Below are 72,089 nucleotides of genomic sequence, written 5' to 3' on the forward strand. Positions count from 1 at the left end.
TTTGGCCATGACATTGGTAGTGGCACTACATTTCTCAATCTTCAATTTTTCCTTTCATATATATTGAATTCTTAATCAATTTATATTTGTATTATTAAACATTAGTATTTTAAATTTGTATCTATATTGTCGGTTGTAACTTGTAAGCTTATAATATTTAGTTAATTGCCTATATTTAATACAACAGCAAATGTAAAAACAATACAAAAATGCGATTTTTTTTATTTATTTAAGAACTATAATTTGGTTATTAGGTCCAAAAATGTTCCAACACTCTAAATGTGCCCATTAGAAAAAAGAAAAAAAAAAAAAAAAACTGCCCATTTGATATCTAAAAATTGACCGCTTCATACCTAAAACGTTGGATGAGATACGTATAGGTATGATAGGTATGATAATTGGTCCAAAATTGTAGACCCAAAAATAGGCCCAGCCCAACTAGTCCAAAAATAACTTCAAAATTATAGGCCCAAAGAAAAGCTAAGGGCCACTAAATCGAAAACAAGCCCAAATTTAAAAACCCAATTATAAGCCCAAATTAAAAAGTCCGAACCCAAACCACGCTGATCCGTTTTACTCGGTTAAATATCGGATTCCACACTTACATCGGGTCGGTTCGGATTCAATTTTAAAGCTAACCGAATGATCGGTTTGGTTGGATATTTCGGATGGAACCGATCCAACCGAACTGTGCCTAAGCCTACTTCCTCTTAACCAAACCAAAGAAACACAACACAGCCAAAAAAAAAAAAAAAAAAAAACAGCATCTCTTTTATAGCAGTAAAAAAATATAATTCCACTATCACATAAAATCTAAAAACAAAATTTGCACTGTACCATCGCGGCATGAATACAATAATCTCTCTCTGAGAAAATGTCAATGTCTTCTCTGCTTTGCTCGCTTTTGTGAATGCTTGCCTTTTATCTTCCATTTTTCATTTCCACCTGGTCTCTGACCTTGCGCTTCCTAGAGAGGTGAACATATGCAGAGAAGAAGAATGAGGGGCATTATAAACAAAACATAGACGCTAAAAAAGTTTAAATAACAAAACCAGCAACATTCTCTAAATTCATGGATACAAGCTGACAAATAAATTGAGTTTTATGTTTAAGAATTAAGATAAGTATCTAAATAGTTTCTGCCAAATCTTAATTCACCAAATAGAAAAAACCTCAAGCTTCCAAGGCATCTCATTCTCATTTAAAACAAAAAGAAAACTATGCGTCACACTACCCATTTTCTTCAAAATTTTATTTACTCTGAAAAACAAAACAAATAAAAACAGCATTTTGACCTTTGGATGAGTCATGACAATGAGTTACAACCAAACATTTTTCCTCCATAAATAGACATGTTATGCATAACAGGAACCAACGGGCAGAACATAGACTATCTCACCTGTACTCCCCAAGAGTACGATCAGAAAGAAGCTCATCTGCAAGTGTAGCCTTCCTTTCCTTCTTTGTTAGCCTATTAGAGTAGAACTCCGATGGAGACTCTATCACTGTTCCAATCTGATTAATAATAATAGTAAAAATCAATCACCAAATGTTACAATATTTCAACAAAACAGAAATTAATAAATAACAAGAAAATTAAGTTAAAAATCATACTACTTCTAACTATACAAATATAAAAATGGATACTTGCCTGGAAATACTTTGTTGTTGACTTTGAATCACCCTTTTTGTAATGTCTTCTTGGATCCATTACGTTTCTCAACTGTAAATTTGTACAAAGGTTGAAAAAAACAATCAGTCATGACTAATATTTCCATAATAACAGAATACTGATTGTCACAATAAATTTAATTTAAGTTACCGAATTCAAATGCCTCTAGAACTAACCTTAAGCAATTGGAGATCTTTCTGCAACTCAGGAGTTATGGTAGGTGCTGGCATGTCAAACCTAGTCGCAATATTTTCGTTTTAACATCATTAGCTGAATTCCAACCAATGAGATACAAACTAAAAAGTTAAAAGAGTCTCAATCCTTGCAGATTACAAATTAAGCTTAAGACAAAATGACCCGGTTGGAGCAAACTTATCATTGCTGTAAAAAAACTTACTTTCTCGGAAACCAATTAGAAAAATAAGAAGATTAAACGATGGAAAGTGGCCAGAAGCAATTACCAACTATTCCCAGCAGTGTCTTTGAGCTGCTTTCTACGCAGTTTGTTTAACTTTCTTGGGTTATTTGGTGGAACGAAAAGCCCATCAATAAGCTCCGAATTAGGTTTCCAGATTCCACCACCACTACTACTTTCTGGCTGGCTTTGATGAGACCCAGTTTTGGTTGCCGAAGTAAAAGTCGGCAACTTCGGTTCCCATGACGTGCCGATTACTACCTTGCCTTCTGGCACTCTATGAAACTATAAACCAAAAATCCTAAACCCACAAAAATAATAATCAAAAACCCATCAAACCAAAGAAAGCCAAAGTAATTAAAAAAAAAAAAAAATCATGGAGAAGAAGGCAGTGATTAAAAAATAAAAAAATAAAAAAAAAGAGAAAAATAAAAACAGCAACAAAGCAAAAGCTTTTTAATCACGATTTCAGAAGAGTCACCGGAGATATCAGGATGGCGGCGACCGGAGATGCTCAGGTGGCCGGGATCTGAAGTTCGTGCTCCGCAGCTGAGGAAGCGGCGATGAGCGGCGGTTGAGGGGTCTGAAGAACGATGATCGGCTTTGCTATAAAATCTGGAAAGTTTTGTGAAATAGTACTAACTTTTGTCGACCAATCAAAATACACCACCTATTATAAAAAAATAAAAGAAAAAAGAGAAAAAAATAAATCAAGGGTTAAATCGTATTTTCGTGCTTCCTATGTTGTTAAAAAAACAAAAAAGAAGGCCCTCCAATTTTTATGTGGATATTTATTTTGGATTTTTTTTTTTGGTAATAGGATATTTATATAGATTTGATTGTAATATGAACATTTATTTATTTATTTTATTGAAACCGTAAATTTTAATTGCGATATTTTAGTTTAATTTTAATTTTGATTTGAATATTAACCAAAATATAAAAAATTTAACAAAAATAGAGAGTCATTCATAAAATTTGGAGCAATATAATGTGTCTAAAATATAAGAAAGTTCTTTAACACACACACACACACACAAACATTTATAAGCAAGTTATAAAAATATTTAAAAATTATATAAGGAAAAAATAACTCTATGTATTTATTTTCTATTCCTACCAAATTAACTTTTAAATTATTCTTTCTTCACACAAACTTTTGAGAAAAATATCAGAAGTTTTTCTGTTGTTTTGGATTAATTATTGGGTTTTGTTTTAGAAAAATAATTATTATATGTTACTATTCATCACCATTAATAATAATAATTCTTAATTAATAATATTTAATTATATTATTATTTTTATTTTAAAATTAAAAAAAATCCATTTAGACAACTATTTAAAATTTCAAAATAACATATAAATGGTACTGATGCCATCATTAATGATTAGCAATTAACATTTTTCTTAATTGTTGGCAAAATGCTTAAATTAATAGAATAATAAGTAGTTGTTAGGAAACTAATAAAATAATATGAATCAGGCAAGTTAACGTTAGGCCCCTCGTAAATATCCCAAAATCATCCAAAAGCCAAAAAAGCCAAAAACATCAAAGGAGAAAAACGAAGTCACAGCAAAATCCCAAAAACCCAGATCAAAAAACCCACAAACATAATAAGTCTCTAGAAGAAAAGAGAAAACCCCAAATTCAAGTTACAGTCTTTCAGTTCCAGCTCCTTCTTCTTTGTTCTTTTAGAGAAAAAGAAAAGTCATGGTTTGCTTCTTTGCCACAAAGATCCAACCAAAACAGGACCACCATTTCAGACCCAAATGCAGATTGTGAAAATCCCTGAAAATGTATGAGTGAATCTCTCTTTCTCCACTAGGGTTTTCTTTTTTCTCTGCCCACATGGCTTGGACACACGCCATGTCCACCATTCCTTCTTCTTGTTGCTTTTGCAGGAGTTTTGGCAAAAATGGTGGTGATAATAGTGATGTTAGTTGTCACACTCACAAGGAAAACGACAGGGTCTGGGTTTTGGGTATACCCAGGGAGAGAATTAGCTCTGGTTCCACCATTTCTAGAGCTTCGATTGGGTTGCGTTCGATGAATGCTGATTTTCTCACTGCCCGTTGGAGATTGAACGCTGTTGATACCCACATTCCTCAGGCCGCTTCCACTCGCACCAGCATTGAGATTCCCGTTACATGTTACCAGGTCACTGTCCCTGAATCTCTCTCTCTCTACCTACGTATAAATTATAAATGCGGTGAAATGTGAATTTGCTGCTTACTATTATTATTTTTTATTTTTTTAATTTAATTTAATTTAATTTAATTTTTTTTTTTTTGGGGGGGACGGGTGAGAATTTTAATTAGAAAAGGAAATTGACAATGAGTAAGTTTTTAGTACTTGGTTAATTGAATTGTTCATATATCAAGCTTAGTGGTCAATGGCTCTGTATGATGTGGTACTTGAGCAAAACAAGTAGAAGGCAAATGATATTTAGTGTGTGTATTTCACTAGTACATGAGAATATGTTTATCAATTGTGTGCTTGTGCTCAGTCATATTTTTTCTTGCATAGTTTTTTAGTTTATGTTTAGGAACTTACTGCCAAGTAAAAAAATCTTGCAGCTTATTGGTGTTACCGATCGAGCTGAGAAAGATGAGGTTGTTAAATCGGTGATGGATTTGAAGAGTGCTGAAATTGAAGATGGTTATAGCATGGAAGCTGTTGTATCTCGCCAAGTAGGGACATGGCTGTGACTGTACTTGCATATTTTTTCTGCTCTTAAAAATTTTGTGTAATTGGTGAAATAATTGTTTTCTAAGCCTTTTTATTTTTTATGGGTTGGTGTCCAGGATCTTTTAATGGATGTTAGAGATAAACTTCTTTTTGAACCTGAATATGCCGGTGATGTGAAGGCAAAGATACCACCTAAGGCTACACTTCGAATTCCTTGGGCTTGGTTGCCTGGTGCTCTTTCCCTCCTTCAAGAGGTAAGCTCAATTTTTGTAAAACCCATGTAGTGTTTGTGGGGTTATTGTTTAGTCTTCAGTATGGAGGCTTTTCTTTTTCTTTCTTTCTTTGCAATTTTGTGTACACTGGGCTATGTGAATCTTATCCTTTTTGGGAATTTACCAACTGTAGGCTGTAGCAAACCTCAATTTGTCACCCTGCTTTTGCGTGTTTATCTTCTTTTCTGATACCATTAAACTTCCTCTTTCTTGATAGCTTGAAATTTTTTCTGCTCGTAAGTAATTTTTAACTTTAAGAATCCTTAGTTCTGTTTTTGTTAGTGTTATCGTTACTGGTTCTTGGTTTTGGATTATGCATATGATGGTATTGGGATTTTTCGATCCAGGTCGGGGAAGTAAAGCTTGTTCTAGATATTGGCAGGTCAGCTCTTCAACATCCTGATGCTAAACCATATATGCATGATTTGCTTCTTTCTATGGCACTTGCTGAGGTAAGACATGGCAGAGAGGTCAGGATCTTATACCTTCTTTCTGTAGCAGCCTTGTTATGCCTCCTTTTCTTATATAGGTGCTTTCTTGAAGTGTGCGTCTGCAAAGATTGGTCTTGAGAAGAACAAGGTGTCCCACGGATTTGAAGCTCTTGCTCGTGCACAGTGTCTTCTAAGGAGTAAAAAATCTTTTGGGAAATTAACATTATTATCTCAGGTAATGCTTGTATCCTTTCTATGCTTTACCTTTCATCAAATATTATTTATTGAAGAATTTTAGGAATTTTCCAGTCTTTAGAATGGACATGTTCTTTTATGAAATTGTTGTAAGTTATATGTTGCAGCTGATTTATCTGACTCTTTTGTCCTTTGGTTGCAAAGCTGATGATAAAATGGGCAAGTGAAGGTGTTAGTAGAACAGATGTTTAAAATGTAGGATACTCTAATCTGGCTAAAACTAGTGCTAGTGAATATTTTATGGCAAATTTTTATAAGCCAGATATTATTTCCTTGGAGTATACTTGACTTTGCTGCTCTTTCAAGTATATTGTTGGGCATTGATTTTAGATAGAAGAATCTTTGGAGGAGCTAGCCCCTGCTTGCACATTGGAATTGTTAGGCATGCCTCACTTACCTGAGAATGCTGAACGGAGACGAGGAGCTATTTCTGCCTTGCGTGAATTGCTCAGACAGGGACTTGATGTAGAAGCACCACGCCAAGTTCAGGATTGGCCATCCTTCTTTAGCCAATCTCTCAATAGACTACTAGCTTCAGAGATTATTGATCTTCTTCCATGGAATGATTTAGCCATCACGCGGAAGAATAAGAAATCGCTTGAGTCACAAAATCAAAGGGTTGTAATTGATTCTAATTGTTTCTATGTAGCATTAATAGCTCATATTGCACTTGGCTTTTCAAACAAGCAAAGAGAACTGGTAATTTCTTTATCATTTAACCACCACATATTTTACTCAGATACTCCTACTCTCTTCCCTGTGGCATTAACTTATCTGTACTTTCATAAACATATGAATTCCTAATTTTGTTCTGAGAGAGAGAGAGAGATAGAGAGAGACGATAAATGTGTTTACTATAATGTCTGTTCTTGTTATTTATTTTACTTTTTCTTTTTGCAGATTGACAAAGCAAAAAACATTTGTGATTGTCTGATAGCATCGGAAGGCATCAATCTGAAATTGGAGGAAGCTTTTTGCTTGTTCCTTCTTGGTGAAGTGTGTTCCTCTTTCCCTCCTACATTTTCATATGGTGCTGCTTCATTTAAATACATTAGAAATGTCTCGGTTTTAGCAGTTAGGAACATTATTTTATCTGTCTTACCTTTTTGTACCTCAATGTAATACTTTGGTTCTATCTTGGTTTCCAGGGTAATAAGGCTGAGGTGGTTGAAAAGGTTCAGCAGCTTGAGTTAAAATCAAATCCTGCTGTGCGAAATTCAGTCCTAGGGAAGGATGTTAAAGATGCTTGTGGTGGAAATCAATTGTTGGTATGTTTGCTTTTGCGTATTGGGATTCTTATATTAGGTCATATTTTGAATGTCCATTTTGAATACACCCTACTTGCCAAATTGTATCGCTTTATTGTCCGTTTGAGTTTTTATATTCAAATTATGGTTACGGAATATATCTTGCTTTGATGGACTATCATACTTGTTTTTCCCTTATGACTAAATCTAGTGCTTATTACCATGATCCTTTGATGGACTGTTTCTACATGGTGCCACTTCAAGTTAACTTATTTCATTTCAAACTTTATGTTTGTCTTCAATTCAGTCTTTCTCATGACAGTCTGTCTACTGAAAATTACCAGGAAAAGTGGCTGAAGGATGCTGTGCTCACTGTGTTTCTAGACACACGGGATTGTCCTCCATCCTTGGTGAGATTTATATTTGATCGAATGAAAAATATAACTGCTTTTGTTTCAACCAGAATGTTATTTATAAATGTTTTTGTTTTTCAGGTAAACTTTTTTAATGGTGAAAAGAAAGTAGCTGGAAACAAAAAATTTAAAGGAGCTCCACAAACTGTGGCTACTATAAATCACAGACCATTGTCCAATACTATTGTATCAGAGCGGAGGGATTTTGAGGAATCTCTTTCCCGTATGAGCTCTTCTCTAAATCTAGGTACAGCTATTAAGCAGCTAGCTCCAATTGATTTGCAAAGTTCATTGATTGTGGACAAAAATAGCAACGGAAACAACAGTGGTGCACCATCTGTTCAATTGAAAAGAAATATTCGCATGCACCATAATAAAGTTTGGGAGAGTTGGTTATCCCCAGGTGATCTGGTCAAAAGTTTAACTTCTGTTGCAGTACTTGGATGCATTGTCTTTGCTACTGTTAAGTTAACAAGGATGAATATAAATGAGAAGAGAAGTGCGTCTTGGGTTGCTAATAAATCTGAAGCATATCCAAGTTCCCTTGCATGGACAACAGATTACACGGTGGATAACAATGTAGTTCCTGCTTACATCAATGGAAATGGAATGGGTGGCAGATTTAAGAAGCTCTTTACAATAGTAACTAAGAAGTTCAAAAACTTCTCTGATGCTGGAGATGCACAAACATACCCTGCTGCTGGTCTCTCATCTATGACGGCCATTTCCAGAAGGCTGATGCCTATGGACGAAGCTGAAGCACTCGTTAAGCAATGGCAAACAATTAAAGCTGAAGCTCTGGGTCCTAGCCATGAGGTTCATAGCCTATCTGAAATCCTTGATGAGTCAATGCTTGATCAGGTAATTTTATGGTTGTATGTATCCTATAAAATTGATCTTTGAAATTATTAATATGAATGTTAGGTAATCTGATGAATTATCTGATAACCAGTGGTACCTATCCAGTTTTAAGTTCAGTTTTCTTTCTAAAGGCTTGATTACTCAATTACTATAAAGCCAAAGTGGTCATGGAAGGGGGTTGGTAGTGGTCTGACTAAGTGTTGCATATTCCTAAGTTTGCATTCTAGTTATGATTTTGACATTGATTTAGTTGTAATGCAAAGAAAAATCAAAGTTTCAAGTTCAAATAAGATACTAACAATTATGGGAAATGGACATATGTTGAGTTCCTTGAAGTTTTAAAATGGTTCATGGAATTAACTCGATAGATGAATTTTTTCAAAAACTTGATGGGGAGGGCCGACCTAGGTTATACAGCATCTGCAGAGGTCCTTTTTTTTTTTTTTTTTTTTTTTTGTTGGTGTTGCTGAAACTGAAGAGTTCATATCTTGGCCCATAATTAAAACCTTTTCCTTATTATTTTCTTCAGGCTGGAATTTAATGGTTTTTCTTGTTTGGTTCACAGTGGTATGGTTTGGCTGATGCTGCAAAATCCAGGTCATGTTATTGGAGATTTGTCTTGCTAGAATTGTCTGTTTTGCGAGCTGAAATTTTGTCAAATGGAATTGGAGCAGAGATGGCAGAAATTGAGGCTGTTCTAGAGGAAGCAGCTGAACTTGTTAATGAATCTGAGCAAAAGAACCCAAACTATTACAGGTATGTGGAGTCATTGGATTTTTCTTACCACTTAGTTAATGAAGATAATTATAATTTGTGTTTTAGGTTTCTTTTGTCAAGTATGTCTCTGTGTTGCTAAAGTTCTTTAATGAGACTAAACATTTTCACTTTTGCTTTATTTGTCATAGAAATGGTTGCCCTTGAGATTCTAAAGTTCTAGTCTGTAAAATGTTGCTTCTATTAATTGTTTCTTTCGGTGTATCTATCTTTTTTTTTTTTTTTTTTTTTTTTTTTGGGATTAATTGCAGCACCTATAAGATTCGGTATATTCTGAAACGACAAGATGATGGCTCTTGGAGGTTTTGTGAAGGTGACATTCAAACATCATCATGATGTGCAAGCCGACTTCTAGAAATCAGCCCTAATGACTAATACCTTTTTGCTAACATGGTTCTTCCCATCTAAAATTCTTTTTCCTTAGGAGACCTCCGAAAATTCAATATTGGGTCTCTGTTGAGAATAGTTTATCACAATTTAGAAATTTATTTTTTTATTTTTTCCAAAGATGAAGGGGGCTTAGTGTTAACTTTGCTTCTCTTTACTTGTATATAGTTTGGTAGGGAATTCTGTATGTTGAAAGTTGAATATCAGTTGTACTCGAGAACATGAAAGCTGTTTAGCCAAAATTGAGGAAGTAGTGTAAAAATTGTCATTGTCTTGTTGAAGATCAATTTTTAGAATGTATTGATTCAGTAGTTGAGTTCTTTTGTGCTTTCACGGTGAAATGAAATGCGTTTGATGAAGAGAGACATGTAATGGAGTGTAAGCTTTTGAAAGCAAACAAACACTACTTGAACACAATTTGTAGTTTAAGCTAGCTGCCTTCGGTTGGATGTGGCAAACTGTTTTATTTCTAGGCTTTTATTTTTCAGTTTTCTTGAAACGCAAAGTCAAGCTTTTTACCACTAGGTACTAAATCTTCTTCATCAAATTTTGTTTAGCGAATGATGTAGTAGGATATTAGTGGTTAATAAAAATCTAAAATATAGATAAGTAAATCTAATAGTATTCTGCCACATCATTCGGTGGCTTAGCAATTTTGTTTTGTTTTGTTTTTTTTTTTTTTTTTTTTTAAAGAATTAAAAAATGGATAAAAAGAAATGAAATTATTAATTTTGTTAAGAAATATTGGCGTATGTTTAATACAAAAATTTAATTGATTCCAATCACAAGGATTACAATACACTCGTTCATTATATTATTATTATTATTATTATTATTGTTATTATGGTTTTGGAGGTGGCAGTGGAAGTTCTACCATTTAATATTTAAAAGAAGGAAAACCCTGAATAGAAAATTGGCCACGAACCCCATAAAACTAAGGAAAATAATATTTTAATTTGTCAAAGCCGTAAAAATAATTGGCTAGGAAGCAGAGTCCTTTTCTCAATCTCAATCTCAATCTCAAGAAAATCTTTCTCTTTCTAAGCTTTGAACAATTTCAGGTTTCCATCTACCGGTCAAACAAGCCAATGGCAGAATCAATTCTCTTTGGGGTTGCTGAGAGGATTATTGGGACGTTAGCTACTTCAGCTGTGCAAGAAACTGGATTGCTTTGGGGTGTAAACGAGGAACTCTCAGGACTTGAAGACACCATTTCATTGATCAAAGCTGTACTTGTTGATGCTGAGGAGAAGAAGGCCCATAACCATCATGTCAAAGCTTGGCTTACGAGGCTTGAAGATGTAGTTTATGAAGCTGATGACTTACTTGATGAATTCTCAGCTGAAGATTTGAGACAGCAAATTCTTGGTAGCACTGGAAGTGAAATGACCAAGATGACCTTGCTGCAGGTATGCAATTTCTTCTTCTCAACACCAAATCAATTTGCCTTTAAGCACAAGATGGGTCAAAAAATAAAAGCTGTTAAGGAGAAACTAGATGCTATTAGAGTTGATAGATGTTTCTATTTGGAGGTTAGAAACGAAGAAGCAAAAGTTGTGTATAGATCAAGGGAGCATACTCACTCATTTGTATCTCAAGAAGAAGTTGTTATTGGGAGGGATGGTGATAGATTGAGAATCCTAGAATGTTTGTTGGACAATGAAACTGATGAGAATGATTTGGTTATTCCCATTGTGGGTAGTGGAGGATTAGGAAAAACAACACTTGCTCGGCTCGTGTTTAATGATGATGAGGTACAAAAACATTTTGATCTGAAAATGTGGGTTTGTGTCTCTAGTACTAATTTTGATGTTCGATTACTTGTTGAGAAGATTCTTAGATCTGGTTCTGACAGTGAGAGGTTTGAGAATTCTGAGATGGAGTCATTGCAAAAGGAGCTTCGACAAAAAATAGGTGGAAAGCGGTATCTACTTGTACTTGATGATGTGTGGAATGAGAACCGTGAACTGTGGTTAAGCTTGAGAACTTTATTGTTAAATGGTGCAAAGGGGAGTAGAATAATTGTAACTACTCGTAGTAAAGTGGTCGCAAAGATTATGAGCAAAAGGAAACCATATCTTTTAGGTCGTTTGGATGAAACTCAGTCTTGGTCTTTATTTAGAAAAATGGCTTTTGCTGAAGAACAAGATGCAACCAATTCCAATATTGTGGAAGTTGGAAAAAAGATTGTGAAAAAGTGTGGAGGAATTCCTCTTGCTATAAGGACGATAGGAAGGATGTTATACTTCAAAAGTCCAGAAACAGAATGGTCATCTTTCCATGATGTTGAGTTTTTAAACATATCTCAAGATGAAAATGATATTTTGCCAACACTCGAGCTTAGTTATAATCATCTTCCATCACATTTGAAACATTGTTTTGCTTATTGTAGCTTATTCCCTAAAGACCATGAAATTAATGTAAAAGACCTAATAAATCTTTGGATGGCTCAAGGGTTTTTAAAGTCAACAAATACAGCTCAGTCCCTAGAGGATGTTGGTCATGAGTATTTCATGGAATTATATTGGAAATTATTCTTTCAAGAGGTGGAAGAAGATGCTTTCGGCGATATAAAAAAATGCAAAATGCATGATCTCATTCATGATCTTGCAATACAAGTCGCAGGATTGGAGTGTGTTATGTTACCTTCGGATCGGAAAAATGTTAAACGTAATACCCATCATGTTTCTTTCAATTTTTGCTTGAAGTCATCACGGCAAATTCCAACTTCATTGTCTCAAACATCAAACAGGATTAGAACAATTCTTTTGCCTAGTCAACCATGGTGGGGTATTGAAGAAACAGCAGGTGCACCAATATGTGATGTGATTATTTCAAATTTTAAGTTCTTACGTATGTTGGATCTGCATAATTCAGGGATCAAGATTGTGCCAGAGTCCATTGGTAAATTGAAGCATCTAAGATATCTTGATCTTTCTAAACAAAAATCAAGATGTTGCCTAATTCCATTACCAAGTTACATAATTTGCAAACACTGAAGCTGTCAGACTTGGTTGGATTCAAGGAACTGCCAAGAGATATGAAGAACTTAGTAAACCTCAGGCATCTTGAGCTTAAAGGGTTAAGTAAGTTGACCCATATGCCAAGCGGACTGGGACAATTGACTAATCTTCAGACATTGTCACAATTTGTATTGACTGCAGGGACCAAGTTTAGGCATAATATTGAGGTAGGTGAGCTAAAGGAACTAATGCTGCTAAACAACTTGAGAGGAGACCTCTGGATTAAAAATTTGCATCATGGAAAAGATGTTATTGATGCAAATTTGAAGGAAAAACAACAACTTCGGTCCTTAAGATTGGGTTGGTATTCTCCAAATTATGAAGTTGAAGTGATGGAGATTGTTGATCATGAAATGACATTGGAAGGACTCCAACCACATCCAAATCTTAAAGATTTGCGTTTGTATGGTTATAGAGGCGTCAATCTCTCAAGTTGGCTTCCCACACTTAAACAGCTCGTGAGCTTTACATTAAAAGGATGTTTGAAATGCCAAAATCTACCTCCTTTAGATCAATTCCCTTCTCTTAAGTCATTGACATTACATGATGTGCCTGCTCTGGAGTATATTTCAAAAGACTTTGTTTCGTCATCAATAAATGTGCCTTTACCATCCTTGGTACATCTCAGTCTTAAAAAATTGCCTAGTCTTAAAGGGTGGTGGAAGGACATAAGAAATGGTGAAAGTAATAATTGTTCGGGCACAAACACAATGCCATTGATGGTAGTAGCAAATTACTCATTTCTGTCATTTCCCTGTATTTCTTCTTTACATATTGAGGATTGCCCAAAGCTAAAGTTCATACCATTTTCCCCATTCATCAAAAGCCTTACATTGGAAAATTCTATTTGGAAGCCATTCAATCAGACCATGATGAGCATTACAATACCACAAACTCAGACAACAACAGACGAAACACCATCATCATCATCATCATCATCATCATCTTCTTCCGCTTTTATCACTTCTTCTTTCTCTTGTTTAATCTCCAATTTGGAACATTTGTGTCTAAGTAATATTGAAGATCTACAATCACTACCAAGTTGGCTAAAATATCTTGGTTCCCTCAAGAGTCTAAGGATTAAGAAGTGCCCAAAATTAAAGTATTTGTCCCCTGGTACTCAACATCTTGTCTCACTTGAGTATTTGTATATTGAAGACTGCAATGAGCTTGACATGTGCAGTGCTGATGTTGTTATGTGGAAAGAACTTAAGAGCCTTCATTCTCTCCAAATGTATGGTCTTCCACAATTAAAAACTCTCCCGGAGGGGCTTCAACATGTTAACACTCTACAGTTACTCTTTGTTGGAGGATGTAATAGCTTGATGGCTATCCCTGAGTCAATTAGAAATCTTACCTCTCTTTCAAAACTCATAATTTGTGAATGCCCCAATTTAGGATCACTTCCTGAAGGATTGCAGAGTATCAGCTCTTTACAAGTACTAAATATTTGGAACTGTCCCATTTTATCACAGAGATGTCAAAAGGATAAGGGTGAGGATTGGCCTAAAATTGCTCACATACCCAATTTGCAGTTCGAGTTTGTAGATGATTCACAATCCTCTGCTGCTTCAGGTACATTACTTAAGTATGAAGCATGGATCACTACTTTTCATTTGTATTATCATGTTTTCTGTTTTTTTTTTTTTTTTTTTTTTAGTCTGTACAGAGAATTTCACAGTTTTTTAATTATGTAAGCAGGACATAAATGGAAAATCTTTAAGAATTTTCGAGTACCCCACCTGTGCAAGAAATGAATTCCATAAAGGTAATTATTATTGTTCATATATGTTTCTTCATAATCATAGTTCCCGAAAGGTTAAGTTGTTAGGAAGTGGGCAAAACTATGTTTTGAGTGCCCCAACTGTGTTGTCATTCTGAGTTTCTAATAATTAATGATTTTGATCTTTATACCAGCTTGATGAGGTTGTCCATTTGTTCTAAGAATGGTAATTGCATAAACGGAGTGCTGGAAGTGGACACTTTACCCAGCAGAGCATAATTAGATTACAGTGGATGCTGGTAATTAGCTTCATTTGATACAAGTATTTGCTCATTCAAAATGTTTCTTATACTATGGCTTCTTTTCTTGCTTCGCAGAGACAAAAATGGCAAAAGGAAAATTAGTAATCATGAAGATTAAGAGCTGAACTTGGGACTCTACCTCTTCATATTCATAAAAGCCAGTTACCAATTTTTGCTTCAGTGATAAACTATGGCATATGAAATGTGGCAGTTGTTTCAGTTATACCACCTCAGCAAGTATTGAAAATCAAAATTTTCTGCTTGAGAGTTTTCTTGTAATTTGTTAGTTAAATTAATTACTTCTTCATGTCAAGGCTTTAGCATGTGCAGCCTAAAGTTGGATTAGACAAAATAACACTCTTTCTTTTTGTGTTTGATAGTGTGAGAGAAACTTTGTTGATAGATCGTTGTATTTTCACATTCTTGATGCTGGATTCTACTTCAAGTCATTCCTCTGGATGCATACTCAGTTTTAAGTTGAATTACATAGTACTGATTTCCAATCAGTTTTGGTACTCTTTAGTCAGAAACCTATACATTAATAATTTCTTATTTTCATTATTACTATATTTTTACTGCAAATTTGTAAATCACAAAAGCTTAAGAATTGGATCATGCCCAGAAAACGTTACGGTACCGAAATTGTTTAACAATCAGATATCATACTGGAAAAGTAGTAATTATCCACTTTCAAGTAAGAAAGTCTCTTAAAATCCTGTATTAACGTGCTGCGGTACTAGCCTCACCTATAGAAATTAAATTTTATAGTTTGTTTAGAATAGTGAATATCCTCAGAAGGGACAAATAGTTTGTTTAGAATAGTGAATATCCTCAGAAGGGACAAACTGATCAAATATACAAGGACACACTCTGTTTTGGATTTGTGACACTGTTACAGGCTTTTAAGGTTGGACTATCAAATTCTCATTATCCTAAAAGAAACCAATGGCTGATAATCTGAGTTTGCACATTGTTCATATTCTCATATAAAATGAAGTTCCCATCTATTTGTTGCTTCGGACTAGATGGCTTGGAAGAGAACTACCATTCAACTGTCATCATTGGAAGAAGGATAATGGGCTAAATGGAGTGCATTAGAGAAAAATTTGAGTCTGCCAAGTGTTCGGTTTTGAGTCTTAAAGCAAAAAACGATGAAAATCGCGGACTTGTCAATCAGTCTTTTTTTAAGCCCAAAAGCCGAGAGGTCTCAATCCACAGCAAGTAAGAAATACAGACAAATAAAAAATTATACATTATAAATCATGTCTTTAGTTTGGTCTCCACTCATTAGGGGCATCAAGAAGTAGAGAAAATAAAACCCTTCGAAGCTGAAGAGGGGTGCTGATTGCTTTCTGTTTGGAACAACATGCCAATTAATTACAGGTTATAATGAAGAATTAATCAAACAGTGGAAAGAGAAGGTAAAAGAGTTGAAGTTGGTGGTAAATTATGATCATGTTGACAATTGAAGGAAATGGGTATTGTCAGAATCCATATAAAGTGTATTTATTGTAGTTGAATCAAAGGTAAAGATTAATATACCCACTTTAATTCCATATACCCTGCCTTATCCCTTTTTTTTTTTTTAATTAATTTAATTTGTTTACTGTTATTTTTATGTATTTTTTTTATTTTTTTATCATTTGCTGATATTATGGTCTTTCACAATGCTTTGAAAGCTGGAAACTTAAACGTCAAAATAAATCTTAAGTCTTTGTACTCATTACTAGTCCTTAAGTTTCCTGGTACTGGTAGCAACAAGGAGGAGGCTCCAAATGCAAACTTTAATTTGTGTTTTAGCTGCAGGAGCTGTGGCCAAATTTATAGAGAAACAAAGCCACAACTTCTTTCAAAAACTCACTCAAGTACATACATTATTTTTTAGTCGGACAGTCTAATAGCAAAGTTCACTTTTGTATTATATAAAAAAAAAAGACACATAGAGTAAACAACTCATTAACTTAATATATTGAAAAGAAAAAAAAAAATCATGACTGTTATTTTTGGATTTCTAAAGATCATGATGTTAAACTAAACAACATCAGAATGAATGGATATGAGGTTAAACAATTGTGGTCATAGGTACTGAAATGGGTTAGAATTGAAAGTTGATTTTAGGAAGATAGTGTAAACTACCCTATGTTGTTGAATAAATTATATTTTTACCAATAAATTCACATTATTTTATTGGCGGAACATGACACAAAAATAGGTCTGCCACATCATCACAATAATAACAAAAGTGGGTAAAAAAGTGAAGCACTGTAAAAATTGTTGGCACGTGCTTGAGAAAAACAGGGGAAATACTCCCAATGTGGACCATATAATAATATTTTTTTGGGCAATAATGGACCTTATAATAAAATTATAATCTAATGGGAATGTTGATCTCTCTATTGAAGATCTAATATACAACATATGTAGCTGAAAATTAAAAAAAAAGGCTGTTTCTGTAGTGGTAGAAAACCAAGTTTAAAATCAAAAGTGGGGATGAAACTAATGATCATACTGCCAGAGGGAAAGAAAAGAAGTAAATAACGGGCTAATGGATGGTTATATTCTCTAATGACAACAATGATGATAATATTAAACATTCGATGTGAAAATTTTATAGGAGAAATTGGCAGAGGAGCACTATGTACGTATGATTTACTTTCGTTTGTGGAGTCAAACATTGACCACCACAACTAAGAAAGATTAGTTGAAGTTAAAAGGATATTAGGTTAGGATGGATTCCACTGGTTATTAATGCACTGCACGCGGCTGTTGAAACCCATTTTTGTATCTCAAGCTGTAATTTTTCACCTTTATTTCAATTATAGTACATATAAAATTTTTGTTAGGTCTCCAGTATTAGTATAAAGTCAGCTTCCTCGTCAATGATTTTGAATTGGAATTCTATTCTATTAATGTTCTCTCACATATGAATTGAGAGAGGATCAAAGGTTTCACATCTTTCATGTAGTATATAGTTTGACGTGACTTGAGCAATGTTTTTAATACAACTTCATATATAATGGAATTTTCCATCCATATTAAGAGATTTGAAAATTAGACCTGCCGCCTACTGGAAGTGGCATATCAACCACCACGCTCTCCCTATGTCAAAGTCACTTGAATAGTCCTTTTTTCTTTTTCTTTTTTTTTTTCCTTGAAACTTGTAGAAATTGATTTTTTTTTTCTTTTTTGGTCTGAAATATAAATTGATTAATATATTATTTTACAAATATATTTTATAAGATGAGACCAAAAGAACATATGAATTGTACAAATGATGATTAAATAGTTTGAAACTTATATGTACATATATATAGTTTCAAATATCAAATTACCATCATCTCAGTCTCAGCAAAAAAAATAAAAAAAAAATAAAAATTCCAATCTCAGATTAACTCAGCTGTCAAGAACTTTCTTGGGTAATTGCAATAATGTAATTTACCCATAATATTTTTGGCCTTGTCAACTCTAACCCTTCATTAACAAATGAATTAAAAGCAATTAAGCATTATACAATACAATTACCATATATATATATATATATAGCAAGTCTTTTATTACGGAATAACAAAAGTAGTTAAAACATGGATGTTTGTTTATATGATTAAAGTTTAACTATTTAATAATGTAATAATTAATATTTGAATTTAAATCTAAAATCTTGAATGAGATACAAAAACCTTTAGCATTTATCTCATAATCATATTTTATTTTAAATTTAGGAGAATTCTTCTAATGTACACTAGACATGGTATTAACCATGTTTAAGATAAATTTACTTACTCATAATGACATACTTATTTATTCTAAATGGATATAACAATTAAAATTACAATATAAATTACCATATTAACCATTAACATTCATTTTTCACCTTAATTTTACTATTATGTATTTTTATACTCGCATTCATAAAATTTTTATTTTAAACAAAGCTATAATTAAAGAGATTAGTAAGATCAATCAATAACTTCTTTTATTTTTCCCTAGGAAAGATGTAATTAATAATCACATATGTTAAATATTTTTTTTCTAAAGAAAATAAAATAACTAATTTTGTCAAATATCAAAATGTTGAAACATTCTCCACAAAAAACTAATAGTTATAAATACCAAACAATCTTTCTAGCAATTTTAATCTTTAAAGATAAAGACCACAAAGAAACAACGAAAAAACTTTGGAATGAATTGAAACAAAAATAATGAAGCCAAAGTAGTTTGCTTTAAGCAATATGATTCCTATATAGTATTCCCCCTATAATCATGCAGACGTTGTATATATTTTTCATTTTCGATTATAAAGTTTAGACGTTTATACTTGCTCATGAAATATATTTAAATCATCCATTTATGGAGTTCTAATTTATTAAAATATATAATTTACAGTCCACATATACAAAAAAGGAAAACAAATATGATTTGTTGTAGGTGTCCAAATATATTAGAAACTGGATTATTTTATATTGGGTGTTCCTTTATATACACAAAATATCTCTTTTATTACAATTTAAAACAACGAACACTAGTAAAGCACACTATAACACGCACATGTATAGTGTATTATGTATGAGTTATAAAATTTATTTCATTTTTCAAGTATAGAAACAAATTCTTTATTTTTTAGCAACTATCAAAATCCCATAAATTGTGTTTAGAGTTTGAAAAAGAAAAAGAAAAATATGCATATACATGATTTAATTTTTATAATTTGGTTAAATAGTATAGACAAAAAAAAAATAATATAACATAAAAATAACAATAAAATAAAATATAATAAAATTTCCTCTTTTGTTTTTTGTTTTTTATTTTTTTATTTTTTTTATTTTTTTTAATTTTGGTTTTGTGTTCTGTTTTTTCTTTCTTGAATGTATTTCAAACTCCAAAATTTTAGAATGACTATAATCAACAATCATGCATTATAACAATTGTAATTTTGCTTTTATGTAAATAAGAATAATAAATAAATATAAATGTATAGAATGATAGTCAGAATATCTGATCAATTAAGATACTAATTTAACATATATTATATTGCCAAAAAAAGAACTAATATCTAAGATAGCATAAGTAAATTTTCACATTTATTTATCACATAATAATATTAAAAAAAAAAAAAAACTTGGAGGGGAAGAAGTGGGACCACACAAGTAGAAAAGCAATAAATATAAACCTTAAAACGTACATATACAAAATTACTAAAAGTTTGTATCGCCAAGACAAAAATATCCAAAATAAAGCATTTATAAGAATATTCTACAAATATATGTTTATGAATAAAATTATAATTATGAGAAAAAATTGAAAAGTCTAAAATAGCCCTAAAAATTGTCCCTGAAATCCTCTCTTTTAATAGAGACCAAATCTATATCTCTCTCTCTCTCTATATATATATAAATTAGATCTACCTATAATTGTTATAAATGATTATTTAGATAATTTAGATATTTTCAGATTTGATTAATAATTTACTTGTTCTACATGGCAATAAACGTTGATAACGTGGCTTACTACATATAGTAAGCTCTAATGTATTTATTATATCGAAATCTTTTATATAGAGTTACATCATATCGCGTAGAGATGTTTTTAGCTATCTTCATTTTATAAGCCCTTGGATTGTTTTCAAAAAATCAATAAATAATTTAATATAAATTTAATGATATATTAAAATTTTAAGTTTTAAATTTTTAAAATGAATTTTTAAATTTTAACCACTAATGTTATTTAATCATCAATAAAGGAAATTTTAATAGTAGAACAACTACGTCAGCATGGTAAAAGCTTGATTAAACATATATATAAATATATATAAGAATTCTTTCATGAGAACCATCTTGATGGAAGATTGTTAGGACATTTCTTATCAATTTTTGAATTCTAATAAGAGCTAAGGTTTAAATGAGTTGATATATTGTTCACTTTGCCATTTTAGAATTTTAATATAATGCTAAATTTATGAGATTTAAATGAGTCCATCATTACGATATTTTAGTATATCAATAAACTCATATAGTCCAAGATTGCATGTTTAAATCTTAGTAATTGAATTAATCCACAAGATTTAGATTAGTCCATACATGGTTTACTTTGCGCTTCTACAATTTTAATGTATCATTAAGCTTATAAAATCCAAAGTTATATTTTTAAATTTTAACTTTTGAATTAATTCAAAAATTAATATTCTAATAAAAAAAAAGATAATATTTAGTTATTCTCTTATAACAATGCTTTGATAGTTTTCTCATCAATACATTTACCATTAGTTATTAGATTTTTAAAAATTTTGAGATTAAAAGATGTTTTGTGGATTATAGAAATACTAAAATACTTGGAGGGCACAATGAATCATGTAAGAACTCACTTAAACTTCAAACATGTTATATCTCTTTGAAACATCCATCTTATACTATAAACAATTAAAAGCTTGCAACTGAAACTACTTTTTTTTTAGAGATTATAAACATGTAGCCGAATATAGATTTTTTTGGTTAATAGGGTTTAGAATTTAGAGGGTTTCTTTCTTTCAACACAATCGACAATAAAATATATCAACCATGATAAGTTACTGTGCGGAGACTGTTGAACAGTAAAATGGCTCTTTTTTAATAATTATTTTTATTTTTATTTTTTTTAACGTTTGACCAACTTATATATAGCAAGTAGACCATATAACAAAGTACCACTTTGACTAATATATTATTACTGTGAACTTTTTTTTTTTTTTTTTTTTTTCGTTGAGACATTTTTTCTATGTACCTCCACAAAGATAAACTCTTCCGCGTTTTCTGAAACTGCACTGTACTGTTTTTCCATCTATATAAAGCACTTTAACCCTAAACACAACCTACGTACTAATTAGTTACGATATATTGAGATCCATAGTGCGCAAATACATATATTAATTTCCTCTTTTGGTAGCTGTGATCATATTATGCTAAATATGAAGAGGAATATCAATCAATTCCTCTTATTTTATTTGGCCATGATAATCCCATGTTGTTTCTCTATTTCATCAAATTCTCTCAACAATATTTCCTCTACTAGCATCACCATTACTACTTTCTCTTGCCTCCCACACCAAAGTTCCATTTTACTGCAACTAAAAACCGAGTTTAAATTCAAGAGGTATGAACATTCTTCCTCTGGTTATCCAAAGATGAAATTTTGGAATTCTGCTGCTGATTGCTGTTCTTGGGATGGTGTCTTATGCAACAAGGAAACTGGTCATGTATTAAGCCTAGACCTCAGCAACAGTTGGATTTATGGTCCACTGCTTTCTAACAGCAGCCTTTTCAACTTGCAAAGTCTTCGAAAGCTCAACCTTGCCTTCAACAACTTCAGTCCATCTCCGATTCCATCTGAGTTTCACCAGCTTTCAAGGTTAACTCATCTCAATCTCTCCTTTTCTATGTTTTCTGGTTTCATTCCATCTCAAATTTCAAGGCTGACACGTTTGGTTTCCCTTGATCTTTCTTTCAATATTAACCATGATGGAAGTCTTTTGAAACTAAGAGAAGGAGAACTTGGAAAGCTCACGAAAAGCATGACAAATTTAAGACAGCTTCATCTTAATTTGGTCAATCTTTCTTCCTCTGTTCCTGAACACATAGGGAATTTGTCTTCCTTAACACATCTCTCTTTTGAGAGATGCCTTTTGCATGGTCAATTCCCAAAGAGTATCTTCCAGTTGCCTAAGATAATGTCGATTCGTATGTCCGGAAACAGTGATCTTACCGGTTCTCTTCCAGAATTCCACTCTGGTAGTATGCTGAAGTTATTGGATCTTTCCAAAACCAGTTTCTCAGGAAAACTGCCAGTTTCAATTGGCAAGCTAAGATTCTTGAATTTCATGGATCTTAAAAAGTGCAGCTTTTTGGGGGTTGTTCCATCTTCTCTTTGGAACCTTTCTGAACTCTCATATCTTCGCCTCTCATCAAATCATTTCAATGGCCAACTTCCGTATAGGGTAGGGAACCTTGCAAAGCTCACTACAATTGATCTTTCTGGTAATCAATTTAGTGGTGAATTGCCTTCTTCACTTGGAAACCTCACACAGTTGACATATTTGTTTCTTGATGACAATAATTTCAGTGGCCAAATTCCGTCTTCACTTGGAAATCTCTCACAGTTAGAAATGTTGAAACTTTCAACAAATCTTTTTGATGGAAAATTCCCAAGCTTACCCCCACATCAGATCAAATCTATCCATCTTCAGAACAATAATTTGACAGGTTCAATTCCATCCACTATTCAAAATCTCACATTTCTTGAATGTCTTGATCTGTCATATAATTCTTTCACTGGTGTCATTCCTTGGTCTTTGTTTAAATTGCCTTCTCTTGCATACTTATCTTTGAAAAACAATCAGCTTTCTGGATCTCTTAATATCCAAAACATTTCTGATCATTCATCCAAGTTGGAAAACCTGTTTTTAAGTAAAAACAATTTAACTGGACACATTCCAAGTTCCATATCCAAACTCAAAATGCTCAAAGAATTGTGCCTTGATTCAAATGATTTAAGTGGCAGTCTTGATTTTGACACAATCTTTTTGGGGTTGAGTTCGCTTCATGATCTTTTGCTTTCGAATAATAGAGGCCTATCTGTCACAAATAATGTAAGTAGGAGTTCTTCTTCTTGTTCATCTTCTTGTTCTTCTCATCATCTCCCCAAGTTGCATATCTTATCATTTTCCTCATGTAACATTAGTGAATTTCCAATGTTCCTGAAAACACAAGATGAATTGGAATCCTTAAACTTTTCCCACAATAGGATTTCTGGCCCAATTCCCAAATGGTTCTTGAACATAGGGACAGAGACCTTGAAGATTCTGGATCTTTCTTATAACAACTTTAGTGGTTGGGAAGAACCCCCCTTAGTTCTTCCATGGAAGAAACTGTATTTACTAGACCTGCATTCCAACATGTTGCGAGGACCAGTTGCTGTTCCACCAATGTCCACCAGGTACTTTTCTTTATCAGGAAATAGCTTGGTTGGAAGAATTGATCCATTGTTCTGTAAACTGGGGGATCTTCAATATCTTGATTTGTCAAGTAACAATTTGAGTGGTACTATTCCTCAATGTTTGGGTAACTTCAATAGCTCGCTGTTGGTTGTAAATCTAAGAATAAACCACTTTCATGGTAAAATGCCTCAGACTTGTGGAGATAGAAGCAAATTGAAGACATTGGACTTGAGCTGCAACCAACTATATGGGAAGATGCCAAGCTCACTCATTAAATGTGAAGAGCTACAAATTTTAAATCTTAGCCACAATCAGCTGAATGACACATTTCCTTTTTGGCTACAGAGTTTATTAAATCTTCAGGTTCTTATCTTAGCTCATAACAAATTTCACGGTCCAATATGTTGTCCACATAACTTTTCTGGCTTTCTGAACTTAAGTATCATTGACTTGTCTTTCAATGATTTTAGTGGAAGTTTATCATCTGAATATTTCACAAATTGGACTTCAATGAGCAAAATCTCTCACAGAAATTCATCAGGAGTGAAGTACATTGGTGATGATGAGTCTTACCAGTACTCAGTGACTGTGGTAAATAAGGGCCTAGAAATGCTTTTTGTCAAAATTTTCACCATGTTTGTGTGCATTGATTTCTCGAACAACATATTTCATGGAGAAATCCCAGAGACAATAGGGGATCTTCAATATCTAATCGTGCTCAATTTGTCAAGTAATAACTTTTCAGGACATATTCCTTCATCTCTACGGAATCTGGTTGAGCTTGAATCGTTAGATCTCTCTAACAATAAGCTTTCTGGTAAAATCCCTCCACAGTTAACTAGTCTCACATTTCTTGAATACTTGAACGTCTCCAAAAATCAACTTACAGGTCCAATACCACAGGCTGGACAGATTGGGATATTTCCAAATTCTTCTTTCGAGGGAAATGCGGGATTATGTGGTCTTCCATTGTCAAAAAAGTGTGGGACTCTGCTACCACCTTCTCAAGATGATGAGGAATTAGATTCAGTATCATTTTCCTTGAGTTGGAAAGCTGTTGTAATAGGCTATGGAGGTGGACTGATAATTGGACTGATAGCTGGACATATCATCACCTCAAGGAGACCAAGTTTGATGTTCAAGATTTTTGGTGTGATCCCACAAAGGAGACGACGATGAGCAAAAATATTTCATTACACTTGGAAGTAAATGTTGAAGAACTTGGATTGATGTTTCTAGAGTTTATATTATATATAATTACGTTCATATACGTAAATTTGGATAGTCTTATGTTTTAATCATTATTATTTGGTTGTACACCTTCTACTGCTTGAATAAACAACAAAATAACCTCTCTGTTGTGTATGCTTGCCACTTACTTACCTTATTATTTATTATGTTGTACATGGTGTACATATGGAATCTTGAAAATTGGAGTTGTAACTTCCAAACTTGAGCTGAAGCAGTGACATACTTAGAAGATGAATCACGTATTTCACCAGTCATATTACAGGTAATGGATCTCTTCCCCTGATCTGTTGTTGAGAATTTGGCCAATCAGTGAAATGAAATGGCTTTAATTATGGTTTTGAGATTACCAAATTTTGGAGGATAAAATAGAGCTCATGCTCGTTGGACAGCCTTTTTAGGTCTGTGTTATTAATACACCTTTTTTTATAAGCTATTTGTCAATGCAATAAACTTTACTATCTCATTGAGTAGAAGACTGTCAGAAATTTTATTTTACCTATAGCTTAGTTATTGGCAGATATTCAATCCTTGCATACTTACAAAACACAATTAATTCCTAGGAATTACAATGTGCATAATTTCAGGGCATGGATTCTGGATGTAGCCACAAACATACTTTACAAATCACAAAGAAAAAATGCCACTACATACTCAAGAACAAGTATTTCTTAACCTCAAGACTTCATGATACCGTTAATAATAAAGTTTCTTCTCTTTTCATAAGGTATAAGAGGTGGTGCATTTGCGGTTAGAGTGGTAATTACTAGCAAGGTGTATATTTGAATTACTGCGACGATGTTGCCAAAGGCGAATTAATAATCTGTCAAGATTGGCTTGATACCAATCTCTGCTTGTTTAGGTACATAAATATCAGTTACCAATCTATTCTTTGCTTCTTCATATGAAACTGCCAATTTTATTCACCATTACCATCTGGGTCTTCTTTTCCCCAGCAAGTTTGTAAAACACCTGGATTTAAGAGTTAGATCAATCTTGCAAAATATTTACCTACTGCAAATGTTTTAAAAGTCAGACCTCATCATGGTCAAGGGAAAATTTTCCATTTTCCTTTAATTTTGTTCATGTGAAAAAAGTCTTTCAAAACTCTTGAGTTAATGCACTCCAATACTAATTTAACTTCACCAATAAATTTACTGCAGTACCAATTTCACATTCTACCCTTTTTTTATTTTACTTTCTTTTTATTTTTTTTTATTTATTTATTTTTTGCCTCAAAGTTTTGCAGGTTTTGGATAAAGGAGACAGGTTGTTTGACACCATCCAGTTTGCACGCAATAAACTGCCAGTTAGCACTTAGGAGTACGAACTGTGGCCACAGTTGTTGAGAAACAAAAGCATAGTTTCTTTCATTGACTATCACTTTCTCTATGCTAGCTTTACTGATTTTGAAGTAACCAAGATGATACAAGACCTACGAGAGGGAATTCTATCTTCCTTGGTGGCAGCACCATGTCATAGCGCATTCCAGGCGTAAGCAGCGTATAGAGCTTTTGGCACATGCAACTACTGAATTGTATTTGGTCAGAAAAATTTGACTCAAGAGCCGCAACTTTCTTCTTCGGAATCCTGTCGTTTAGGGTGATAATATAAGAGTCTGCATATATTGACTGCAATTTGACTTTCATTTTGTAAGAGACAAGGCTCTTCAAAAATTAAGAACTTGAATTCAGATATGTGCCTTCTAAAGAGCAGATTGCAGAGGAGGCTGTTCCAGACAATAGAAAAGTGGAGACTTCCAGTCAGCTTCCAGATCAGCATTCAATTCGGTTATTAGTTGAAACCAATGACTTTAATATAATTTTAATGTCAGTCTGTTAAGTTTGTTGATCAGTGATAACTCTTGCAATTCTGGAAAACATCACCAAAGCATTCTAATTCTGTTTCTTGTTTCTTGCCATCTTGTACAAATCAAGCAGTTTTTGATTCACTAACAAAAGAGAGTGATCTATTCTGATTTATGACACTGAGCTAGAAACAGAACTTGAGCTAGTTAGTTGCACTGTCAGAATTTGACAAAACATTGTGTTAATTTTATCGCTCAAACAAATATATAAATGTATGTATATATAATATGAAAAGTCTAATGGTAAAATTTATATTCAGACCAAAATAGGTCTGTCAAGTTACTTGTTAATTTAATATGGAAAAATAAATGTAGCGCACATCATGGTTGAGAAAGACATGTGAACCAGTTCAATTTTCACTCACCAATATCTGAATTATATATAGTAATACACATTATAATTCTATTTTCAAAAACCAAGAGAAATGAAATAAAATAAAATAACACGTTATAATGCTCAGGCCGGTCCCTAGTGTTCAACTAACACCTGAACCCAGATATTGCACAAATAATTTTGACGTATCATCCTGACCTTTGAATGGATCGCATTAATAAACATTGAGAAAGTTGTGAGTGGTTATGGATATAATATTTACACACACACACACACACACACACACACACACACACTGTTGGATCTATTTATTGAATGACCAAAATGATATTTGTCAAATACTTTGGTACATAAAATAAGCCCCTAATCTCATCATAAGATTCTCTAATAGGAGATCTTAAAAATTTGATGCTGAAAAGGATTTTTCCTAGTGCTAAATAAATCAAGTTATAATCAAAAGTGGGCTATTTTTCTTTAGTGCTAAAGAAACCAAGTTAATTAAAATCAAAGTAGGATATGAGAGGGATTAAAAAAAAAAAAAAAAAAAACAGAGTAAACAATGACTTACGGAAAAAATAGTAATTGGATAGCTATGCTTTAATAATAATGATGATGATTTTTAAATAATGTTAGTGTGAATATTTGGTGGAAAGTTGGCAGAGGAACACTATGATCCTCTATGATATGCAATTTCCTTTCTTAATTTATTAGTATTTCTCTTTACTCTGGAGATTCCATTGTTCCCAACAACCAATCCCATTCAAAATTTAATATCCTAGATTTTCAAGTCTAGGATAATAAGGCTTCAAGTCTCCGTTTACCTAGATTTTCAAAATATATATTAACTATTTTTAGTGGCTAGCTTCGCAGAATTCGTGAATTTCCTCTTATTATTGCAGAAACTAAGGGGTATTCTTTATCTAAATTTATTTTTATTGTTATTATTGTTTTTTTTTAAGTGGCTAGCTACTTTTTCAGACTTCGTGAATCACAAAATTATAAAATATTTTTATAATTTCAATACTCTTCATCATTTCGTTTTATTTAAATAGTATGTGTGAAAATTTAATGAAAAATTGGCAGAGAAGTGCTATGATATTCAATTTCCTTTCTTTATTTGTATTTCTCTTTACTGATATCCTTTTGCAGTGACCCGGTGGTAAGGCTTTATAAGTATTCTTAGACCATACTTATCACAAAGATTGGGTATTATTTAATCTAGACTTTCACATATTTTACTGATTTTTTTGACAAAATTTTATAGAATTATAATTCTGAACTTGTATATTAACTTTTATAAAGTTATATAATGAGTCTTTCTCATATTAGAAATCCCTAATTTAATTAAATTCAATAAGTTTATGTGGCTAATATTTATTTGTTGGTTGCATTATTAGTTATTATTTGAATTTAAATTAATAACCTATAACTGTTAGGTATTCCAAAATTTTTTACTACAGAATTATAGAAAAATTCTCATTTTAAATGATTTCTATGGGCATTGATAGATTTCCACTGACACTGATAAAGTTTTATTGACTTATAAATATAATATACACTTTATATTAACAAAATTATATATATTCCTTTGTGTCAATGACAATATTTTATTTAGTTTAATTATTTTTTCAATACTTAAAAATAAGGGAGGCATTTTACCACCGATGATTAATTGCTTGACGAGACAATTTACTTAAAAATTGAAGCACATCAATTAATTGTACGTGTATGTCCAGTGTAAATCAATTAATTGCACGTGTATGTCCAGTGTTTTTTTTCTTTTTCTTTTTTTTTTTTTTTTTTTTTTTTTTTTTTTTTTTTTTTTTCCGAAGGGCTAAAGAGTATAAATGAGACTTGGTTACTCCCACAGGATGGTTAGCATTTTAGCCACCTCCTTGGGCAGAGGGAATTGCAATAAAACAAATATGGAACTATTGTGGATAGTTGTCTCAAAGTTTTATGTAAATTATTCTTGACCAGTTTATTACTTAATATGGCAAATAATTTGAAGTTTTAGTTGTCAATAATTGAAAGTTCATATCCTCATGTACATATTATTCTGATTTACAGTTGTGATTAATGCGTCTTTGCAATTGTGATTAATGCATCTCTGCCATCCCACCACTGATCTCTTCATATTTTTGTATGCATATTTGTGTTTTTTTATCTGCATATATGCTGCCAAATGGTAAGCGTATATTTTCTAGGAGGGTTAATTAGATTAAGGATATGCACAAACACACTAATCAGCATCCGATTCAGTTATTAGTTGAATAGCTGACCAAGGACTTTAATATTAATTATGTCAGTCTGTTAAGTTTATTAAGCGTGTTAATCAACTAAAGCATTCTAATTCAGTTTTTGTTTTCTTGTCATCTTGACACAAGCTAAGCAATATTTGTTTCATTAAAAATAGAGGGAGCGATCTGTTCTTATTGATGACCTAATTGAGCTTGAAACAGAACTTGAACTAGATATACTGCTAGAATGAACAAAACATTTTGTTAATTTTATCACTCAAATAAATATATAAATATTTGTATATATATATAGGAAAGTTTTATGGTAAAATCTATATTTAGAACAAAATAAGTATGTCAAGTTACTTGTTAATTTAGTATAAAAAAAAAAAGAAAAAAAAAGAAAGAAAGAAAAAGGTGTAGCGTACATCATGCTTGAGAAAGACTAAGGAACCACTTAAATTTTCACCCGCCAACATGTGAATTATATATAATAATACATTATAGTTCTATTCCCCCCCCCCCCCCCCAAAAAAAAAAAAAAGAAGAAAATAATAAAATTATAATGCTTAGACCAATCCGGTAGTGTTCAACTAATAGCTGAACCCAACTATTGGACAAATAACTTTTGACAAATCATCTTGGCCTTTGAACGTGTAGCATCCAAGGGTGAATAAACATGAAGAAGGTATGGATAGTTATGATCATAATTTATACACCGGTAATAAGGCTTTAAAGTCTTCGTTTGCCATCCTTATTCCAAAAACCATAAGGGTTAATCTTTCTTAAGTGGCTGCTTTTGCGAAATTCGTGAATTTCCTGTGAAGTTCTATAGAGTTACAGAATTATAAAATATTTGTATACTTTTATAGACGTTCATTTGAAAGACTTCTATAGATATTGATAGATGTTCTTAACACTGGTAAACTTTTATTGACATCTAAAAATAAAATACACTTTATAAAATTAAAAATTTTATATTCCTCAAATTAATAAATATATTTTATCCATATTGTTTTAAAAATTTTAAATATTCTAAAAGAGCCTAAATCATACATAAGTCATTGTTATTTAAATATTAAAAAAGAGCTTAAATAGCTGACCAATGACTTCAATAAAGTTATGTGAATCTGTTAAGTTTTTTAAGTGTGTTAATCAATGATAACTCTTACAATTCTGAAGAACATCACTAAACAATCTAATTCAGTTTTCTGTTTTTTTGGCAATCTTGACACAAAGCAATATTTGATTCGCTAACAATAGAGAGAATGGTGATATGTTTTTGTTTATGACCTTGAGCTAGAAACAGAACTTGAACTAAATACACTGTCAGAATGAACAAAGCATTTTTGTTATTTATCACGCCTAAAACGAATATATAGATATATGTATACACAATGGAAAGTCTGATGGTAAAATCTATATTCAGATCAAAATGGACGTGTAAAGTTAATTGCTAATTTGATATTGAAAAATAAGTGTAGCACACATCATGCCTGAGAAGGACCTAGGAGCCAATTCAATTTTAATTCAACAACATGTGAATTATATATATATGTATAATGATAATAATAATAATAATACATTTTAATTCCTTTTTCAAAGAACAAGGGGCAAGATCCAAAAAGGATCCAAATGTGTGCGTATATCTATGTACATATCTTACATCATACATATATCATTGTTAATTACCTATAGCAGTTTTTAATTAGCTTAATTAGCCATATTTGTTTTCACCATTCTCAACACGTAGTCCCCATCAAATTCGACAACCTCATTAAAGTGTAGAGATAAGTCTTTAGAAGTCTAATTTGTGTGTGACCCAGAGATAAGTCTTTACAAGTCTTCATAGACCATCCCTACCGCATACACTAAGAAGTAAACAAATCAGCCGACAACAATCTAATAACCCAAAGGCCTAATAATATCAACTAATATATAAAAAAAGAAAAAGAAAAAGCAGAACCAAAAAAAAAAAAAAAAAAAATCAAAGCAAAGAAAAACAAAACAAAACATGAAAAAAAAAAAAAAGAAAAACCAGCGATTTTAAATAATCAAGTAGTACTAAAAAACAACAAAATATCTTTACTCGCAAAAAAATATTTAACTACAAAAAAAAATTGAAATAATCTAGTAGTACTAAAAAAATATTTAAAACAAAGCAAAACAAGGATTAATTAAAAAAAAAAAAAAAGAAACAGCGATTTGAAATAATCTAGTAGTACTAAAAAATAAAAAAAATTATCTTTATGTACATCAAAAAATATTTAAGTACAAAAAAAGGGGCAAGCATGCTTTTCTTATATGCATTGTAGGAATGTTCCAAATTTGGGCCAAAGGTAATATAATTTGTTCATTCAATATTTCTTAACTCTAAAACAATGGAATCCTAATTTGCTTGTAATCCACGGACACTAGAGATCAAGAGGATTGTAATCGAATCAAAATACTCTGCCTTACAGTGCATAGCAAAGCATTATATTTCCTTTGCATTAAGCTTCAATTTCTCTGTTTTTATACCAATGTTTCTTCAATTTCATTATGTACGATTGTCTCAAAATATACTTGCTAATCCTTGTCTATAATATTCAGTTAAGAATATGCAATCCACCAAAACATAATTCAGTATCCCATCAAAGGGGCCAAAAAACTATATTGTAGGGACCGGAAGATATGCTTTATATGTCTTCGGAGACCATCCCTACATTGCAAAGAGCCTGAGACTAGACCAAACATAATCAAAAAACAGAAAGACTTTACATGGTTGACCAACAATACGGGGAAAAGATAAAAAGAAATAAAATATGGTGGTGGACCACAAAAAGACCTTTCAACAATATCACCCAAAAAAAAAAAAAAAAAAACTTTCCCAATTATAAATAGTACTGAAACATCAAGCAAAAATACTTACCAAGAACCAACTGGAATGCTTACTCACTTTGCTTTTATACTTGTAATCTCTGCTAAAAATGAAGAGGGATATGTTCAATCAGTTCCTCTTTTTTTTTCCTGGTGATCCTTTTATATCCATGTCTGTTCGATTCACATTCTTTGCACCTGAATTCCACAACCATTGCTTTCTCTAGTTGTCTCTCTCACCAAAGCTCTATTTTACTCCAACTTAAAACTGAATCTACATTTCTGTCAGGACCCGTCCAAAATTCCTTACCGGAACTCTAGACAAGCCCTGATCCCAGGGAAACCCTATTGAACGTTCCAATGGAAAATCCGGCAAAACCTCCCCTAAGGGGTTGGACTTACCAAAATTTTCCTACACTGAAAACATACTTCTAGAAACATCCCCTTATTCCTCCCACATTACTACAAATTAATCCACAACTTTCAGCACTCCGATAAAATAAACAAGAAATTCATGTAGTATTGATACAATAGGTCCAGTAATTATATAGAGCATCATAAGTTACAGATGAGTGTGAAAGTTATACAACATAAAATAGGAAACAATAATACAACAGAATACAAGGAAGCATAACTCTTTGAAACTCAACGGCAACAAACGTCGAGCTTGATTCTGATGTCGTCTACTAGCCCGAACCTAAGGGAACGGAATTTTAAAAACCTGAGATGCTAATCATCTCAGTGAGTGACTCTATCTACTGTACAATTATAATAGTATTGAAAATTATAGTACATTTGAATAATTAACGATAAATGAGTAAATAAATAATAATTAATTGAAAATAATATTTTTCTCAAAACCCTCACAGTTCACTCGGTTGGAAAAGTTTCCCTTTTAAAACATTTCACAAAACCCACAATTATATTTCCCCAAAATCAAGGTAGCCAATAAATAATTAATTAAATAATAACTAAATGGAATATCAACATTTAAAATACAAAATCATGCAAATAATAATATAGAGCACCACAATTTATATGAAAATGTTTAATCAATAATTACCAATAAAATGCAACAATTTTTGGAATCCAATGCACTCAGAAAAATAATCCGGAATAAAGTAAATTTTTAATAACAAATAATAAATCATAAAAAAAATGCCATAAAAATTATTTGTTTGAAATAAACAGCAAAATTTAAATAAATTAACCATTTTAATTGAATAGTGTTTCCAAATAATAGGCTTAAAAATTTAAATCGAAAATAGTCTGACGCACCACACCATATACCAGTGAAGCCTTACGGTACTTAACGTCCCGAGCACTCTCAGGTGGGGGTTAAAGAGAGAACCGGCATACGGTCGCTTCAGCGTCCCGACAGCGCTGCTGCTAAAACCTATCATCCCGGCCTAGGAGGAGGGCGGTTATGTGCACTATACTAAACCTGCCTGCCCTCAGGTCCATAGGTAACTCACGGGAAACTGTCATCCCGGTCTAGGAGGAGGACGGTTATGTGCACTATACCAAACCGGCCTACCCTCAGGTCCATAGGTAACTCACGGGAGACTAAAACCTGCGCGCTAATCACAATCTCATGTACGGTACAGAACACCAGTACTGCATAAGTGCGTCTAAAATAATTAAAATAAAATAAATACCAATAGCCCATTTTTATTATTACCCAAAATTTCTGAAATTTATCGTGGGAGTTATAAAAATCTCCAATCCCACATTCCTTGCATTTCTCACCATAAATCATCAATATAGAAAAGAAATATGGTTTACTCAAAACCATAAAATCAACCACCTCGCATTATAAATGCATAATTACCTTTTTAAAACATACAGTACCATCATACCAATATTTTTCTTCAAATCCTTTAAATCAATTTTTTCCTCCAAAATAATATATAAGGCTCACAAAAATATTCAAATATATTTTCTCTTCATAAGCCCTTGATTGTACATGAAAATTCTTGGTAAAAATAATAATAATAATAATCCAGAATTTAAATCATAAATTCTTTGAATTTCTCCAATATTCAATCATGGCATCAAAATATATATATGTATGCATATAACCAAACATCTGAAATTTGACATTACAAAATAAATACCCAATTTTATAAAATTCCAACCACATACATATATTTTCCAAATATTCAAATATCACCAAATAAATATAAATTATCATCCAAAAATAGTTTTTAAGGTGGGTCACTCACCTGGAGTACGCAATTAATCTAAGATCCTCCATGGAATCAATTCCATGACGCACAGGTGCTCCTAGAACAACAATTCACACACAGTTAAATAAAATAATATTTTATTTAGGTAAGTAATACCCGGTACCCGGGGGGTTAAACACAAACGTTAACCAAAATTGACGAGTAATATACCGAAATGAAGCTTATGGAATGAGGATCGTATTACTGGTCTCCATTGACCCTAATGGCGCCGGTGGTGGCCGAAATTTGCCAAGGAAGTACCGACCGAATTTCATCTCCTGATAACTCTCGAATCACTTCGAATTTAAACAATTGAAGGCCATATTTGAACTCAGAGGACCCAAAATAGGGGAAAAGGGGTGGAAGACCGGACTGGGTTGGCCAGAAACGGTGAGAATCGCCTGAAAAACTTAACCTGCCGCCGCCGACTTCACCGGCCCGATCTAGGCGCGTCCGGAGGCTTCTGGCCGGGAAATTTGGAGGTCAGCATCACCGGTGAATGGGCTTCTTCCCTGGCCGGCGCGTGTGACCGTCCCGTGGTCGGAATTAAAAAAAAAAAGGCAAGAACCCGAGAGGGAGAAAAGAAGGGAAAGGAAGAAGAAGGACGAAGAAGAAGAAGAAAGAAGAAAGGGCCTGTGGCCCTTTTTTCCCACGTGGGAGAAAGGAGAAAAAAAAGAAAAAAAGAAAAGAAAAAGAAAGAAAAAGAAAATAAAAAGAAAAGAAAAGAAAAGAAAATAATTAAATAATATTAAAAATAATATTATTATATAAAATAACAAGAATAAAATAATATGGTATTAAGCATGGTTGACATGTGGCATCTCACCATGGTGACACATGGTCACATTTATTAAGTCACACGTGGCACATTGTTACACGTTTAAAAATAATATTAAAATAATACAGTATTTGAAAAATTCTACAGGTCCATAACTTTCAAACCACATGTCCAAATCGGACGTGCCGCTAGTCTATGGACTTGTATCGATGAGTACTTCACAACCATGCATGAGTCAAAGCTCAACTTTGCATGAATAAAAAGTCAACTCCGGCATCCCTTGGACAGTTTGGATCTCAACTTGTTTTGCTCATATCTTTCAAACCGTAACTCCGTTTTCAATATGCTACTAGTCTATAAACTCGTGCCAACGTGTACTTCATAACGGTGCCTCAGTAAACTTTTGATCCATTCGGTCAACGATCAAAGTCAATGATCAATGGTCAACCTCGGTGAAAGTTGGAAAATTTCCGTTGTACTTTGAGACGGGGTGTTACAATCTTCCCCCTTTACAAAAATTTCGTCCTCGAAATTGTATATGAGCTTCCACGTCGCTTCCTCTACTAGATTAATTCTCCATGAGATTTTTGACTTGAGAAATAAATCTTATTGATCCATATGCATTCTTCATGACTTAAAATCTGTACTGGTCGCTCCTTACATGATAGCTCTTCGATGTCCTTTCGTAGCAACCATGCGTGAATTACGCTGCATGCCCATGTCTGCTTTCCTGAAAATACTAACTTGCATACCACAAAACCAATTCTTCCAATAACCCCGTAGAAACTAAGACAACAAGAACTTAGCTCTCTCTGTCAACCAAAGCGTACGACTCTCTCCTACGGAGATAATTTCAAAAACTTCAATCTCGGACTTCAAGTTCAAGATCTTTTCCATGCACGTTGGCTTAACTCATTTGTCGATCTTGAGCGGCTTTCAAACTCTCTCCGATCACTTTCACCTTATTTATAGTCATTCATAGGTGTTCACATCCAATTCACGTTAGTCGTCATGTGGTATTTCTCCTCACCTACTTCACTCCAATATAGTGGGGTTCGGCATTGTCTCTTATATAGAACTTCGTACGAAGACATTTCAATACTTGCTTTGTACCTAATGTTACAACGGACCTTATCAACGACAATTGCTTATTCCCACTTCATTCGACATTACATAATGCATGTTCTCAGCATAACTTTTGAAGTATAAATTCTGCACTTCGCTTGTCCAATGACCTGTGGTGGAAGGCAATGCAGTCGTTAAGTCTCACTCCAAGTGTATCTGTTAACCCTCATCATAGTCTTGAAGTAAAGCTCGAATCTCAAATAGTCGTGATGGTGATTGATACTCTGTGTAGTCTCATGGTACACTTTACGAATAGCTTGGCCGACTTGTCTTAGAGAGAACTACTCTCGTACCAGTAAAAAGTGTGCTAACATTTCTACTTCCCGCTTCCACTTGTCGGCAGCTTACGTGCCTTGATTCTAATTCGGCAACTTCCTTTATCGTGCCGATTCACCAATAATACTTAGTGAGCATTCGTTATATCTTTACACCTTTAAGGTGTATCACATACATCGAATCACGTGCTTCCTTTAGGATCTCCTTTTTTGAACTCAACGATGTCCTACTCTTGAACTCTCAATTGACGATACTTAAACCTTAAGTCGCTTTTGGAAAAACCATAACATAAAACAAATAATAAATATATTTTTCAAAAATACTATCAACATAAAATATACACAATTTATCAACCCAACTTAAATTTCCAAATTTCCTCAAAAATCAAAATATAATTTATGAAATTTACTAATTAAATCAATGAAATAATAAATAATAAGAAAATTATTTTAATTAGTTTAAAATACCTTAACTTGCATAGGCAATTGTTAAAACTCCACATTGGAACAATAATAAAAACATGAATAAATGCATAAAACCATATCTTAAAATCCATAGCAAATATGCACGCTCGTAATGGAGGTACGTACGATACCTTCTAACATGCTATGTGATCCATGATTCCAGCTGTCGCCGGCACTTTGCTACCAATACAGACCAGCGTGGTTGCCTATATTGGCCGTCCGATCCCCTGGACTCGTAGGCAGCATGATCATGGGGCTAGCTCTACATGGACTATATTGGTTCGCCGCCTCCGTATGGTGCGATATATGCAGTATAATATCAAACAATATAACATACAAATACATGTACGAACATAAACAAAAAAAATACTTGAATAAAATACCTTTAATTTCAAATATCACTTTGAAAAGTATTTAATTTTTGATAATCGATCGGAAAAAAATATCTTGACACCTTGAGGTTGATCGACACACATCCATACTTGACAGCAAGTATCGATTATGGGTGGTGACCTTGCTAAATCGTTGGTAGCCGATACACACCCTTAGGCAATCATCCTTCTTCTCCATGAATGAAACAGATGCCATTCACGATGATAAACTTGATCTAGTGAAACCTTTATTCACCAAATCTTGTAGCTAAGCCTTTAAGTCCTTTAACTTTTATGGAGTCGCATGGTATGACGGTACTGAAATAGATCGATATCCAATGCCAATTCAATGGTGATTGATATCCTTTCTACGGTTGTAATCCAGGAAACGTGTTAGGAAAACGCTTTCGAATCGCTTCCCACTATTAGCAGTTCCAACGCTCACCATCTACTCAAGCATCAACCACATGAGTCAAATACCTTTGACAACCATTCTCCGATAGCTCATTGGAGACGAGGATAGAAGTTAACCACGGTAAAGGCCTCCTAACTCATCCACGAAGCACCACTTCAGGTAAGCTGAATCACTTTAACTTTACTCCTTTATGCTAGCGGTCCATAAACATAAGAACTACTCAATCCATATCGAGGACCACTACGAATCTTAAAAAGATTCACAGAATTGGATCTGCCCCCATTACTTGAGCTTCGATAGAGAAAAGACAATCTTCGAACATTAACTAGGCCATGAGAATTCCCCATTAGAATAGGTGATTCTAATTGATACCCACGAAGATTAGAGTTATTTAAACTCGGGCAACGAATTTACTTCGAGATACAGGGAAAGAACGCTTTAAGACGGTAAAACGAGAGACTAGAAGCGGATGGGATGCACAACAATGCATAGTCCCTTAGGAATGCTAGAACCTAGAGCTCTGATACCAACTGTCAGGACCCGTCCAAAATTCCTTACCGGAACCCTAGACAAGCCCTGATCCTAGGGGAACCCTACCCAACCTTCCAATGGAAAATCCGGCAGAACCTCTTCTAAAGGGTTGGACTTATCAAAATTTTCCTGCACTGAAAACACACTTCTAGAAACATCCCCTTATTCCTCCCACATTACTATAAATTAATCCACAACTTTCAGCACTCCGATAAAATAAACAGGAAATTCATGCAGTATTGATACAATAGGTCCAGTAATTATACAGAGCATCATAACTTACAGATGAGTGTGAAAGTTATGCAACATAAAATAGGAAACAATAATACAACAGAATACAAGGAAGCATAACACTTTGAAACTCAACGGCAACAAACGTTGAGCTTGATTCTGATGTCGTCTACCAGCCCGAACCTAAGAGAACGGAATTTAAAAACCTGAGATGCTAATCATGTCAGTGAGTGACCTATCTACTGTACAATTATAATAGTAACGAAAATTATAGTACATTTGAATAACTAATAATAAATGAGTAAATAAATAATAATTAATTGAAAATAATATTTATCTCAAAACCCTCACGGTTCACTCGGTTGGAAAAGTTTCCCTTTTAAAAGATATCACAAAACCCAGCAATTATATTTCCCCAAAATCAAGGTAGCCAATAAATAATTAATTAAATAATAACTAAATGGAATATCCACATTTAAAATACAAAATCATGCAAATAATAATATAAAGCACCACAATTTATATGAAAATGTTTAATCAATAATTACCAATAAAATGCAACAATTTTTGGAATCCAATGCACTCAGAAAAATAATCCGGAATAAAGTAAATTTTTAATAACAAATAATAAATCATAAAAAAAAAATTCCATAAAAATTATTTGTTTGAAATTAACGGCAAAATTTAAATAAATTAACCATTTTAATTGAATAGTGTTTCCAAATAATAGGCTTAAAAATTTAAATCGAAAATAGCTTGACGCACCACACAATATACCAGTGATGCCTTACGGTACTCAGCGTCCAGAGCACCCTCAGGCGGGGGTTAAAGAGAGAACTAGCATACGGTCGCTTCAGCGTCCCGACAGCACCGCTGCTGAAACCTGTCATCCCGGCCTAGGAGGAGGGCGGTTATGTGCACTATACTAAACCGGCCTGCTCTCAGGTTCATAGGTAATTCATGGGAGACTAAAACTTGTGCGCTAATCACAATCTCATGTACGGTACAGAACACCAGTACTGCATAAGTGCGTCTAAAATAATTAAAATAAAATAAATACCAATAGCCCATTTTTATTATTACCCAAAATTTCCGAAATTTACCGTGGGAGTTATAAAAATCTCCAATCCCACATTCCTTGCATTTCTCACCATAAATCATCAATATAGAAAAGAAATATGGTTTACTCAAAACCATGAAATCAACCACCTCGCATTATAAATGCATAATTACCTTTTTAAAACATACAGTACCATCATACCAATATTTTTCTTCAAATCCTTTAAATCAATTTTTTCCTCCAAAATAATATATAAGGCTCACAAAAATATTTAAATATATTTTCTCTTCATAAGCCCTTGATTGTGCATGAAAATTCTCGGTAAAAATAATAATAATAACAATCCAGAATTTAAATCATAAATTCTTTGAATTTCTCCCATATTCAATCATGGCATCAAAATATATATATGTATGCATATAACCAAACATCTGAAATTTGACATTAAAAAATAAATACCCAATTTTATAAAATTCCAACCACATACATATATTTTCCAAATATTCAAATATCACCAAATAAATATAAATTATCACCCAAAAATAGTTTTTAAGGTGGGTCACTCATCTGGAGTACGCAATTAACCTAAGATCCTCCATGGGATCAATTCCACGACGCACATGTGCTCCTAGAACAACAATTCACACACAGTCAAATAAAATAATATTTTATTTGGGTAAATAATACCCGGTACCCGGGGGGTTAAACACAAACGTTAACCAAAATTGACGAGTAATATACCGAAGCGAAGCTTATGGAATGAGGATCGCATTACCGGTCTCCATTGACCCCAATTCCGCCGGTGGTGGCCAGAATTTACCCGGGAAGTACCAGTCGAATTTAATCTCCTCATAACTCTCGAACCACTTCGAATTTAAACAATTGGAGGCCATATTTGAACTCAAAGGACCCAAAATAGGGGGAAAGGGGTAGAAGACCGGACTAGATTGGCCGGAAACGGCGAGAATAGCCGGAAAAACTTAACCTGCCGCCGCCGACTTCACCGGCCCGATCTGGGCGCGTCCCGCGGCGTCTGGCAGGGAAATTTGGAGGTCAGCATCGCCGGCGAACGGGCTTCTTCCCTGGATGGAGTGTGTGACCATTCGGTGGCCGAAATTAAAAAAAAAAAAAAGGGCAAGAACCCGAGAGGGAGAAAGGAAGGGAAAGGAAGAAGAAGGAGGAAGAAGAAGAAGAAAGAAGAAGGGGCCCGTGGCCCTTTTTTCCAATGGGGGGGAAAGGAGAAAAAAAAGAAAAAAAGAAAAGAAAAAGAAAATAAAAAGAAAAGAAAAGAAAATAAAATAATTAAATAATATTAAAAATAATATTATTATATAAAATAATAATAATAAAATAATATGGTATTAAGCATGGTTGACATGTGGCATCTCACCATGGTGACACATGGTCACATTTATTAAGTCACACGTAGCACATTGTTATACGTTTAAAAATAATATTAAAATAATAAAGTATTTGAAAAATTCTATAGGTCCATAACTTTCAAACCACATGTCCAAATCGGACGTGCCGCTAGTCTACGGACTCGTATCGTCGAGTACTTCACAACCATGCATGAGTCAAAGGTCAACTTTGCATGAATAAAAAGTCAATTTCGGCATCCCTTGGACAGTTTGGACCTCAATTGTTTAGCTCATATCTTTCAAACCGTAGCTCCGTTTTCAACGTGCTACTAGTCTAAAAACTCATGCCAACGAGTACTTCCTAACGGTGCCTCAGTCAACCTAGAATTCCATCCGAGTCAAAAAGTCAACTTTTGACCCATTCGGTTAATGGTCAAAGTCAACGGTCAATGGTCAACCTCGGTGAAAGTTGGAAAATTTCCGTTGTACTTTGGGATGGGGTATTACATTTCAGAGGCGTGAATACTATGATGGTGCTGATGATATTCTGAATAACAACTGTCCAAAGATGAAATCTTGGAAGGCTGGCGGTGACTGCTGTTCTTCTTGGGATGGTGTCTCATGCGATATGGCAACTGGTTATGTAATAAGCCTTGACCTCAACGGGAGTTGGCTACAAGGGCCTCTGCATTCTAACAGCTGCCTTTTCAGATTGCTTCATCTTCGCAAGCTCAACCATTCCCTCAACAACTTCACTTTTTGCCCGATTCCTTCGAAATTTGGCCAACTTTCAAGGTTAACCCATCTCAACCTCTCCAATTCTATGTTTATGGGCATATTCCAATATCTAAAATTTCAAGGCTTACAAATTTGATTTCACTTGATTTTTCTAGCAATCATCATTATGCATTTTACACTGATTACAATCATTATGTATTGGTTGGAACTTTGTATATTAAAGGAGAGGTGGGAAGGCTTACCCAAAACATGACCAATTTAAGACAACTTTACCTTGATGTGGTGGGAATTGATTCACCTTTACCTATTCATTTTGCAAATTTATCTTCCTTGACACATCTCTCTTTTCAATGGTGCAATTTACGGTGTGAGTTTCCAAACATTATATTCCACTTGCCTAACTTACAGTTTATCCGACTGTCTAGCAATGACAATCTTTCCGGTTCCTTTCCCAAATTTCTTTCTGGCAGTATGCTCAGGTTATTGGATCTTTCTTTTACAAAATTTTCAGGGAAAGTACCAAATTCAATTGGCAACCTTAAATCCTTGAATATTTTGACTCTCAATCACTGCAGTTTTTCCGGGAGTATTCCTTCTTCGATTGGGAATCTTACTGAACTTAAATATCTTGACCTTTCAGAAAATGAATTTAGCGGTCAAATTCCATATTCACTTGCAAGCCTCACACAGTTGGAATATTTGATTCTTTCATTTAATTCTTTCAATGGCAAACTCCAATATTATCACTCCCACATTGTATCCAACATATCAATCTTATCGTCAACCATTTGACAGGTTCAATTCCTTCCGTTATTTCTAACTTGACGTTCCTTGTGGAGCTTAATCTGTCAGAAAATTCACTCACCAGAGTCATTCCTGGTTCTTTATTTAAACTGCCTTCTTTGATGTACTTATCTTTGGAAAACAATCAGTTTATAGGCTATCTCAACATCCAAAACGTCTCTAATTCATCCCTATTAGAATATCTGATATTAAATGGAAACAAATTAACTGGAGATACTCCAAATTCACAAAGCTCCGGGAATTGATCCTTCATTCAAATGACTTAAGTGGTAGGCTCAATTTTGGCATCTTCTTAGAGATGAGTTCGCTTTTTGATCTTAATCTTTCAAATAATAGAGGCTTAGTGTTAACAAATCTAAGTACGACATCCACACTCTTCAATAAATTTGTGGCTATATATTTATCCTCTTGCAACATTAGAGAGTTCCCAATGTTCCTGAAAATGCAAGATGAATTGAACCAATTAGATCTTTCCAACAGTAATATCAGCGGTCCAATTCCTAAATGGTTATTGAGCGTTGGGACAAAGACCTTGAATTGGTTGAATATTTCTCACAACTTCATTAGCGGTTGGGAAAAAGCTCCGTTAATTCTTCCGTGGAAGGCAATGGATGCACTTAACCTACATTCCAACAAGTTGCATGGATCACTTGTTGTTCAACCAATGTCCACAACATACTTTTCCATCTCAAAAAATAATTTGGTTGGAAGAATTGATCCACTATTAGGTAAATTGGGGAATCTTCAATATCTTGATTTTCAAGTAACAAGTTGAGCAGTTCTATCCCTCAATGTTTGGGTAACTTCATTAGCTCTCTCTCGGTTCTAAATCTAAGAAGAAACAACTTTAATGGCAGTATGCCTAGGATATTTGGGGATAGAAACCAACTAGAAACATTGGACTTGAACTACAACAATTTAAATGGAAAGATTCCAAAGTCCCTAACTAATTGCAAAGAGCTGCAAATTCTAAATCTCGGCCACAATCAGATGACTGACACATTTCCAATTATGCTACAGAGTTTGCCAAAGCTTCGAATTCTTATTTTATCTTCCAATAAATTTTATGGTCCAATATGGCATCCACATAGCTTTTTCGGCTTTGCGAACTTACATATCATTGATCTGTCTTTCAATGATTTTACTGGAAGTTTGCCTTCAGATTATTTTCAAAATTGGACTTCAATGAAAGCTTCATACAATAAGGGGCAAGAAATCTTCTATGTTAGAATTTTAATTTTCTTCATCAGCATTGATTTCTCCAACAACAAATTTTATGGAGAAATACCAAGCTTAATGGGGGATTCTCGAGATTTGATTGTGCTAAACTTGTCAAGTAATAATTTTGCAGGACGTATCCCTTCTTCTTTAGGGAACCTGATTGAACTTGAATCGTTAGATCTCTCATACAATGAACTTTCAGGTGGAATCCCTCAGCAGCTTACTGGTCTCACGTTTCTTGGATATTTGAACTTGTCAAACAATCAACTTACAGCTCTAATACCACAAGCCAAACAAATTGGGACGTTTTCAAAATCTTCTTTTGACGGAAATTGGGGATTATGTGGTCCTCCATTGTCAAAAAATTGTGAAAGGTCTCCTTTGCCACCTTCTCATTACAGTGAGGAATCAGGTGATTCTGGATTATCTGGTTTTTGTTGGAAAGCTGTTGCAATAGGATATGGATGTGGATTCGTTATTGGATTGATGCTTGGACATATCATCACCTCAAGGAGCCCATACTTGGTGTTAAGATTTTTCGTGTAATCCCACCAAGGAGACTAAGAGGAGCAAACAGTTGAAAGCACTTCAAGAAGAACTTGGATTCCTATGGCTAAAGTAAGTGATAAAAATTCTGAATATGAATATATTTATTATTATTTGAAGAAAACTTGACAAGTATACCTTTTTTAGTGGTTTGCATTATGGATGCACTGAAGAAACAAGGAAGCCTAGAGCTTGAACACGATGCAAGCTGTTGCAAGTTACCATTACTCAGTAATTTGTGTTCTAATGATGATGTCCCATTTAAACTATGCTTTTTCTGGTTTATTAAGTAATAGTTTTATTTTTGTACAAAAACAGTTGTTCAAAATGATGCATTTTATTTTCTCTAAGATTCCCATAATAAAAATCTTCTTCTCAAAGAAGTTTATTTTTCTTGCTGCAGTTTCTGGTTTTCTGGAAGCTTATATGCTTGGTTGTATGAATAAAATTCAGTCTTAGAAGTTTCAGAGGTCTTCCTTTGCTCTTCTATTGAGTTTGATGTTTATCCGTATAGGCTTCCTAATCAATTATGATTTTGCAGAGTCTAAACTGTCACCTTAGCAAGCAATCCTATTAGCAATACTTCAATCTTTTAATATATTATAATTTGAATTTCTTTTTCTATGCTTGTTAAACTGTTTCAATATTGGCAAGCATGCTTCTTATATGCCTTATTAAGGACATCTATATGATCTTCAAAAGTTCGAGTTTTGAATATGAGCTGAGAGTAACATTGACTTCGAAGATGAATCAGGTACATAGTTCATCAGTCATACTACTGAAATGCATGGAAAGATGAATCAGGTACATAGTTCATCAGTCATACTACTGAAATGCATGGATTTCTTGCCCCTGATGCATCTGATGAAATTTGCATCTTTTGCTTCCCTTTTTGTTAAGAATTTGGAAAATCAGTATGGATTGAAATGGAGAAGCTCGTTATGACCTTCAACTTAACAAATTTGAAGAAAATAGAGCTTCATGCTGGTTGGACATCTTTGAAGGTCATACCATTAGGACTCTCAAGGTATATTAGTATTCATAGAGCTTTCATTCTGTTTCTGTTTGGAAATTAATACAGCATATATGCACTTTGATATACCAATAACAGAGCATGTGATAAACCTCATTTTGTTTGCTCATGGAGTATAGGCTGGTCAAGCGTTTGATTTTAGTTTGGTTGAGTTTTGGGAGGTGCAAAAGAACATTCAGTCCTTGCATATTTATAGAACATAATTACCATAATGAATTCCTAGGATTTACAAATTCTAGATATACCCGCATAAATACTTTCTTTAACTCTGAAAAAAAGTGTACTATCTAATACAAATATCCTTTTCATTCAATATCTCTTTACACTAATACAATTGAATATTAATTTTTTCGCTTGACAGACACTAGAAGAGGAAACTGTTTTGAAAACAAGCAGCCAAACAGGCCTTGAGATCAAGAGGACTGTATGTTGAATAATTGCAAAGATGCCAAAGGAAAATTAACCATTCATGAAGGTTGGCTTGCTAAAATGTTGCACTGGGAGCTCTACTTGTACAGTACCTGTGCATAAAGGTCAATAATCAATCTTTTCCTGCTTCTTAAAACAGAGACACTCTGTTTTAGTTTTGTGACTATATATAGGTATGTCAAGCTTAGATTGCAATATTGTCACGTCCTAAAGAAGCTAATGAGTGATAAATCTCACTTTGAACATTGTTCTTCCTTTCGATATGTATCAAATGACGTTTGCCATATATTTATTGTTGCAGAGTATCAGCTGCGTGATTGGAAGAAAGACAAGGGCATAAAGGCAATGCAAAAATGAAAAATTTTGGCCTACCAAATATTAAACTAGTTATGTGTTAAGGAAAATAATAATTAGAAATGCATCTGGGGAAACTAATCTTTTAGCCCAGAAGCAAAGAGGCCTTAATCCGCACCAAGCATTACAGATACAAGGCATTACTATATTTTATGCTGACAATTGAAGAATTAGGGTACCATTTTCAGAATACATAGTAGTATTTTGTATTTTTATTGCTGAGCCAAACTCATGTACAAATAATAGTATACATTGTTCCACATAGCCTACAATGATAATTCTTTATTAATATGGTGGAAGCTACTGGTAAATTGCTACTTTTGGGTTCTTCTACATGTGAAATATCTCTGAAACATAGTGACTTCAAAAATTATTCTAGAGCCAATTTCGTAGTCATCTCGATGCATGGCTTTTGAAGTATAAGAAATGTAGAAGCTAATGTGTTTGGATTTCTAAGATATAGAATAATGTTATAAATTTGTTTTACAAACTATTTGGTGTCAAAAAAACAAAAAAAGAAAAAAAAGACTATTCGGTATCACCAAAATTGGTGACGATACGAGCGAGCATTTGAAAGCTATGTAACTGTCCTCCTCATAGCTCCCTATAAACAAGACCAACAAAAAGAAAAGAAAAAATGAATTACTAAACAAACACAAAGACTACACAAATTAAGACCCGACTGAAATATTAAATTGACTATGAAATTGCCTTGATGGTTTGTTGGCCCTATAATGTCCCTTTGTCTATACATAGAGTTTTAGTTTCTTTTTGGCAAGATATATAGAATTTTAGTTAGTAATTCCTTACACCCATATAACTTATCAAGAACATCTCCTAGAGTACTTTTTATTTTAAAGAGTTTAATTTTAGATATATAGTTATAATTATAAAGTCAATAAAAGTCAATGATTTTTTAAATGCCCCGGTTTCATGAACTTTGACTTTTATAGGGTTGTTCTTAAAAGCATGTATAAAATAAGTAAAATCTTTTTTTATGGATTTTATGGACTGATGCTAGGATATATCATCATCTCAAGGAGCCCCATAGTTGATGTTTAACATTTTTCTTCTTCGGTCATATAGGCCCTGGATAAATTGACTGTAAATCCACTACAACATGCTAGGACTGACTTTTATTTTGCAAGAGACAAGACTCTTCCAAAATTGAGAACTTGACTTCAGATATGTGCCTTCAGAAAAGCAGATTGTAGAGGAGGCTGTTCTAGACAATACAAAAAGTGGAGACTTCCAATCAGCTTCCAGATCAGCATTCAATTCAGTTATTAGTTGAATAGCTGACCAATGACTTTAATATAGTTTGTAATGTCAGTCTGTTAAGTTTGTTACTCAGTGATAACTCTTACAAGGAAAACATCACTAGACTTATTTAGTTTCTTGTTTTCTTGCCATCTTGATACAAATTAAGCAATATTTGATTCACTAACAGTACAGAGAGTGATCTGTTCTAATTTATGACCCTGAGCTAGAAAACTAGATAGTTACTCTGTCGGAATTGAACAAAATATTTTGTAATTTTATCACTCAAACAAATATATAAATGTATGTATACATAATATGAAAAGTCTAATGGTAAAATCTATATTTAAACCAAAATAGGTGTGTCAAGTTACTTGTTAATTTAATATAGAAAAATAAGTGTAGCGCATATCATGGTTAAAAAAGACATGGGAACCACTTCAATTTTCAGTCACCAATATATGAACAATATAATTCTATTTTCAGAAAACCAAAAAAAAAAAAAAAAAAAAACATTATAATGCTCAGACCGGTAGTGTCCAACTAACAACTGAACCCAGATATTGGACAAATAAATTTGACATATCATCTTGACCTTTAGGTAGCATTAATGAACATTGAGAAATTTGTGAGTAGTTATGAATATATATATATATATATATATTTATATATATAGACCCACTGTTGCATTATTTATTCAATGACCAAAATGGTATTTGTCAAATATTTTGGCACATAAAAGAAGCCCTTAATCTCATCATAAGATTCTCCATAACGAGATCTTAACAAGTTGTTGTGGGAACGGATTTTTCCTTAATGCTAAATAAACCAATCTAAAATCAAATGTGGTATATTTATCTTTAGTGCTAAATAAACTTAGCTAATTAAACCCAAAAGTAGGACATGAGAGGGAAAAAAGAAAAAAAAAAAAAGGAGTAAACAATGATTAATGCAAAGACTAATTATTGGATAGCTATGCTCTAATAATAATGACAATGATTTTTATGTAATGTTAGTGTGAATATTTGGTGGAAAGTTAGCTGAGGAGCACTATGTGTAACACCCCGTCCCGAACCATGTCGAAATTTTTGCATGTCGACCGAGGTTGACCGTTGACTGTTGACTTTGACCATTGACCGTTGACTAAAGGGGTCAAAAGTTGACTTTTTGACCCGGTTGGAATTCTAGGTTGACTGAGGTACCGTTACGAAGTACACATTGGCACGAGTTCGTAAACTGGTAGCACGTTGAAAACGGAGCTACGGTTTGAAAGTTATGAGCAAAACAAGTTGAGGTCCAAACTGTCTAAGGGGTGCCGAAGTTGACTTTTTATTCATGCAAGGTTGAGCTTTGACTCATGCATGGTTATGAAGTGCTCGTCGATACGAGTCTGTAGACTAGTGGCACGTCCGATTTGGACATGTGGTTTGAAAGTTATGGACGTGTAGTTGTTTTTATGCACTGGGTTGCCGCTGTTTTCTTTTGAAGTGCTGAAATTTGTGGAATCAATCTGTAGTAACATGGGAGGAATAAGGGGATGTTTTTAGAAGTGTGTTTTCAGTGCAGGTAAATTTTTGGTTAGTCCTACCCTTAGGGGAGGTGCTGCCGGATTTTCCGTTGGAATGTTCGGTGGTATTTCCCTGGGATCAGGGCTTGTCTAAGGTTCCGGGGAGGAATTCTGGACGGGTTCTGACACTATGATCCTCTATGACATGCAATTTCCTTTCTTAATTTATTAGTATTTCTCTTTACTCTGGAGATTCCACTGTTCTCAACAACCAGTCCCATTCAAAATTCAATATCCCTTTGTGGCGACCGGGATAATAAGGCTTCAATTCCTCGTTTGCCTAGATTTTCAAATATTTTTATGAACTCTTTGACGTGGCTACCTTTGCAGAATTCACAAATTTCCTCTTATTACTGCAAAATCTGAAGGGTATATTTTATCTAGATTTATTATTATTATTATTATTTAAGTGGCTAACTACTTTTGAAGAATTCGTGAATTATAGAATTATAAAATATTTTTATAATTTCAATACTCTTCATCATTTCGTTTTATTTAAATATTAAGTTTGAAAATTTAATGAAAAATTGGTAGACGAGCACTATGTTATGTCAATTTCCTTTCTTAATTTATTTGTATTTCTCTTGGTTGATATCCTTTTGTAGCGACTCGGTGATAAGGCTTCATAGTCTTCGTTGACATAATTTTATAGAATTATAATTAATCTAGACTTATCACAAAGATTGCGTATATTTAATCTAGACTTTCAAATATTTTATGGATTTTTTTGACACAACTTTATAGAATTGTTATTCTGAACTTGTATATTAATTTTTATAGAATTATATAATTTGTCATTCTCTTATTAGGAATCTCTGAAATAATTAAAACCAATAAATTTATATGGTTAATGCTTATTGGTTGGTGGCATTATTATTATTATTTGAATTTAAATCTAATAGTCTAAAGCTCTTAGGTATTCCAAAATTTTTTATTACAGAATTATAAAAAAAAAAAAAACATTTTCATTTTAAAAGATTTCTATGGTCATTGATAGATTTCCATTGACATTGATAAAGTTTTATTGACTTATAAATAAAATATACACTTTATATTAACAAAATTATATATATTACTCACGTCATTTTTTTATTTAGTTTTATTATTTTTTCAATATTTAAAAATAAAGGAGGCATTACCACCAATGATGAAGTGCTTGAGGAGACAATTTACTTAAAAATTGAAGAACATCAATTAATAGTACGTATATGTCCAGTTTTTTATTTATTTTATTTTTTATGTTTTTTTAATCAATCACTGCATTTCAATATCTATGTATAGTTTTGATATATTATCACCGTTTATGTTTGGCATCTAATAAAGTGATAAGTGATAAGGAATATTACTTATTTAAAAATGAATAAAGATCATCATAACATCCCCTAATTTGCTAGTTTTAAAATGCTACATTTTTATTATGAAAAATATCATTATAATTCCTTCATATTAGTGTTTTAATAATATTATTTTTTAAAACTTTTATTCATAGAATTTGAATTTGACCTATTTACATTGTTTTTTTTTTTTTCAGCTCTATATTTTTTTAATTTTTTTTTTCAATTTCAAAGAATTTTGAAGAACACGCACACACGTACACACAGAGCAAAAAACAATGCAATTATGTGTAGTTTATGGTACAAAGTGCAAAAAATTTAATGAAAATTATTGAAATAAAAAATTTAATGAAAATTAATAAACCGTTTTTTAATTAAAGAGAATTATTATTCTTTTAATAAATTAGTAAAGCTTTAAAGGAATGAAATGAAATTTCTGAAAAAAAATAATAATAATATGCACATATTATAGAAATGAAAAAAAAAAAAGTAATAAAGTATATATGAAATCTAAAAGAGAACTTTGAAAGATTACTTTTTGAAAAAATTATTTTTTAATGCATATCCAAATTTTTTGTTGGTCTTTATTTTTTTTAAGTTATCTATTATATGCAAATATTTTTATTTTTATTTTAAAAAAATTGCATTTGTAATTTTTTTAGGCTTTCTTTAACTAATATATTTGAAAATAATAGCATTATTTAATATTTTTTGTATTTTAATTGATTTTTTTATTTAGATTTTTTTTTTTAACATTTTCCACATTAAATTTTACAAAATTATATTTTGCACCTCATTTTTAGTCTCATGTGTCGGTCATGTGATAACTCTGTTAAAAAATTAACTGAAAAAATAAGAAGGGTGCAAGGTGTTAAAAAAGTGAAATTTCAAGGTGCAAAATGCCAAAAAAGAAAAAGATTAAAGTACAAAATGCCAAACCATATGTATAATCGAAGGTGTATTGGTACCACTATCCTTTCTTTTTTTCCTAGAAGAAAAGAAAAAATGTTAAATACATAAAACACACACACACACACACACACAGAGCACCGGATTCTTTTTTTTTTTTTTTGGGGGGGGGGGGGGCGGGTGGTGTTGTGGAGAAGAAACTGGAAACACAGATTTTACAGCATTGACCAACATAAAAGGAAAAAAGAAAAAAGACCTTATATCATACACAAGCCTTTGTTATATTTTCAGGTTATAAATAGCACTAGACAAGCGAAGAATATAGTCAAAGACCCAACTGAAATACAGATAAGTACACCTTCAAAAACTTCACTTCATCTTCCATTCCCACGAAATTTGGCCATCTTTGAGGTTTACACATCTCAACCTCTCTGATTCTGTGTTTTCTGGGCATATTCCAATATCTCAAATTTCAAGACTCGCAAATTTGGTTTCATCTTGATCTTCCTTTCAGTGGTGACCATGTTTGTAGCTTGTATCTAAGAAGCGGAGAGGTGGGAAGGCTTACCCAAAACATGACCTATTTAAGACAACTTCACCTTGATTTGGTGCATACTGATTCACCTGTACATATTCACGTTGCAAATTTATCTTCCTTGACACTTCTCTCTTTTCAGGGGTGCAATTTGCATGGTGAGTTTCCAAATGATATCTTCCATTTGCCTAACTACAGTTTATCCAGCTGTCTGGCAACCACAATCTTTCCGGTTCTTTTCCTGTCTTTCGTTCTGGCAGTATGCTCAAGTTATTGGATCCTTTTCTCAACAAAATTTTCAGGAAAAAGTACCAAATTCGATTGGAAACTTTAAATCCTTGAATGGTTTGATTCTCTGTTATTAGTTTTACCGGGATTATTCCCTCTTTGATTTGAAATCTTATTGAACTTAAACATGCATCTTGACCTTAGGGAAAATGGATTTAGCTGTCAAATTCCATATTCACTTGGAAATCTCACACAGTTGGAAGATTTGATTCTTTATTTAATTCTTTCAGTGGCAAACTCCCAATATTACTCCCACATTGTATCCAATATATCGATCTTGAAGACAACCTTTCTCCCAACCATTTGAATGTTTCGTTCAATTTCATCCGTTACTTCTAACTTGACGTTCCTTTCCACCCTTGCTTTGTCATATAATTCATTCAATGGAGTCAATCCTAGTTCTTTATTTAAATTGGGCGGTCTTCTATATCTTGATTTGTCAAGTAACAGGTTGATTCTTCAATGTTTGGGAAGCTTCAATAGCTCTCTCTTGGTTCTAAATCTAAGAAGAAACAACTTCAACGGCAATATGCCCAGGATATGTGGGGATACAAACCAATTGCATACATTGGACTTGAGCTACAACAATTTACATGGAAATGTTCCAGAGTCTCTAATTAAATGCAAAGAGCTGCAAATTCTAAATCTTGGCTACAATCATATTACGGACAAGTTTCCTTTTATGGTGCACAGTTTTTCGAAGCTTCAAGTTCTCATTTTATCTTTTAATAAATTATATTGCCCAATATGGTATCCATATAGCTTTCGGCCGGGCTTTGTTAAGTATCTTTGATCTATCTTTCAATGATTTTCCTGGAAGTTTGCGTTCAGATAATTTCAAAATTGGACTTCAATGAAAGAAACTTCGTACAATAAGTCACAAAGCATATACATTGGTGGTGGTGGCTGCTCGGTGACTTTGATAAATAAGGGACTAGAAATGTTTTGCATTAGAATTTTCACGTTCTTCATGTGCATTGATTTCTCAAAGAACAAATTTCATGGAGAAATTTCATCCTCCATCCTTGGGGAATCTGATTGAGCTTGAATCCTTGGATCTCTGTGAAAATAAGCTTTCCAATCAAATCCTTTAGCAGCCAACTAGTCCCACATTCCTTAAATATTTGAACCTGTCTCAAAATTAACTTGTGGGTCCAATACCTCAGGCCGGACAAATTGGTATATTTTCAAATTCTTCTTTTGAGGGAAATTGGGGAATATGTGGTCCTCCATTGTCAAAAACGTGTGGAACCTCTCCTTTACCACCTTCTCATGACAATATATACGAAATCAGGTGATTCAATATTATTTGGTTTTGGTTGGAAAGCTGTTGTGATAGGATAGGATGCGGACTCATAACTGGATTGATGCGCCGATATATCATCAAGTCAAGGAGCCCATACTTGGTGCTCGACATCTTTCATGTGATCATAACAAGGAGACTATGAGGAGAAAACAGTTGAGATCACTTCAACTTAAAGCAGAAGAACTTGGATTCCTGTGGCTAAAGTAAGTTATAAAAGTTACAAATATAAATAAATTTATTCTCATTTGAAGAAAATTTGACAAGTTGACCTTTTTTTGGGTTTATATTATTGATACAGCGAAGAAACAAAGAAGCCTGCAACTTGAAGAGGATGCCATTGACAAGTTACCATTACTCAGTGATTTTGTGTTTTAATGATGGCATCCCATTTAAATGCTGTTTGTCTGGTTTATTTAATAATTGTTAGTTTTATTTTCGTTAGAAACATTTTTTCCGACTATACCTTTTATTTTCTCTAAGCTTCCTATAAGTAGACCTGGCAATTTGGATCATGACACGGTGACACGACTCGAAAACGACACGAAATAAATGGGTTTGGATTTATTATAAATGGGTTCGGGTCATAATCGGGTCAACCCGTTTAACACGATTATTAATCGTGTCATTTTCGGGTTGACCTGTTTAACTCGAAATTGACCCGTTACGACCCATTTATTAAACGTGTCAGTTTCAACCTGACACGATTATATACCTATTACAACCCATTTAAATTTAATTTTAAATTAATATTTTATCACTAATATAATATTTAATAACTAAAAAATATTATAAATTAAAAATTTTATAAAAATAATTTTCTATTACTAATTTTTTAAAAACAAAAAATACATCTTTAATAAAACAAAAACATAAAAATAAAAATAAAATAAAAAAATTTTTGGGTTAATAGATTAATTTTCGGGTTAACGGGTTAATAGGTTAGTTTTCGGGTTAATAGGTCAATTTCAGGTTAACGGGTTAATAGGTCAACACGACCCGTTAAAATAATCGTGTTAAACGGGTCGTGTCGGGTTGACCTGTTTATAAACAGGTCGGGTTAGTGTTTTAGGTACCTGACACGATTAATAAATGGGTCGTGTTCGGGTTAGGCATTTTTGACACGATTATTAAACGGATTGACACGAACACGACCCACCAACCCGAATTGCCAGGTATACCTATAAGTAACATATTTTTCCCAAAGAAACTGACTTTTCATGCGGCCATTTCTGGCTTTTTGAAAGCTTATATGCCTTGTTAGGTTAATGAAATTTAGTCTTTGAAGTTTCAGAGATATTCCTCTCTTCTTTTTTTGAGTTTGACGTTTACATATAGGCGTCTTTGTCAATTATGATTGTAAAGAGCCTAAATTGTCATCTTCGTAAGCAATCTTATAAGCGGTACCTAATCTTTAAAGAATACTTGGGATTTACAAATTCTAGACGTACATACGTAAATACTTTCCTTAAATAATTTTTTTTTTAAAAAGCACTATTTGATACAAGTATTCTACTCATTGAATATCTGTTTACAAAAATACAATCGAATAGTAATTTTTTTTTTTTAAAAAAAAAAAAAAATCCACAGACACTAGAATAGGAACCTGTTTTGCAAACAAGTGCCCGGTTGGCCTTACAGATGAAGACGACTGCATATTGAGTCATTGCAAAGATGCCAAACGCAAATTAACCAACCATGAAGATCGGCTTGATTAGATAGAGTTGCATTTGAAACTCTACATGTACGGGTACAAAGAAGTCAATTGTCAATCCTTTTTGTTGCTCCTTAAAACAGAGCCACTCTGTTTTGGTTTTGTGATTATATACACATTTTCAAGCTTAGACTGCAATATTGTCATATCAAAAAGAAGGTAACTATTGACTGATCATAAATCTGAGTTTAAACTTTGTAAAGCTTTCCATATATTTATTGCTGCAGAGTGTCAGCTATCATGATTGGAGTTGAAGGAAATAAAATGGGCTAAATGCAGTGCATTATAGGGAAATTCCAGTCTACCATATCTTCAGTTTTGTTACATGCGTTACATAAAAAAAAAATTAATAATAATTTAAAGTGAAACAGGGCAATTAGTCTTTTTAATCCCAGAAGCAGAGAGGTCTCATCCAAAGCAAGCAATACAGATACAAAGAATTATTATATTTTATGCTGCCAATTTGAAGAATTGGGTGTACTTTTTTTCAGAATCCATACTAGAATTTTCAAAGTTTGTTGTTGAACCAAAATCATGTACAGATTATATACATATATATATTACATCATACATGAATCATCTTTTTTTTTTTCCCCATAAAACCATTGTGATTTAATAATTTTTATTTAATTAGTTATAGTGGTCCTTTCATTTAAAAAACAAAAAAAAATGGTTATAGAGTGTGGTCGTGCGGGCAATACTATCAAAGAAGGGGGGAAAAAAGTATAAATAAAAAATATAAAACTATCTTTATGCTAAAAAAAAATATATATCTAAGTGTGGACAACAATTGGCTAACATGCTTTTCTTATATGCATAATAGGAACATTCCAAATTTGGGCTATGGGTAACATAATTTGTAGGTTCAATATTTCTTCACACTAAAAAATGGAATCCTATTTTGCTTGCTCCATAGACACTAGAGATCAAGAGGACAGTAATTGAATCATTATAAAGATGACAAAGGCAAATTAAACATCCATCAAGATTGGCTTGCTGAGATAATGCACTTGAAACTCAACTTTTACAGTCAAATAAAAGTCGATCATCAATCTTTTTATTGCTTATTAAAACAGAGCAACTCTGTTTTGATTTTGTGGCTATATACACATTTTCAGGCTAGAATGAAATATTCTCATTACCAAATGTTCAGTTTTCTTATGTATTCAAGAAAAAAAAATGCAAATTGATCTGAAAAGTTTTCATGTCTTTTGAATGTGGTCTTCACCAATGAACGGCATCGATGACAGTTGCAGATCATAAAACCATTTGATTCTGAAGGGGTCATTGATTCTGTTTGGCCCAAACATCGTGTGAAGTCCAGCCGCTCCACGGCACCGACAGTGTGAAGACTGCTACAGCTCACCATTGTTGACAATGATTCCTGCAACTTCCAGTGTAAATTTTGCTCAACAATTGTGGGCAATGTCAGAGGTCGGTGCTGAATGTCAGAAGAGGTTGAAAGTGGGGGACATGCACCGAATTTGTGAGCCTATAAATAGGCTCCATCCCGTTGCATTTCCAAATCAAGCCCAGCAATCTCAATTCAATCCCAAGAGAGGAGTGTTGAGATCTGTTAAGACTCCAAAGAGAGCTTGAGAGAAGAGTTGAAACTCCGGGAGAGAGTTTGATAATATATAGAGAGAGATTCCACGTGAGAATCTGAGAGAGAGTCATTTTTGTGTTTTTTGTAATCTATGTCAGAGAGTAATAGATTTATTTTATTTTTATTTTTCTTCTCATATTTCTTTTCTATAGTGGTCAGACAACACAACACATCGCAATGAATTGCAGCTTATGATAGAGAATTCAACAAAAAATGAAAAGTGTGAGGAAAAAAAAAAACAGAGAAAGAAATCCATAGAAGTATTTTTATTTCGAGCCGATCTGATGTGCAAATCATGCAGTGTTCCCAGTCCATTTGATGGAAGCGAGAGGAAGCAAATTGCTTGTACCGGGTTTTTCAAAATGCTCTGAAAGCTAGGAATCCGAAGCCTTTTTGGATAATCATAATTTATAATATATATACATATATTTTTTAAATTTAAAAGGAAATTAATACAATTTAATTCAAATAAAATAAATTTCAATTTAATAATATGGCTTATTTAATCTATACATGTCTCAGAGGCTAATGGAAGATACAAATCACTAGATAAACATAACAAATCATTACCAGACAAACATTAATCTATAAAGTTCCGTGTAGTGGCGCTGGATCAACCCTATATATGCTTTTATCTTTCATTAGCTTTTGAGAAATTATGTCGTTTCGGTATATCATTATCTTATTGTACGTTTTTGCTAAATGACCATATTTAAAACGAGCAATTTATAGTAAATAAGGGCTGGACTCTCAGTAGCTTTTTCTGGTGAATGACTCTCGATAGCATCCTAGGAGAGGAAGGTAACAGAGTCAAAGCTTTTGGAATTATAATCTTTGCTAAGAATTTTGAGTGGGAACTATTTAGGAGAATGGGATAACATTGACCATAAAAATATACTGCCAGTTTGATATATTCACACTGGTATATCGAATTACATTTTATGATAACACCAGTCGGCTTTAAGTTTGGTCCAGTTTAATATGAAGAGCAAGTTCAGATTTTTTTTTATTTTTAGGCAATAAAGTTGGCAACTTTAGTGTAAAGTATCAAAGGCATTAATTAATATAGTCTACAACTTTTTGACATAGACTATAAAATTTAGTTAATAAGTTAAAGCAGTGGACCATTCTCTTGGAGAACATTAACTTGGACTACACTAAGATCAACCGTGTTTAATGTAATGTATCGAAGGGACTAATTTAAGATTAATTGAGTCTAGTATAACTATCAAATGGACTAATTAGTATAGTCCATAACTTTTTGACACTGACTATAAAATTTATTGCAAACATCGAAAATCATATTTTCTATCAATTAAAAATAATGTATCAAATGGGTTAATAAATATAGTCTATAACTTTTTGACATCGACTATCAAATTGATCACAAAAATCAAACAGCATATTTTCCATTAATTAAGGATAACATATCAAAAAGACTAATTGATATAATCTATAACTTTTTGACATCGACAATAAAATTGATTACAAATATCAAAATTCATATTTTCCATCAATTAAGAGTAACATATCAAATGGACTAATCAATATAGTCTATAACTTTTTGAGATTGGCTATCAAATTAATCACAAACATCAAACAATATATTTTCCATCAATTAAAAATATCGTATCAAATGAATAATTAATATACTATATAATTTTTTGACATTGACTATAAAATTGATTATAAACATCAAAAATCATATTTTTCATTAGTTAAAAATAACATATCAAATGGACTAATTAATATAGTCTGTAACTTTTGACGTTGACTATCAAAGTGATCACAAAAGTCCAATAGCATATTTCCCATCATTTACAAATAACGTATCAAGGGGACTAATTAATATAATCTATAATTTTTTGACATTGACTATAAAATTGATTACAAACATCATAAATCATATTTTCGCTCAATTAAAAAAAAAAAATCATATCTTGGACTAATTCATATAGTCTATAATTTAATCATATCTAGGTCCTACACCTTACACTGTTATCCAAAAAATGAAGTAACGCAAACCTTTTATATATCTTTTAAGATTTCCATGTTTAGCTCATATAGTACCGTGATCACACCTCTAACATATATATATATATATATATATATACATATATAGCATTAGACAGACAAACATAAGTACATATGTAATTTCAAACACCCAACTGATCAATATCATACTTCCTCTTTCAGTATCTTGCTTTTCTGAAATTGATTATCATGATCTGTTAAAATAGGGAGGATCAATCAAATCCTATCTTTCCTGATCATGATCTTGCAATATTGTTTGTTCCTGTCACATTCTCTGCTCAATTCCTCTACCACCCCCACCACCACCACTAATACTATTACTTTCTCTTGTCTCCCTCACCAAATTAAAGCTCTATAAACTTAATAATAAATAGGAATTTCTTATATTATAATCGTCTAAAAATGAAGAGTACCGATCACTTGCCTCTTACTTTTCCTGGTGACTTCCATATGTTTACGTAAATTTGTAACGTATACAGTCGCACTTCTCATATGCGTTAGAAAAAGGGCATCTATAATATTCAAAAGTCCATGTCAAAACTTGATCTATCAACAAGAGTAAATCTATCCGGTAAACTATTTGGTGACTTTAGCATTAGAAAGCTATAACAGTCCTTTTCATAGATCCCTATCAAAAAGACTAAAAGGAAAAGAAAAAAAAAATGAATTGATAGACAAACTCAAAGATTAGAAAGACCCAAGTGTTAGGACCCATTTTGCATGGGGCATGCATGCTTATGTGGTCAATAGGGGTTGGAAGTGTTTTCCACTTGCAGGGGCCATGCACTACGTGGAATATTGGAAGAACTGGTCTTATGGGGGTTGTTGCTTAGTCGTGTTAGTACTTGGGTTTGTTGCTGTGAGTGTTGTTAGTGGAATTAACGTTTTCCTATTTTCATGTTATTAGTTGTAGCATGTTTTCCTATTTTATGTTATTAATTGTAGCCTATAAATTGTAGCCACGAAGTGATGAAGGAATAGGAATGAAGTATATTTTCTCCAACTGCTGCTTGTTCTTCTTTCTCTCTTCTCTCGCGGTCTCCTCTCTTCTTCACTTTCTCTTTCGTCTCTTCCTCTGTTCCTTTGCTGCAAAACAGGGCTCTTTCTCCCCTCTTCCAATCTTTATTCTCTTGATACAAAATAGGAACGTAACACCGAGACATTAAATTAACTATAAAAGTTCTCTGTATTTATCTCTCCATACCAACGTCTATAAATTTGGTTTAAGTATGCTCATATATATTGCATCACACATTATAGCAAATTTATATATATATATATATATATATATATATATATATATGTATTTGACATCATACATGAACCAATGTGATTTAATAATAACCGTTATTTAATTAGTTACAGTTGTCCTTGAGGAAAAAAAAAAAAAAAAAAAAGTTAAAGCGGTGTGGACCATACAATTAATGGTGATCAATGGAGATTGTATATGGCGAACAATACAATCCTAGAAGAAAAGAAAAAAAAAAGTTTAAATAAAAAATAAAAAGTTATCTTTACTCTAACAGAAAATTACAATTAGGGACAACAATAATTGGCAGGCATGCTTTTCTTATATGCATTATAGGACTGTTCCAAATATGGGCAGAGGGTAACATAATTTATTCATTCCATATGATCTTTACACTAAAACAATGGAATCCGATCAATATTTCTTTACACTAAAACCATGGAATCCTATTTTTCTTGCTTCGCACACTAGAGATCAAGAGGACTGTTGAGTCATAGTTGACTCATTATAAAGATGCCAAAGGCAAATTAAGCATCCGTGAAGATTGGCTTGCTAAGATAATGCACTTGGAACTCTACTTTTACAGGTAAATAAAAGTCAATTATCAATCTTTTTATTGCTGCTTTAAACAAAGCCACTCTGTTTTGGTTTTGTGACTGTATACACATTTTCAAGCTAGACTGCAACATTCTTATTACCAAATTTTTAATTTTGTTTTGTATTAGAGAAAAAAAAAAAAATGAAAAGATCAATTGGCATGTAAAGTTATCATGCCTTTTAAAGGTGGTCTTCACCAATGACGGCTGCAAATCATAAAACCAATCGATTCTGAAGGGGTTATTGATTGCTTTCTATTTGGACCAACATGGGAATGAATTGCAGCTTATAATGGAGATTTCAACAAAATCTGAAATGTGTGAGGGGGAAAAGAAAAAAAAGGAAATAACAGAAGTATTTTTATTGTTGAACCAAATTGATGTTCAAATCATGCATTGTTCCTAGTCATCTGGATGTTACAGGAGGAAACTTGGTATCTGACTCATCACTATGCTTTTCTAGTGTAAGAAATGCAAATGTGTTCATGTGTTTTATTTCTAAGATACAGATTAATTTGATAAATTTGTTGGATAAACTCGACCAGCAGAAAAAAAGAAAAAAAAAAAATTGTCTTACATAACAGTCCTGGACCTAGGTCCTTATCAACAAGAGTAGTAGTAATAAAAATAAAAATAAAAATAAAAATAAAAATGAAAAACACAAAGAGTACAAAGACCCAACTAAAACATTAAATGACTATAACAAATCTCTGTATTTATTCCACCAGACCATTGTCAATAGACTATAAAATTGGTTTAAGTATATATGTACATATATATATATATATACATATACATATAGATAATTAAACCAGAACTAGCCAATCAGTCTCAATTTTGCCATCAGTTTACACTCTTTCTTTCCCCTCATTATTAGTTGCAGTCCAACACTTGTTATTTCAAGTTGTTTAATTAGTTTCTTTTAGCCTTGGACCAACAAATTTTAAAGATCTCCTTATAAACAAACGCAGGTCATATGATGAGATTTTATTGTATTATATAATTATATATAAATATATACAGTTATACTATGATAAGCCTACATGCTTGTCTTATGGAACACATGCAGTATTTTTTTACATCTCGCAGCATGTTGTGGGATGTAAAAATAAATTTTTCAAAAATTGTATGCGCGGCATCATGGTACTTGACATGTAAGAACACCCTACGCATTCCATAAGGTAAGCATGTATATACATGGCCACTATAGCAAAGCTGTATGTCTATATATAATATACAAGTAAAGATATGAGTAAAAAAACATCATAAATATGCATAAAATAACATAATAAACTCAAGAACAATAATTAGACTACGCAGAGGAGAAGCCAAATCCAAAATCCACATACATACATATTAATTATATCTTGTGGTGTTTGAGCGGTGTTTGAACTCCATTGCGTCAAGATAAGTCTTAGTGGCAGTGAGTGCAATGAGTAAAAATTAACAAAATAATGCAAGAAGCGTCCAAGGGTTTCTGAAATGGACTTGGTGACCTACTGCCATCCATTTCTTGAACTTGTTATTGCAATGATTTTGAATTCCAAGCTTAGCTTCAGCATAAGTACGAGGATGTGGGACCAAATTGCTTGCAATTTCATTAAATAGGTCTGCAACCAGTTGGTCGTTTCCCAAGCAATTGTTGATGACGTTCTGAATCCTGAGGATCATTGCATCTTCAGCATTGTCAATAGGTGAGTCCATGAAGCACATATAAGAGGTGACGAGACCCTGCTCTATGTTGTCCGTCGAGTTGGTATGGCAACTCGATTCGAAAGCCAGCAAGTTGAGCAGCAGCGACTTGGTGGAGGCATCTATGCGTATTGGAGGAAGTGTGAGCACTCCCCCGACAAGTAGATTGGATTCAAACTTAATATCGCTGAAACTACCTGTTTTGTTTGGTCTGAACTGGATTCCTACAGACTTGAGCACCCTGGCTGGATAATAAAAGTACCAATCACTGGCTGTTTTGTTGGGGCTGAACCTGTCATCGAAACTGCTTCTACGATCATCGGTCTCTGATATTTGAGATTTTCCGCCTGGGACAGTAGCACTTTGTATCACAAATCTTGCCCTCATCATGTCTAGAAGATGAAGAGGAGATTTATCTTCTGGTTTGACTGCAGGATGAAGTCTTCGATAGATAATGATGAATATTTCAATCATCATCTTCCAATATCGTTTTTTGGCCTTCATTAAAGCCTCGAGGACAATGTAAGGGAGTTGATTCTCTAACAAGAACAAGTCGCGCTTGACATTACCTATGTCATTAGTTATCATCTTCTTAGGATGATACTCCTCTTGATCTCCTATCGGCGGCAAGCACATGGTCATGAACTCTAGAACGAAGCAACCGTCAATGAACATCATTTTTGTGAATGCCTTGTCATCAATATTTTGCAATCCTTCTTTGTCATAGAATTCCCTTGCTTTGTTGGCCACGTCTTTGACTTTCTCCTATAAAGCAGCAACCTTAGAAGGAGTTGTACAATGTAGCCTTGCCAGTTTAGTCTTGAGTTTCTCACCTTCTTGGAGCTGAGCTTCCTCATGGTGATAAGGACCGATGGAAACCACACGAGGATCAAGTTACCTTTATTTTTGTTAAGATCCCGAAGCATCCTTGGAACCTTTGGTATCTTGGGCCCTTCTAGTTGCTGGTTGCTGCTTGGAGTTGATCAATATTCATCCTCATTGAATAGGTAAGCAAAAAGATCCTCATCATCACGAGGTCCTTCAGTATTTTCCATGTTGATTGCTAGTTCGTTTGCCGCTGCAGATTGCTCCGTCATCATTTTCGATGCAGAAAGGAGTCCCTCTCCCGGTATATATTTTGAATTATATGGGTTTCAATGTATTACTAAAACATCTCCGATGCCTCTGTCCATCGTCTTTCGGTATGTATATTTTCCATGTTGATTGCTGGTTCGTTTACTGCTGCAGATTGCTTCTTCATTTTTGACGCAGAAAGGAGTTCCTCTCTTGGTGTGTCTCTGCTTGATGTGAATTATATGGGTAATCAATTAGAAGGAAACAAGGAAGAAAATGACCTATAGAAGAAAATTTGATCAGAGTTTTCGTTTTCTCTGACACTAAATACCTCAGTACGGACCTCATTCTTTCATTCATTCATTAATCTGTCTTTATACAAGAGAAGACTAGTCTAGCTTGATGAAAATAACAGTTTGAAGAAGACCTTTGAAACAATGTTGATTTTTTTTATTTAAATAGCTTATACTTCTCTCGTCCCTTTCACGCCCGTGACTCTCCCTGTTCACTATTTATACACACTTATATACATCAGTAGATAACTAATGGTTAATAGACTCCTTATCTGAGAAAGATTTTGGTTGACCAGCTCATGTCAACAGCAACCAATGGCAATGACCCGATCATGTCAGCTATGACCAGCTCATGGCAACAGAAACCAACAGTGTCAGCAGCTGCCATGTCTTATCTTAGCTACCTAGCTTTAATCACGTGCTCCACTACTAGCTTTTTTTACACACAGAAGCTAACTTAATTTGTACAACTGATATACAGCTCAGCAGTAGCTGATGTGGCACTGCTCCTTTATTCAGCTTGTAATGGATCTCTATCAGCAATTAAAAAAATCTCTATTATATTGAATTTGATTGGGACCTGCTGTTGATCAGAACAGTGGAAACAATAAATAGAAATACAAATATACCAAGAAAATTGGAAATTTAAAGATTAAAAATATGTAGAGATGCATGGCAATATCTATTTCAGAGTTCGGAATTTGGAATGTTGGAATTATGAAAGAGAAAAAAAAGTAAAGTATAATTAAAGTCTTAGTTTTCATTAATATCACTTTTATCGGAAAATTAATATTGCAAACACACGACAAAAGTTGACCCAAAAAACAAAATACACACAATGAAAAAACATATATTTTCTCTTATTTTTAAAAGTATTTAAACATATGTCTCATATATTTTTTTATTTTAATATGATAGGCTGATTTTGATCTCATATACGTGTAATAACTTTTCGACAGTGTGAATATATGAAAGCTTTTGCCTTAGATGCATGCCTATCCTTTTAAAAATGGACATTGTTTTGAATTATAAGGATATGCATTCACAAATTAAAAATTTAAGGATTTTTACTTGGTAGAAATACTAATATATGTAATTTTAATAATATATTCCATAAATTACATATAGAATGGTTGACACCGCAATAATTAAACCACCAAACATTGGGCATCATTGCAAGATCACTGGAATAGATTCTATAAAAACTTTTGCCTTGTTTGTTCGTGGAAAAGAGCTCATTTTGGCATTAGATTAGATAGGTTTTGGGTTCTGATCATACGATTATTGACAAAGATGACATAAATTGTTTCACAGTATCAATGAAATATACCGGTTATCTACATTCACACTACTCTTACAAATATTGCATCTAGGCTTGAAAACATCTATATATTCAAAATACCAAAACGACGTGGCTTTGATGGACTTCGTACCTAATTCATATTCAAAGTATATGTTACTCAGCTTTCAAATTTGGAACTTCATTTTGGGATCGTACATGTCCCTATAATGCATCTCAGAAGCATGCTTGACAGTGTTCTCCCAAAGAAAAAAAAAAAAAAAAAAAAAAAAAAAAAAAAAAAGGGCTATGCAAATTATGTATGAGATGATGATATAGTTGCGATAAATTGGAGCTTTGTGAGGCAGGCAATTAGAGAAAGTCGTAATTGTAGAAGAATTCAGCAATTGGAGTAAAATAGAGCTTTGGTAAGGCAGACAATTGGAGAAAGTAATTATAGAAGAATTCAGCAGCAAAATTGAGATCAATTGATTGATATTACATCTCTTCATTCTTACCAGAACAATTGTCCAAGCTTTGAAATGTCAATATTGATAGAATATATGGACCAACTGGACAGCCACCTCAGCACACAAAATTGAACCCACATGGACAGCCACTTCAGCAACCAATCGGCCAAGCTGTCAGATGAATATGAAAAAGATTTTATTCTACAAGGACTAACCAGTTGTAAAGCAATCTCCAAGGGTTTATATCATGATAGACTTGTAGGTAGTAGATAAGGATTGTTTTATTTTATTTTTTTCTCTTTATCTGCAATGTTGCAGATCGGTAAATATATATATATATATATATATATATATATATCATAACTTGTGGGTGTAAGAGTGAAAATACTGTGTATATTTACGTGGAGTATATCAAAAGAAAGTTTTTTGCAAAATATTTTCTTCATCTCTGTTTTGTTTCATAAGAATAAAGGAAGTTTTGTTATTTCATAAAATAATTTCTTACTTTATCTTTCATCAAATATATCACATTTGTGCCATCTGGGTCATTTCAACATCTACTATATTTTTTTTCTTTTTTAATGGGATATTGATTTTGAAGGTGGATTGGCTATTTTACAAAAATTTCTATTTTTTATAGTAGATTTCTATAATTTTTTGTCGAATTTTTATTGATAAAAATTTCTATGAAAATATTGGATAGTATTGAATATCGATAAAAGTTTATAAAAAATTATGGAGCTCTTTTATAAAAAATGAAAATTTTTGTTAAAATTTTAGTATTAGCTTATGTAACAATCAATTATCAAATTGATTATAAACGTTACAAAAATAATGGATAGATATTATATTTCTCTTAATCAATTTAATTTATAGAACTATTATTGATAAAAATATGCAAAAATATATATATATATATATATTGGATAAATTTTTTATTTTACAATTACATTATAATTCATAAATATCATCTCAATACTCATATAAATCTTAAATAATTGAACATTATTAATATCTTTTTCGTTTTCATTTTGAGATGTGAAATGTGAATATTAATTATTAAAAGATGTATATTCTTAATAATTTTTTATATAATTTTTGATATGTCAACCATAAAGATCTTGTATTAAATATAGTTATTTTTAATATTTAGTATAATATATTCTATCATTTAAATATAGTTATCTGTATGATATATTCAATCATTTTTTTATTTTCTTAATGTTATTAATTTAAATTCTATCAATATCAATTCTATATAATATTATATTTCCACATTATTATTTTATGTTATTATTTTTTGTTCTTATATAATCAAACATTAACTTGTAATTATAGGATTCTAATGAATTCATCTTATACAAAATATATAAAAAGTATATATACTTATTAAGGCTATTGAGTTCAATTTACTTTGTTTTATTTATATCATTAAATATTTAAAAAATAATTAAAATGTTAAAAAAAATATCACTAAAGTTAATTTGATAAAATAATTTACTAAATAGTAATAATATTTTTGAATTTTTTATGAAAAAATTCATAGACATTTTCAAAATTTCTATGGAAATTTTTGAAAATTTACATAGAAATTTATGAAATTTGGATGGATATTATGGATTTTTTAACCAAATTATTAAGGATTTGATGTAGATATTTTGACAGAAATTTTCATAGAAAATTTGGCAAAATTTCAAAAACTTCAATGGATATTATGAAAATTCTATCCGTTTCTATTTAAAATCTAAATTTTATTTCAACCTTTTAAAAATATAAAAATATTGAAAAAATTATAAAAAAATATCGGACATTTTAAATCTTAATCTATAGTAATCTGGTACGGTAATTTGTAAGGAGGGTTATTAAGATTTTTTTGACATGAGGTACTCAACCAAAATACCTTCCTTTTTTTTTTTTTTTTTTTTCAAATGAAGTTGCTGGCTACGAGTGAAAAATTACAAATTATGTATTTTTTAACATTATTTTCAAAAGCATATGATTTATTTTGAGCTTTCCTAGCTTTCAAAGCACTGTAGAAACCAGTATGTAAAAGCACGTTCCCAAAGGCCTCTTGATAAAGAACATTTTTAAGCATGAAACTTTAAAAGATTCTCCAACGAGAGCACGTTCCCAAAGGCCTCTTGACAAAGAACATTTTTAAACGTGAAATTTTAAAAGATTCTTCAATAATACTTCCAATAATATTCTGAATAATGTTTTTTATATTTATTTTTTCTATAAATAATTATTGACATGTTTATTTGTCTCCTTTTTTACATGAATTCCCTCAAAATTATTAATAATTAAAAGAAATGCCAATATGTAGAAGCAATAAAATTAACAATTAGAAAATATGATAATAGCTTGTGGAAATCTGTTCAACATTAATATTCAATATACATCGTGTATTTGGTTTAAAAAGTGGATTGCAATATACTTTTTAAAAATTTAACCGTTAAAATAAAGAGTTTTTCGGAAATTGCTCTAAAGTCTTTGCAGTAATACGGATGGTCTACGAAGACTTATAAAGCCCTTATCGCTGGGTCACACACTAAAATTAGTTTTCATCCTTTAATAAGGATATTGAATTTGAACGGGACTTGCTGTTAAGCGTTGGAAACAATAAATAAAGAGAAATATACTAAGTCACAAATCTGATCTTCAAAGATTTCAAAACAGCAAAACAGTATGTGCTCTATTTTTGGTAATTTCAAAGACACAGAGAGCTTGTGTGGTACATGTCATTTCATTGTCAGTACTATAACTGATGGTACTCGATTCGTACGTATTCAAAGTATGTATCATCTATGTCACCCACAGTTCGAATTTGGAATTTAATTTTGGAAGATCATACATGTCCCTAAGATGCAATATGATGAGAAGCATGCTTGGCAATGTTCTCTAAAAAACAAAAAATAAAAATAAAAATGCAAATTATTTATGTGTTGAAGGTTTAGTTGTGATAAAATAAGAGGTTCGGCGAGGCGGGCAATCTAGAGAAAGTAATTGTAGAAGAATTCAGCAGAGTTTATGAATCAAGCGGATATGGACATCAGAGGATCACCAGCAAAAAGTAAGAGCAACTGAATGATATTATACTTCTCCATTTTCAACAAAGATTACGAATGAGAAAATATATATTTATTCCAGTTGGGTCTTTGTAAGTATGTTTTTGTATTTTGTAGTATTATTTATTAGTGGAAAATAATATTCTTCCGAAGCATGGTTAGTTTCAACATATTCTACTTTTTTATTATTATTATTATTATTATTATTATTATTTTATCTATTAATTGTGTATAACTTGCATATGTAAAGTGTGTGTTAATTGTAATTATAATTTGTTACATGTCTAAAATAACAACAAATTTGAAGGAAAAAAAAATTGAAGCTATATTCAATTTATTTAATTTTTTTTTTTGTTTTCTTTAACTTTATTTTATTTTTATTTTAGATTTCTATTATACTCTAACCATCACAAACCAATATTTAAGATAAATAAATTACATATTTAGGTTAAAAAATAAAAAAATAAAACTAAAAATCAATCAAGTCCGCAAATGGCTCTCATTTATTTATTTATTTGTTTACTTTTGATGTTATTGGTTCTTTGAAAAGTTTTGTTGGGTCCATCACTATAATTAAATAATAAGACTGATGTATGACATAGGGTATTTTTTTTTTTTTTCTTTCTCGGTTTTCGTTATGTGATTCCTTATATTATTAATGATTTTGTTTAGAAATTTGTTTTGTTCCTTGACTTTATGATAGGAACGGTCTAGGAAGAGGGAGAAATGATAAGCCACCACATACCGAGTTGGAAAAAGTACTGGGTCTGACATGTGCCATACAACTCTAAACAATTGTTGTTCAACACAAGTACAATTTCAAATGGTTTCTGTTTAATAACTGTGACTCTTAATGGTTTTCCTTTTATATTTTCTTATTTTGTAATCCAGAAGAGGGGCGATCAGCCTATCTCCCTTTTGTAGATTCTTTCCTGCGGGTTTTTTTTGTTAATATAACATTTTATTCCAGCTAAAAAAAAAAAAAAAAAGTTCAATTTCAAGTGGACCACCAAGATGCAACACAAGACCCCTGGACTTTGATAGCATATTAAATCAATGCATATTTTAACATCTACAATAGTTTTTCTCTTTAATGGAATATTGATTTTGAAGGTGGATTGGCTATTTTGATCGTAACACAGATTTTACCATTAGACTGAAGGAAATATCATAAATACACAAGAAATGAAGGAGTTACAAATCAACAAAATGTGTGCATAAAGGATATCAGCTTTCAAATATTAACCAGCACCAAAAAAAAAAAAATAATAATCAAATTATTTTCCATATTTAAGTAATAAATTGATCGAGAATAAATTATATTATATTTTTATTCTGTCTATACTTTTTTTTTGCATATATATTTTTTGCTTTCAAAATGTTATCGAATATCTTTTACTTTTAAAAGTTATCGAGACAACTATTCAAAATAATTCCATATTTATTTTGTTGTTATTTTTTCTCATAAATGCTTAGAATGATCATTATTTTTTAAAGATTACAGACTTAATTTCCATTAGACTTTTGAAAAAAATCTATATTGGCAACCATTTTGCAAATCTTGCATTAGTCTTTTTCCTTTTTCAACTATTACAGGGCTAAGGACTTGTAGTCTAATAATAATAGTATGGGTTAGGTTAGATTTGAAATAATTTTTATGAGTGGCTAAATGTATTGGGAGGCAATCTGATATAACGAAATTGAAGAAACAGAGGCATAAAAACAGAGTATTGAAATTAAGGCAAAGGAACTATGTGCTTTACTATGCACAGGGATATATTACAATCTAATAAGAATATGCAACGATACTCTTTATTTATGAATACTTTGGTTCTTTTAGAATGCTCTAACAACTATAAAATTAGTCATAATAAGCCTTTGCACATATTACTACTAGTCCTAGTCAGTTTCTTAGTAGAAATGGGGAGGTTCCAGATGCAAGATTATTAAAGCTTATGATTAATTAGCATGAGTTTTCATATGTGGTTTTTCCAATTAAAATTCTTATATATATATATATATATATCTGAAAAAATAATGACATTATAAATTTATCTGGAGCAGAATTTATATATAACCAAACTGTTTGACATGCGTTCTGATCACCAAAGGATTGGGTTGTGGATGAGAAGGATATAGCAAAATAATTGTGAAATTAATTTGAATGGTTTGCCTTGATTACATTTTTAGTGTAAGGAATGTTATTGCAAAAGAAAAGGGAAAAAAAAAAAAAGGTGTAAGAAATGTAGAAGGTAATATGTTTAGATTACTAAGATATAGATTATATATGTATATATATATATATATATATACATTGATCATTAGATTACTTAACTTCACACATTGATTTTATAAATTTGTTTGATAAATTATTTGTGGACACTACATAAGAAAGCTATATAACAGTCCTCATAGATCCCCAACAAATAAGAATAAAAGAAAAGAAAGCTTGTAAGCTTTGTTAGATTAATGAAACTAAGATTCAGAGATATTCCTCCGCTCTTCTATTGAGTTTGGCATTTTTTAATGGTAAGCAAAAACATTCAGTCCTTTCACACAGTCATTTACCTATGTTCCATTGACGGAATGCCTGCTCAACTCTAACAATTTTAATTAACAGCCGTCAAACAAAAATATTAAATTTCAAATCGCCATATGAAATTCTTTTTTAATATATAAACCGTTTGAGTATTATCCATTTTTAATATATGCCATACAGACAAAATAAATTTTCCTCAACCATATATTTTCATTTGGATATAGCTCAAATCATAAGAGATATAAAATGCCAAAACCATATCTACTGGCAGGATTTATATTGCACCTGATGTTGTTTTTCAACAAAAACTGCTTCCCTTATCAGAATATACAGGCCGGAATCCCATAAAGAAACCAAGTCCAATAATATCTCTTTTGTTCCTCTAACTCTACCTTTTCACGAAACATAAAGATGAATCAGACTTGTCATCTAAAGGTGTTCTACGTCAGGACCTTTCACCATTATCTGATCAATCACGACAAACTACACATATTCAGCTTCACAATCCGTGTCCCATGCAGCCTCCTCTACTACCAAAAGCTGCACCCCAGCTACCTGAAGTTCACGTGAATCACCTTCCCAGACTTAGGGAAAGATTGGGAAAAGAAGCTTAGAAAAAGAGTAAGAAAAAGCTTAAATTTATTAAGAAAAACTACTACAATACTAAGCCGTTTGGAAAAAGAATTTGTAAATTATTAATTGTTATGTAGCTTAGTCAATGATTGGAGAAAAAGCTTCATTGTTATTAAGAAAAAACCAAACTTCAATATACAATACAAAGCCTTTGACTTAGGCTAGTAAACCCTACTCACAAGTTACATTAAACCAACTCATACAAGACCTAATAACAATAAGAGCCGGTTATTATAAATAAAAAAGAGCAAAATACTCAATATACACTATTAACAAAGACCCAGTTGGAATTCGTATATATTTTCTCACTAATAATCTCTGGCAAAAAATTGAAGAGGAGTAATATCAACCAGTTTTACTGTAATTAATATCATATATATTAAAATAAATCCAATAACACGTGATTGAGTCAGGCAAGGTAGCACAGAGCTTTTGGCACATGCGACTACTGAATCGTGTTGGCACAAAAAATTTGGCTCAAGAGCTGCAGTTTTCTTTTCCGAATCCTATCATTTTGGAGTGATAATATAGAAGCAGCAAAATTGGCTGCAAATCCTCTGCAACATGCAAAGGATAAAACATATATAGAAATTCGAGTTTCATTTTGTAAGAGACAGGGTTCTTGATAAAGAACTTGAAGTGAGATGTACATGTGCCTTCTAAAGAGTAGATAGCAGAGGAGGCTCTTATAGACAATAGACAAATGG

General features: G+C 32.5%; 5 protein-coding genes and 1 pseudogene across 6 annotated transcripts; 4 read left to right on the forward strand and 2 right to left on the reverse strand.

The window, feature by feature from the left end:
- Window positions 1-748: 748 nt before the first annotated feature.
- On the reverse strand, window positions 749-3,846 carry LOC112489525 (uncharacterized; annotated as a pseudogene).
- On the forward strand, window positions 3,592-9,697 carry LOC107403331 (plastid division protein CDP1, chloroplastic). The gene is made up of 12 exons (XM_016010215.4): window positions 3,592-4,245; window positions 4,665-4,778; window positions 4,893-5,030; window positions 5,396-5,500; window positions 5,592-5,714; window positions 6,065-6,433; window positions 6,635-6,730; window positions 6,883-7,002; window positions 7,326-7,391; window positions 7,476-8,255; window positions 8,821-9,011; window positions 9,281-9,697. Exons 1-12 carry the CDS (start codon window positions 3,937-3,939, stop codon window positions 9,363-9,365), a joined length of 2,496 nt encoding a protein of 831 aa, XP_015865701.3. The 5' UTR covers window positions 3,592-3,936; the 3' UTR covers window positions 9,366-9,697.
- Window positions 9,698-10,261: 564 nt separating this feature from the next.
- Window positions 10,262-14,980, forward strand: LOC107403325 (putative disease resistance protein RGA4). 2 transcript variants are annotated; one of them, XM_060815158.1, is made up of 5 exons: window positions 10,262-10,825; window positions 13,915-14,014; window positions 14,141-14,207; window positions 14,357-14,461; window positions 14,540-14,980. In XM_060815158.1, exons 1-3 carry the CDS (start codon window positions 10,505-10,507, stop codon window positions 14,194-14,196), a joined length of 477 nt encoding a protein of 158 aa, XP_060671141.1. In that variant the 5' UTR covers window positions 10,262-10,504; the 3' UTR covers window positions 14,197-14,207; window positions 14,357-14,461; window positions 14,540-14,980. The 2 variants fall into 2 exon arrangements, with proteins under 2 accessions (XP_060671141.1, XP_048330524.1); XM_048474567.2 differs by having other exon boundaries at window positions 10,262-14,014.
- Window positions 14,981-21,617: 6,637 nt separating this feature from the next.
- Window positions 21,618-24,605, forward strand: LOC112489526 (receptor-like protein 6). Its single transcript, XM_025068189.3, has one exon. The coding sequence runs from the start codon at window positions 21,618-21,620 to the stop codon at window positions 24,603-24,605; it is 2,988 nt and encodes a 995-aa protein (XP_024923957.3).
- An 18,609-nt stretch (window positions 24,606-43,214) lies between these two features.
- LOC132800807 (receptor-like protein 54) lies at window positions 43,215-44,123 on the forward strand. Its single transcript, XM_060815107.1, has one exon. It carries the CDS (start codon window positions 43,215-43,217, stop codon window positions 44,121-44,123), a length of 909 nt encoding a protein of 302 aa, XP_060671090.1.
- A 17,654-nt stretch (window positions 44,124-61,777) lies between these two features.
- Window positions 61,778-63,781, reverse strand: LOC132800808 (UPF0481 protein At3g47200-like). The gene is made up of 2 exons (XM_060815108.1): window positions 63,707-63,781; window positions 61,778-62,791 (listed from the first exon to the last, which is right to left on the reverse strand). Exons 1-2 carry the CDS (start codon window positions 63,779-63,781, stop codon window positions 61,778-61,780), a joined length of 1,089 nt encoding a protein of 362 aa, XP_060671091.1.
- Window positions 63,782-72,089: the final 8,308 nt, after the last annotated feature.

Source organism: Ziziphus jujuba, chromosome 2 (assembly GCF_031755915.1).
Source record: "Ziziphus jujuba cultivar Dongzao chromosome 2, ASM3175591v1".
NCBI classification, from domain to species: Eukaryota; Viridiplantae; Streptophyta; class Magnoliopsida; order Rosales; family Rhamnaceae; genus Ziziphus; species Ziziphus jujuba.

Coding starts and splice junctions, on each gene's coding strand:
- LOC107403331 (XM_016010215.4), top strand. CDS start 3,937: ATGGCTTGGACACACGCCATGTCCACCATTCCTTCTTCTTGTTGCTTT. Junction 5,031..5,395: donor CTCTTTCCCTCCTTCAAGAG/GTAAGCTCAATT, acceptor TTTTCGATCCAG/GTCGGGGAAGTAAAGCTTGT. Junction 6,434..6,634: donor CAAACAAGCAAAGAGAACTG/GTAATTTCTTTA, acceptor TTCTTTTTGCAG/ATTGACAAAGCAAAAAACAT.
- LOC107403325 (XM_048474567.2), top strand. CDS start 10,505: ATGGCAGAATCAATTCTCTTTGGGGTTGCTGAGAGGATTATTGGGACG.
- LOC112489526 (XM_025068189.3), top strand. CDS start 21,618: ATGAAATTTTGGAATTCTGCTGCTGATTGCTGTTCTTGGGATGGTGTC.
- LOC132800807 (XM_060815107.1), top strand. CDS start 43,215: ATGCCTAGGATATTTGGGGATAGAAACCAACTAGAAACATTGGACTTG.
- LOC132800808 (XM_060815108.1), bottom strand. CDS start 63,781: ATGGCAGCTGCTGACACTGTTGGTTTCTGTTGCCATGAGCTGGTCATA. Junction 62,792..63,706: donor TGATCGGGTCATTGCCATTG/GTTGCTGTTGAC, acceptor GCTGCTTTATAG/GAGAAAGTCAAAGACGTGGC.